We start from the raw sequence: 72,089 nt of genomic DNA, 5'->3' as shown, positions 1-72,089 counted from the left end.
GAGAAATGACGAGCAGAGTGCTTTCAGAAAATCCTGGAAAGACTTACATGAACTGATGTAGAGTGAAGCGAGCAGAACCAGATCACTGTACATAGTATCAGCAAAATTATGTGACAATCAACTGGGAATGACAGCTAGCCTGATAAATACAATGATCTACAATCCCAAGGACTTGATATAAAAAATGCTATCCACTTGCAGAGAAAGAACTGAAGTGTCTAAGTACAGATCCAAGCAGATTTTTTTTACTTTCTTTATCTTTCTTGCTTTTTTCTAACATAGATAATATGGAAATATTTTGCATAATTTCACACGTATAATTGATATAACATTTCTTATCTTCATAATGAGTGGGAGGAAAGGAAAGAATTCAGAACTCAATTTATTAAAGGAAGGTTAAATATTAATGCAAAGAATTCTTAAAGAATAAAAGCTCCTTAAAGACAAAGGTTTTTCATATTTGTATCCTTAACAGCTAACACTGGGCCTGGCAGATAATAAATACATAATAAAAATGTTAACACCAGGACCATTTATTTAAACACATTTTGTATTTTTTGGATATACTAAACTTGGCAAAACTAGCAAAAAAGCATTTTGACATACAAAGATGAGAAAAGAAGCCACTAATATCCATTCTCTCCAGCTTGTTTTTTTTTAATATAAAATATATTCAGCACAGCATTTAGTATATTAGTTTCAAAGTTGCCTCACTTGGGTTTCCCTTTGTCCCACTTTTTATTCTGCTCTATAACCTCTTTAAAAAGGTTCTATGATGCTCTTGTTGAAAAATTTGCTTCCGTCACTATCGTTACTTCCCCTCCCTTTCTGTTCCCTGTTAAAAAATAGCAACAACAAAAATCGCCCTTGAAGCCAATAAGCAGAGTCAAGCAAAGTCAAATTCACACATTGTCCATGTCTGAAAATGTCTTATTGTCTCCTCTAGAGTCCTCAACATCAAGAGTTTGGAGGTATATTCCAGGAAGTCATACTTGGGAGGCAGCTGGGTGGCTCAGGAGATTAAGAGCCAGGCCCAGAGCCCATCTCAAATGGGTTCAAATGTGACTCCAGACAGTTTCTAGCTGTGTGACCCTGGGTAAGTCACTTTATCCCCATTGCCTGTCCCCTACAACTCTTCTGCCTTGGAATCAATACAGAGTATTGACTATGTCAACGTGGAATCCAGAAGTCCCCAAACTTGTGGCCTAGAAAGATTAAATGAAGCCCAGTTTACGTAGCTTAAAGGTGAAAGCCTCAGGTTTGACCTTGTCACAGGAGAATCCATCCTGAGGGGAATCTCAGGCTTACCAAGCCACTTCAGATGGGGACTAAGCCCAAGCTGAGGCTGAGTGACTCTTTGGAGCAGTAGGCAGCATGTCAGTCTCGAAAGCTGAAGGTCCGAAGTTCGATCCTTGGAAGGAGGGTGTGATATACCGGGAGAGTCACTCAGCCTCAACTTGGGCTTAGTCCCCATCTGAAGTGGCTTGGTAAGCCTGAGATTCCCCTCAGGATGGATTCTCCTGTGACAAGGTCAAACCTGAGGCTTTCACCTAGTTAAGTAAACTGGGCTTCATATAATCTTTCTAGGCCACACGTTTGGGGACTTCTGGATTCCACGTTGACAATTCTAAGATAGAAGACAAGGGATTTTTAATTTTTTAAAAATAAAATCCTGCTTGGGCACTGTACTCATCAGAGTTCTGTTGTCTCTCAAAGTTGTTTTAAAAAAACCCTCACCTTCCACCTTAGACTCAACACTATGCATTCATTCCAAGGCAGAAGAGTGGTAAGGGCTAGTCAGCTTTTAGAGAGCAAGTGTCCAAACTGTACCCTCATGCCACATGTGAGCTGCTCTCTTATCCCAGACAGGGGAGGGAGGAAGAACTCCCTTTGAGCTGCTGGGCAGAGGGGTAGGTGATATGAAAACTACGTCCTCAAGTGTGGTGTAGAGGGAGAGAGGAAGCAGCTCCCTCTGGCACATGTGTTATAGGTTTGCCAACACAGGACTAGGCAATGGGGGGGGGGGGTAGGTGATTTGCCCAGAGTCACACACCTAGGAAGTGTCTGAGGTCAGATCTGAAACCAGAAACTCCCATCTCTGGGTCTGCCTTTTAATCCACTGAGCCACCTAGCTATCCCCTTCAAGGTTGTCTCCATAGGCAACCTAGGGAAAGCCCAGTTATTTAATGTCATCAATGTGAATGACATATTTAGTTCCATTAGAGAAATGGACAGTAAGTACTAACATTTTGTTCCAGCCCTTTTGGTTCTGATTGTGATGAAGACTAAAATATATCTGTTTTTGAGAAGAGAGTTGGTAACTGCACTCAACTAATGGTTTTTCCTATTCTCAGGAAAGATACATAAAATAATTCGGCCTAACCTGACCTCACCTTGAATTTTAGTCTCTGGGGAACTGCCAAATGGAGTTGCTTTTTTTCCCATTTCTGAATTCTCTGGACTGAAGCTCACTATTTAGTTATATAGACAAAACTCACTGGATTGTAAATGGTGCCAATATCAGCCTAGCTTTCCATAGCTAGCACCATTTTCCTTTTTAGCCTCATCTCATCTCCCTTCTGCTGCTTCTTATGCTCTGGCTGAACAATTCATCATTCTTGAAACCTTCTCCAAACTTTCCCATCTCTGTGCTATCCATCCCTCACACTGGGAATATTCTTCCAGAAGTCTCATCTCTACCTACTGGTGTACTGCCCATTCTTTAAGGCCTAGCTCAAATGCTGTTTCATGAAGCCTTCTTGGATTCTCCTGATTGATTGGCTGTAAGCACATTCTTCTGATTGGCTATGAGCAGATTCTCAGATTGGCTGTAAGCTGCTTCTCCTGATTGGCTGTGAGCCTTCCTTCCTTTGAATCCTCATGGCAATCTATTTTGTGGATTGCAATTTCTTTGAGGGCAGAGACTGGTTGTTTTCCTAGCCCAGATGATAGGCTCTTGCTAATCATTTGAATGCCAATTCCCTTTATTTAGATACATTTTAAAATTTGAATTAAATTCTGTCTCTTTTAGGTATATTCCCCTGCAACCCTGTATTGTGATGATTTCTGTATTTGTTTCATCTCTTCTACTAGACCCATGGTGGCAAACCTGTGGTACATGTGCCAGAGAGGTAGCACTCAGAGCCCTCTCGTGGGCACATGTGTCGTTGTCCCAGCACAGAGTTTGCCAGAGTTTGTTACTAGAAAACCAGAGGGATGTGTGGCAGGCTCCTCCCTTCCCCCTCTCCATGGGCACCTGAGGACATTTCTCACATCGCCTGGCCCTCTAAAAGGTTTTCCATCATTGTACTAGACTATAAGCTTCTTCAGGGCAGGTTTTACTTGGTTTTGAAGCTTCCAAAGATGGGCTACTTAATCAATACCCATGGAGTGGAATGTTGAATTCAATTTCAAGCCTACACATTGACCCATCCTTCCCTAGCTAGGTACCAACACATGGGAGTCTGTAGCCTTTCTTTTCTTTGGTTAAGGTTGGAGGTGGTGACTGGAGGAAGGGCCAGGTTGTGAGCAACTGTCGTGTTCTATCTTTGAATGGCAGGCATTCAGCACAGGGCCCTGTGCATAATAGGTCTATATCAAGTGGTGGACCAAAGCCTTTTAATGACACTCTATGTTAAACGAATGTCCCCTGGGGAGATATGGAGACAGAGGAAATATAAAGGAGGCCTGGGCTCAAACATTTTTCATTGTTGTGAGCTTGGATAGGTCCCTTCCTATTTATCAGCCTCAGTTTCCTTTTCTATAAAATCAGTATAATCTTGCGCACAAGGTTTCAAATGTAGCAGATGCTACCTTGCAGAAAAGGATGATGGAGCTATCACTCTTTGCAGATGATGTGATGGTTTACTTAAAGAATCCTAGAGAATCAACCAAAAAGCTAGTAGAAACAATCAACAATTTTAGCAAAGGTGCGGGATACAAAATAAACCCGCATAAGTCATCAGCATTTCTATATATCTCCAACCCATTTCAGCAGCAAGAATTAGAAAGAGAAATTCCATTTAAAATCACCCTACACAATATAAAATACTTGGGAATCTATCTGTCTAGAGCAGTGGTTCTCAACCTGTGGGTCGCAACCCCGGTGGGGGTTGAACGACCAAAATACAGGGGTCACCTAAAGCCATCAGAAAATACATATTTCCGATGGCTTTAGCCACTGAGAAATCGGGCTACTTTACAGTAAGATCTCTAAAAGAACAGGGACCCTGCTGCCCGCACATTGTACTAATATTAGTTACCTATCAGCAGCCCTCCCCCTATGAGGGGCAATAGATTTAGCCTGTTGCCTGGAGACCGGACTCAAACAGAGACCCAGAGAGCACCCAGGTGCTGGCTCTGGAGGGGTTAAGAAGGAGTCCTGGAGCGGATAATGGAGCCGAGTAACCCCAGCAAAGTGAAGCCTCAGTTTGAGCTGGAGGGAGATGACAGGAAGAAGAAGGCAGCGTTTGTGGACCCCCTCCCCAGGCAGGACTTACCTCCCACCCCAGTGCTCAGGCTGCTTCCTGCTGGATTAATATTTCTCAACATATAATTAAATATTGTTTTTGTGATTAATTAAAATGTTTAAATTATGTTTGATTTGTAGCAATGATAATACATAATGCATATCAGGTATTTATATTCCAAATCATAACTGTAGCAAAATTACAGTTTTGAAGTAGCCACCAAAATAATTTTTTGGTTTGGGGTCACCACAACATGAGGAACTGTATTGCGGGGTCACGGCATTAGAAAGGTTGAGAACCACTGGTCTAGACAAACACAGGATCTATATGAACACAACTACAAAACACTCTCCACACAATTAAAACTAGATCTAAACAATTGGAAAAACATTGATTGCTCATGGGTGGGATGAGCTAGCATAATAAAAATGACAATCCTACCCAAATTAATTTACTTATTTAGTGCCATACCCTTTGAACTACCAAAAAAAACTTTTTTACTGAATTAGAAAAAAACCGTAACAAATTTCATTTGGAAGAACAAAAAATCATGGATATTAGGGAAATCATGAAAAAAATGCAAAGGAAGGAGGCCATGCAGTCCCAGATCTCAAACTATACTATAAAGCAGTGATTATCAAAACAATTATCAAAACAATTTGGTAAGATTTGGTAATTTGACTAAGAGACAGAAAGGAGGATCAGTGGAATAGACTAGGGGTAAATGACCTCAGCAAGACAGTCTATGATAAACCCAAAGATCCCAGTTTTGGGGACAAAAACCTACTCTTTGATAAAAACTTCTGGGAAAATTGGAAGACTTTTGTTTGGATCAACATCTCACACTCTACACCAAGATAAACTCAGAATGGGTGAATGACCTGAATATAAAGAAGGAAATTATAAGTGAATTAGGTGAAGACAGAATAGTATACTTGTCAGATCTTTGGGAAAGGAAAGACTTTAAAACCAAGCAAGAGCTAGAAAAAAATCACAAAATGTAAAATCAGTAATTTTGATTACCTCAAATTAAAAAGGTTTTGTACAAACAAAACTAATGCATCCAAAATTAGAAGGGAAGCAACAAATTGGGAAACAATCTTCATTACAAAAACCTCTGACAAAGGTCTAATTACTCAAATTTATAAAGAGCTAAACCAATTGTACAAAAATTCAAGCCATTCTCCAATTGATAAATGGGCAAGGGACATGAATAGGCAATTTTCAGTTAAAGAAATCAAAACTATTAATAAGCGCATGAAAAAGTGTTCTAAATCTTTTATAATCAGAGAAATGCAAATCAAAACAACTCTGAGGTATCACCTCACACCTAGCAGATTGGTCAACATGACAGCAAAGGAAAGTAATGAATGCTGGAGGGGATGCAGAAAAGTAGGGACACTAATTCATTGCTGGTGGAGTTGTGAATGGATCCAACCATTCTGGAGGGCAATTTGGAACTATGCCCAAAGGGCAATAAAAGACTGTCTGCCCTTTAATCCAGCCATAGCCCTGCTGGGTTTGTACCCCCAAAGAGATAATAAGGAAAAAGACTTGTACAAAAATATTCATTGCTGTGCTCTTTGTGGTGGCAAAAAAAAATGGAAAATGAGGGGATGCCCTTCAATTGGGGAATGGCTGAACACATTGTGGTATATGTTGGTGATGGAATACTATTATGCTCAAAAGAATAATAAAGTGGAGGAATTCCATGGGGGCTGGAACAACCTACAGGAAGTGATGCAGAGTGAGAGGAGTAGAACCAGGAGAACATTGTACACAGAGACTGATACACTGTGGTACAATTGAACGTAATGGACTTCTCCATTAGTGGCAATGCAGTGATCCTGAACAACTCGGAGGGATCTATGAGAAAAAACCACTATCCACATCCAGAGGAAACACTGCAGGAGTAAAAACACAGAAGAAAAACAACTGCTTGAGTACACGGGTTGAAGGGATATGGTTGGGGATGTAGACTCTGAATGAATATCCTAGTGTAAACAACAACATGGAAATAGGTTCTGATCAAGGACACAAGTAATACCTAATGAAATTGTTCATTGGCTGTGGAAAGGGTGGGTGGAGGGGAGGGAGGGGAATAATGTGATTATTGTAACCAAGGCATAATGTTCTAAATTGACTAAATAAACTAATTCAAATGGAAAAAATAACATGTAAATGGCAATAAATAAATATTTAAAAAAAGAAACAGATGACAGTAATGGATAGAGTCAGGAGGACCTGAGTTTTTAAATCTTGCCTATAATGCCTAATGGATGTGTGGCCAAGGACAAGTCATTTCCCTCCTTTAAATCTTAGATGATTTCTTATGACTTATCTACTAAGTAATGGATGGCTTACAATCTACACTGGCAGTTTGAATTCTCATGTCTCTACAAAATCATAACATCTTGTTGCAGTCTTTGCACTACTGACTGATTATCTTACAGCATTGTCAGTGAGTACTGTGGAATAACTTGGGTCTCCCTCCCTGACTTTCTGGCATGGAACATATGCTTTCTTCTCCCAAAGCTCAGTTCCAGAGCTACCTACCTCCTCCAGAAAGCCTTCCTGCTGTCCCCATTGATTGAGTCATTGATTTAGAGGCCGTCTAAGTTATCCCCTTGTCTTACAGAGGGGGAAACTCATGGAGGGGCAGAGACTTGCCCAAACCTACAAGTAGGGTCATCTAGTCATCCATCTAGAGCTGGAGCAAGACTCAGGGGCCATCTTGTCCAATGCCCTCATTTTAGAGAGGAATTGCCACCTCAGAGCCTCAGTTTCTATCTGTGTAAAATGGGTATGTTAATACTTATACTACCTACTCATAGGGGTATTGGGAGGTTTAAATGAAGGAGGGTTTTTTGTGATTTCAAAATGCCACATGTCAGTTATCATATCCACCAGGGCCAGAACTCATTTCTAGGCCTTGTTGCATGTAAACATTTTGTTCTGGGTGTTCTTCCCCTAGAATTGTTTAGCCTTCTTTGTAAATCACAGGTCATTTCCGGAGAGTGAGTAAAGGGGCAGCAGCTAGAGTATGGGGCTTATAGCCTGGAAAACTTGGATGCAAATCAAGCTTCTAACACTCACTATGTGACTCTAGGTCTGCTTCAGTTTTCTCATCTGTAAAAAAAGGCAAGCTAACGGATATAGAACCTGGACCTCAGGGTTGTTAAAAGGCTCAAATGATGCCATGTATGGAAAACACCACATGAATGTAGGCTAATGCTTTGGACACTGAAAATGCACATTTAGAATCTCATTGGCAAAGTGGCACCATGTCCAAAGGTAATCTAGGGAGCTTGAGAAGAGAAGTTTGGAGGGTGGAGGGCAGGGACTAAGGATGGGGGGCCCATTGGCCAGTCTTTCTTAGTGTGCAGCAGAGAGGGCCCAGTTGAGATTAACCCAGGCTAGAGGGAGTGTCTCTGGGAGTGGCGGGCATTTCAGTGCCCCCAAAAGCAGGCTGGTCAGGCCAGAATCTCAAGCCTCAAACTCATCTTCCTCCCTGACCTCCAGGATTTCTACTCTGGGGCCAGCAGCCAGCACTAGGAGCCAGCGTGAGATGGAGGATGATTAAGACTTCTGATTTTTTCCCAGCATCACACTGGGACTAAGAGGTTACTAACCCCCAAAGCCCAATGACATCAGTCTTTGTTATTAATAGGCAAGAGAGCCCAGGCAAAGAGAGAAGGCAGGTGGTCTGGGCAGAATCACCCTCCCAACCTTAAAGCTCCTCCTGGGCTCCATCCTACACACAAGGCTACTCTGGAGAAACCACCTTTCAGGCTTGAGACAACAAACCTGGATGACAGAGCAGGTTAGAACCATCTTTCCAGAAATGTAAAAACCATTCTTCAGATGATATGCTTCCATCATTGGTCATTATTAGGAGTCAGAGCTCAGAGTCCTCCCTGATATGCCGTGTGACTGGGAATTCAGACTTGCACCAGCACTTGGGGAGGGACAGGCCTGTAATGTAAGGGTGGCATGAGATGCATACAGATCACTAGAAACCAAAGTATTATAGGAGGAATGCCTTAGACACAAATTAGATAAAGTAATCAAAGTTATCTAGAACAATATGAAAAATACTTGAAATCACTATTAATTAGAGAAATGCAAATGAAAACCATTGAGGTAATATTCTACACCTATCAGATTGACCAATGTGACCAAAAAAGGCAAGAGCAAAAGTTGAAGGGGATGTGGAGAAATTGGAATACTAATGCATTGTTGGTGAACTTGTGAACTAAGCCAATCATTCTGGAGAACAGTTTAGAGCTAAAACTAAAGTACTATAACATTGTGTCTATTCTGACCCAAGTCTGTATCCCAAAGCAACCAAAGAAGAGAGAAAAGGACCTACAGGTCCAAAAAATATTTCTAGCAGCTCTTTTATGGTGGCAAAGAACTGGAAACTGAGGGGATGCCCATGAACTGGGGAATGACTGAATAAATTGTAGTAAAAGATTATGATGGAATAGTACTGTGCTATAAGAAATGATGAGGAGGAATGCTCTCAGAAAAACCTGGGAAGACTTACATGAATTGACACAAAGGGAAATGAGTAGAACCAAGAGAACACTGTACACAATAACAGCAATATTGTACAATGATCAATTATTTTTAATGACTTAGCTATTTGTAGCAATACAATGGTCCCAGACAATTCTGAAGGATTTATGATGAAAAATGCTATCCATTTCCACAGAAAGAACTGAAAGGGACTGTATACAGATCAAAGCAGACTTTTAAAAACTTTATTTTTCTTGTTTGTTTTTGGTATCTTTTTTCACAACAAAACTAATATTTAAATATGGTTTGCATAACTAAACATGTATAACCTGTATCAAATTGCTTGTCACCTCAGAGAGGGAGAGGGCAGAAGGGTGGGGGGAATTTGGAACTTAAAATTTCAAAAAACAAATGTTAAAAAAAGTTTTACATGTAGTTGGAAAAATAAAATACTAAATTTTTTTTTTAAAAAAGCACAAATCAATGAGCTGTGGGTAAGTCACTCAACTTCAATTGTTACTATTGAGACAATTCTTATTTTTTTCTCCTTCCTGCTAATTTTATTATTCTACCCTAATGCCTTGTTTCTTTTTTTCTTTTTTTTTATTTTAAACATTATTTTATTTGGTCATTTCCAAACATTATTCTTTGGAAACAAAGATCATTTCCCACCCCCCCTCCACCCCCTCTCCCATAGCCAATGCATGATTCCACTGGTTATCACATGTGTTCTTGACTTGAACCCATTTCCCTGTTGTTGGTATTTGCATTAGAGTGTTCATTTAGAGTCTCTCCTCTGTCATGTCCCCTCAACCCCTGTAGTCAAGCAGTTGCTTTTCATCGGTGTTTTTACTCCCACAGTTTATCCTTTGCTTCTGGATAGTGTTTTTTAGATCCCTGCAGATTGTTCAGGGACATTGCATTGACCCTAATGGAGAAGTCCATCACCTTCGATTGTACCACAATGTATCAGTCTCTGTGTACAATGTTCTGATTCTGCCCCTTTCACTCTGCATCACTTCCTGGAGGTCGTTCCAGTCTCCCTGGAACTCCTCCACTTTATTATTCCTTTTAGCACAATAGTATCCCATTACCAACATATACCACAATTTGTTCAACCATTCTCCAATTGATGGACATTATTGAGACAATTCTGTAGAAAAAAATCTGAGAGAAAAAAGAGAAAGAGAGAGGACTATTATTTTTTTTAACATTCATTTTCAAAAAATTTCGAGATTTGAATTCTCTCCTTCCTACCCCTCCTTCACTCATTGTGATATAAATAGCATGATATCAGTTATAAATGTGAAATCATGCAAAACACATTTCCACATTAGCCATGTTGCAAAAAAAGCAAGAAAAATCTAGAAAGTGGACAAAGTCTGCTTCAATCTGCATTCAGACGTCCTTAGTTCTTTCTCTGGAGGTGGATAGCATTTCTATCATGAGTCCTTCAGAATTGTCTTGGATTGTTGCATTGATCAGAATAGTTGTCATTTGTAATTGATCATTGTACGATATTGCTGTCACTGTGTACACTGTTCTCTTGGTTCAGTTCTGTTTACATCACATAGTAAGTTTCTGACTCACGATTTGTACTTGGGCCTCTTGGTAATACGAAGAAAAGCTTGTGTGGATTTATTTGATGTCCTGCAACTTTGCTATAATTTTTAATTGTTTCAAATAGTTGTCTAGAGGAGTCTCTAGGATTCTTCAAGTATACTATCATATTGTCTGCAGAGAGTAATAGTTTTGGTCCCCCATTGCTTTGTCTAGCTCCTTCAATTTCTTTTTCTTCTCTTGTCTATCCCTAGGATTTCTAGTATACAATACGGAACAATAGTGGTGATAATGGGCATCCTTGCTTCACAAATTACCCTGATCTTAATTTGGAAGGCTTCTAGCTTATCTCTGTTACAGATGATACTTGTTGATGGTTTTAGATTGCTACTACTTACCATTTGAGGAAAAACCCCATTTATTCTTTTTTTTAAACCCTTACATTCCATCTTGGAGTCAATACTGTGTATTGGCTCCAAGAAGAGTGGTAAGGGCTAGGCAATGGGGGTTAAGTGACTTGCCCAGGGTCACACAGCTGGGAAGTGTCTGAGGCCAGATTTGAACCTAGGATCTCCTGTCTGTAGGAACCCCATTTATTCTATGCTTTGTAGTGGTTTTTTAAAAAATAGGAATGAGTGTTTTATTTTATCAAAAGCTTTCTCTGTATTTATTGAGATAATCATGATTTTGGTTATTTTTGCTATTGGTATAGTCAATTATGGTGATAGTTTTTCTAATATTGAAGCAACCCTGCATGCCTGGTATAAATTCCAACTGATCATAATGTATGATCTTTGTGATATATTGCTGTAATCTCCTTGCTACTATTTTATTTTTAAAATTTGGATCAATATTCATTAGGCCAATTAATCTATAATTTTCTTTGTTTTTGCTCTTCCTGGTTAGAGTATCAACACCATATTTGTATCATAAAAGGAATTTGGGAGGACTTCTTCTTTGCCTATTTTTCTAAATAGTTTATGTAGTTTTGAATGTTTGGTAGAATTCACTTGTGAATCCATCTGGTCCTCTTGATTTTTTTAGGGTGCTCATTTGTGGCTTGTTCAATTTCTTTTACTAGGATAGGGCTATTTAAGTATCCTATTTCCTCTTCTCTCAATCTGGGCAACTTTTATTTTTCTAAATATTCATACATGTCTCTTAGACCATCAGTTTTATTGGCATATAATTGGGCAAATGCCTCCTAGTAATTGCTTTAATTTCTTCTTCATTGGTGGTGCATCCATTCTTCATTTTTAAATTTGTTTGGTTTTTTCTTTTTTTTTAATCAAATAAACCAATGGTTTATTTTTTTCTTCATAAAACCAACTCCTTACTTTTTTTTTAAATTTGATGGTTTTCTTATGTTCAATTTTATTAATCTCTCCTTTGAGTTTCAAAATTTTCACATATATGTTTATTTGGGGACTTTTTTTATTCTTTTCCTTTGTAATTGCACACCCAATTCATTGATCTGCTCTTTCTCTATTTTATTGATATGTGTTTAGCCCTTTATTTTCTACATGGTCTTTACTCAGTTTGAGAAATTCCCATGGCCAATGGCTAATCTCAGTTCTCTTCCTTCTGTCACTCAACACATGCCTACCCAGTAAGTCAGTTAGCAATGTCTGTTAAACATTTTGTGTACTTGGAGTGAAAGGAAGGAGGAGAAATAAATAGGGACCATGGTTTAGGGGGCTTTCAATTTAAGGAAAGGCAGCTAAGTAGCATAGTAGACAGAGGACTGGACTTGTAGTTAGGAAGACCTGAGTTCAAATCCAGCCTCAGATAATTACTAGCTGTGTGACCCTAGGTAAGTCACTTACCTTTCTTCAGTTTGTTTCCTCATTTGAAAAATATGGATAATAACAGCATTGACCTCCCAGTGTTCTTGTGAGGATCAGATAATGTTTTCAAAATGCTTTGCAAACCCTGAAGTGCTTTGGAGATCCCTAAAAGACTCTAGGATCCTGAAAAATACTAAATAATATGTACAGCAATTCCTTTTGAAGACTGAGTGGATTAAATAGAGCAAAGACAGTCAGAGTCTTAGTGGTGATGAGCAGCACAGACAACTGAAAATGACTTGAGAATATTTATAAAGCCACAACTGCTGTGGGAATGCAAGCTAATTTTTAAAATCTGCACAAGGTTTATATGATAAAGAAATTATAAACAGGCTATTAAAAAAAACCACATCAGGCAAATCATTCCAAAAGACAAAGGGAATTGACTTCGGGATTAGCAGTTGTTTGGGATTGCTATGAGTGCCACATTCTTGAATGTCAGATTTAGTTCACATTTCATTTGTTATTAAGTATTTGAAACATTTTTATATGGTTATTGAAGATTTATATTTCTTCTTTTGAGAGTCATACTCTGACTAATTATTGGGGAATGGATCTTGTTCTTGTATATATTTCCTTTTTCTCTTACATAGGTTTTATTTTTTTGAAAATTTTATTTAGTCAACTTAGAACATTATTTCTTGGTTACAAATATCATTTTCTATTACTCCCTTCCCTTCCCCTACCTCTCCCATAGCCAATACGAAATTTCACTGGGTATTACAGTCTCTGTGTATAATGTTCTCCTGGTTCTGCTCCTTTTACTCTGCATCACTTCCTGGAGGTTGTTCCAGTCCCCATGGAATTCCTCCACTTTATTATTCCTTTTTGCACAATAGTATTCCATCACCAACAGATACCACAATTTGTTCAGCCATTCCCCAATTGAAGGGCATCCCCTCATTTTCCAATTTTTGGCCACCACAAAGAGTGCAGCTATGAATATTCTTGTACAAGTCTTTCCCCTTATTATCTCTTTGGGGTTCTTGTATATATTTCTATCAATTCCATTTTGAGAAATTGATAGAAATATCTGTGTAACCCTGGGGTAGTCATTTAACTCTGTCTGCCTCAGTTTCCTCATCTGTAAAAATGAGCTGGAGAAGGAAGTAGCAAAACACTCCAGAAAATCTCAAATGAGGTAACAGAAAGATATAAATGAAAAATGATTGAACAACAAAAATCTGTTTGCCTTTGTCTGTTTTTCTCTCTCTTTGTAAATTCCTAATATATATAATGCTAATATAAAATATGGTAATATATAATATAATACATATTATATTATATAAAAGATGGATATCAGAAATTTGTCAGAGAAATTTTCCATGAAGATAGATATAATCCATATATATTAATTCCATATACTAAATATAACATATTATGATAAATATCTTAGATATCAGACATTTACTGGAGAAATCTGCCACAAAGGTATATTTTAATATAATTGGTGTCCATATTAATTCCATATATAATATATACTGTGTAACATGTTTGTCTATATATCTATTGTATATCAAACATTTATCAGAGAAATCTGCCATGAAGATATATCACATGTTCCATATATATACCCATTTCATATATATAATTCCCTATATCATATATTAACTATAACATCGGTTATAATTAATATACACATCTTAGCTATCAAATATTTATCAGATAATTTCGTGATCCATAAAGTCCCTATGTAATATATTAAATCTAAGACCTATTATATTTAATATGGGGCAGCTAGGTGGTACCACTGATAGAGGGCTGGGCTTGGAGCCAGGAATATTGGCCTCAGATACTTATTAGCTGTGTGACCCTAAGCAAATCATTTACCTCTGCTTGCCTCAGTTTTCTCATCTGTAAAATGAGCCAGAGAAACAAATGGCAAATCACTCCAGTATTGTTGCCAAGAAAATCTCAAATGGGGTCATGAAGAGGAGGGCATAACTGAAACAGCTGAACAACAATAGCAAACATATTTAATATTGATATCTTAGCTATCAGACATTCATCAGAGAAATTTGTCACAAAGATTTATATATATACATAAAGTCCATATATGTAATTCTCTGTATACATATGCAATTTATAATATGTATCTTAGATCTCAGACACTGATCAGAGAAATTTGCCACAAAAATATGGAAATAATCTATATGTAATTCCATTTATAAAAATTACACATACAAAAATAATATCAGGCACTTATAAGAGAAATTTGCTATGAAGATAACTATATATTTTACATATGTATCAATTTCATATATATATATAATTCCACAATTCCACATATAATCTCACAGTTCCTTATATAATATACTGCATATAATATGTACTGTATATATTTGATATTATAATTTATCAGAGAAATTTGCCACAATTATTTATATATAATCCATTACATAATTCTATATGTACATAAGATATATATAATATATCTTAGACATCAGATAATGGCCAGAGAAATGTTCCCTGAAGATATATGTTCCATATATATAAATTCCACATATATAATTTCCCTATATATTAAATATGAAGTGTATCATCATATTTAACATACATATCTTAGATATAAAACATTTACCAGAGAAATTTGCCATAGATTTTAAAGTTCAATCCACATATATTCATTCCACATCATACATTACATACCTTAGATAGCAAACATCAGAATTTACCACCCATAAATATTCCACATGTATAATATCAATGCCATATATATAATTCTATACATATAAATACGCTATACAATATCACATACATCTTTATCTTGGCTATCAGATATTTAACAGAGAAATTCACTATGAAGATACCCACACAGAATCCACACAGATTAATTGCATATATAAACATAATTCCCTATAGATCTTAAATATGACATATTATATTTGATAAATATGTCATACATATCAGACATTTATCATAAAAATGCCAAAGACTATATAATCCATATATGATATCAATTCCATAAATAATGTATTATATGTCATATGTACTATAAAAATATAGCTTAGTTATCAGACATTTATCAGAGAAGTTTGCCATAAAGATTTTTATATGTAATCCACATATATATAAATTCTACATATCAGACATATACATCTTAGATATCAGCCATTTATTGGAGAAATTTGCCACAAATATTTTTCCCCTCTCCACTCTTTGTTTTTTATTTGTAGCTACACTGATTTTGTGCAAAAGCTTTTCATCTGAACTCAGGACTTAAAAATGACTCCCATAAAGATGAATTAGAGTCTGGAGCTATGAGAACTACCCTCTGTTTTCTAGTTTTTGAACACCTTAGAAGCAACTACTGGCACCACAGTGGATGTTGAGATCTGGAGAATTAATCAGCTTCCTAAATTCCAGACAGCCACTTAAAACATAAGACCAGTCATTTGCAAATTACTGGCTGCCTGTATTGCCCCTCCATTAACACTGAAAATGTAGAGCTCAATTCAAGGGGAACAAACTACGGCTGAGCATCTCCTAGGCATGGAACCAATGGATTTCATTCTCCTCTTCCCATAGGTTAGAATTCATTCTGTAAAAAACAAAACAAAACACAACAGCCCAGGATGTGATGAATTCTTCTTACTCATGTGCTGCACTAATGCTATAAATTGTGTTTTATTTTAAATCAATACAGATAAAAAAGAGGTCATCTGCTAATTGCAGCCATGGTTGCTGATGAAATTACCAAGTGAGAGAATATAGATGGAGAAGAGAAGAGGGCTTAGGACAGATCCTTGAGGAGAGGGGTGAGTACCCATGGTTAGTGGGAGTGACCTGGATGAAGATCTAGCAAAGGAAACAAGAATTTGTCAGACAGGTAGAAGAAGAATGAACAGAGAGAGGATTCAGAAAGAAGTGATTGACAGTGTCAAAGGCTGCAGGGAAATCTTGAAGGATGAGGGCTGAGCAAAGACCATTAGAGTTGACAAGTGGGAAATTATTGGCCAGTTTGGAAAGAGCAGTTTCAGTTGATTGATGAGAAAGGTTAAGAGCAAATTTGGGGAGATGAAGTGGAGGTGGAGGTAATGGCTTTTAAGAAGTAGTAAGGATGGTTGCAACCAAGTGTCGCTTTTGTTTTGTTTTGTTTTGTTTTGTTTTAAGGATGGGAAAGTGTATGTTTGCTGAAGAAAAAAGCCAAAAGATAGGGAGAGCTTGAAGATGAGAGACAGAGAGAGAGAGAGAGAGAGAGAGAGAGAGAGGATGACAGAAGAAAAGTCTGACAGAAGAAGAAATGTCTATAGTTTATACAGTACATTTTATATATAATATACTATCTATAGAATTGATATCATATATGGATGATATAATCTTTGGCAGTTTTTTTCTGATAAATGTCTGATATCTAGGATATGTCTATTAAATATATCTATGATGCATCCATTAAATATAGTATACAACTAAGATATGTCTGTTAAATATAACATACCTGTCATGTCTGTTACATACATCTAAGATGTCTATCAAATATAACATATCTAAGATATATGTACCTGTTAAATATAATATATGATCAATATCTGATAGCCAAGCTATGTGATATTATATATCAGAAGGAGATGAGAAGGAATGGGATGAATCTGTCCCCCTCCCACCTTTCCAGTGTACTACCTTACTTACTTATCCCTACACACTCTGATCTAGTGACATTGACCCCAAGCTGTTCCACAAATAAGATGCTTCATCTCTTGACCCTGAGTATTTCACCCCACCCCCCACTCTTAACCCACAGTTCTTTTCTCTGGGATATGGATAGCATTCTTTCTCATAAGTCCCTCAGAATTGTTCTGGATCATTGCTAGAAGTCCATAACATTTGATTGTACCACAGTGTATCAGTCTCTGTATACAATGTTCTCCTGGTTCTGCTCCTCTCACTCTGTATCAATTCCTGGAGGTCACTCAAGTTCACATGGAATTCTTTCAGTTCATTATTTTTTTAGCAATTATTTTCTTTTAGTATTCCATCACAATTTGTTCATCCATTTCTCAAATGAAGGGCATCCCCTCATTTTCCAATTTTTTTTGCTCCTTCCCTTGCACTGCTTCTAGCATCAGCACATGCCAGTTTTTTTTTGTTGTTGTTGTTTTGTTTTGTTTTTGTTTTTTTACTTTTAGCATTCCTGGCCACCGGCTTCCCTCACATTTGACTACAGGGCATCCTTCCCCTCTTTGCAGAAGTGGAGCATGGTGGGTTCAGAGTCTTACACACATTATGGCTGTATTTTGATTTTGTTGCATTGTTTCTTTTTCTCTTTAAGAAAGGGATTGAAAAAAGAAAGGGATTGGCATGTAACTTTGGAAAACCTATGTGTAAATTTGTTATTGGAGTAAAATCAAGACAAAATAAAGGAAAAAAGAAAGGGATTGATAAGGCAGGGGGGTATCTGGAAATGAAAATGATATAATGAAGTCAAATGGTAAAGAATCAAATAAATAAGATTCATTGATTAAAAAAAGAGGTTTTCAAATACCTGAGCCAGCTCAGAGCTAGCCTCCTCAAACATATCTTTCATGATTACCTAACCCCACCCCAGGTCACTGGAGATCTCCACTAGGTTGCCTCTCCCCAAACTCAGCAGAGATTACCTTGAAACGGTTAATAATTGTTAATCGATTGTGGTGTAAGTGTGTTCCCCCCCCCCCCTTTGGTATCTGTGTGCCCCTTTCTCCTCTCCTTATGAGGTATGGCCTTCATGGTCAGAAGTCACCAAGCCATTTGGAGTCATTGCCCAATCTAGGGCCTAGTGTCCCAGCAGGAAAAACCCTCCTAAGCAGTGGCTAAGATGCACTCATGACTTGAGGGGCAGGGCATAAATATACAATTCCTGTCTTTAGGGGCACAGGGCTCTAGAGGATGTGAGAGGAGTGGGGGAGGGCAATAACCAGAGATGGGAGAGAAGTCTAGGCCCAAAGTTTGGAAGATCCTGAGACTGGGCAATAAACAAGGCTGGAGGGTGAGAGAAAGGTGAGGAGATTAGGGGAAGGAAGGGAAGGGAAGAGCAAGACCTATGGGCAGGATGGTACCAGTCAATAACCAGGTCTCAAATTGCCCTCAGTTTCATACTGGGGTCTACACCTGCCATTTTTTCCAGCAAGGATGTCTTCCCTTTAGTCTTATTTCAGTGCAGACCTCTCTCCAAATTGTCTAGACCATCCACCACTCTTTGCAATCTTTGCAAAAGTGGGAGGCAGTTGCAGCTATATGGCCCCAGCAGCCTTTACTGTGGCTAAATATCGAGCCACTTGTAGGAGTATGATGCAGGATCTCAGGAGGTCCAAGGGGGTGGAGGGCTCCGAATTCATTTAATCCAGCTCTCTCTTTTGACAGAGAAGAAAACCAAGGCCTATGAGGGCCCAAGGAGGCTAGGAACGGTTGAAGGAATTTTTCTAAAGAATTTAGCTGGTGAATACAGAATGTTGGGGGAGGGGGGGTCCAGGTTGCTGCATCTGTGTTTTATGGTCCTCTCCTTAGCCAGGCCGTGTCCAATCCCCGCAGGCCTCCAAAAGGAGCCTATTATCTTGAGAGGATGCTCGGGGTTGTTCACCACCCAAATTCCTATCAAACGGGGCCCTCCCCCAACACTCAAAGGGTCAGCTAGGAGGCTTTTAGGAGGGGTCCTGAACCCCTGCCCTGGCCTGTAAGGCTTCTCGGCTTCTGGAGGACCCTGTCTGTTTACGCACTAGAGACAGGGGTCGAGGCCCATTCCCCTCCCCCATCCCTGCCCTCCAGACACCGCTCCCCAACCCCCCCCCCCAACAGAATGATGCTTGATTTAGTGTGCACTACAGTACAGAAAGGAGGCAGGTCAACTGTGTTCAGGGGCCCGAGGTCTGCACCGCCTCCCCCCACCCCCAATTGTCCAGCCACCACTCCGGGCAGGGATCGCCAGCCGTATTGGACCCCGAGTCAGGGAAGGGAGGGAGCTCGGTGTGCCGAAGGGTTTTGGTACACTGGCAGCCCGAGGCGGGGCTGGGGTGGTCGCTGGTGCACAAGCAGAGCCAGTGAGTTCTGCCTCGGCCAAAGATTTGCCGGCAAGGCGGGTAAACAACAGCATCCAGGAGGCACAGGCGCACAGCCCAGACAAGCCAGAACGCGCGCGCGCGCGCATAGATACATACAGATCCAGACGCCGAAAAAGCATCCAGCTATCCCTAGGCACACATATATACACGGCACACACACACACACACACACACACACACACACACACACACGCATACATACACACATACACACTCGCATTCACACTCACACGGGGAAAAAAAAAAATCCGAGCCAGAAGAAGAGGGAGCTCCCAACTGTTACAAAACCCTTCATCAGGTTTTGTAACAGTTCTCCCTTCGCCGGCCAATGGGAGGCGGTCGGGGTGTCACGTGTTTTCGGTTTATATAAGACGGTCGCCGAGCCGAGACAGTTACTGGGAGCCGCGGGGCGCACGGTATGGATGTAGGGTCTCCGCAGAGAACTGAAAAACACCGTTCGTCATCCCCTCGAGCCCAAGTCGCAGAAGACGCCGCTGCTTCGGCAGCACCAGTCTCTGTCAATCCAGCCGCTGCCGCTTCAGCACCTCCTGCGAACGCCGCCCCGGCCCCGGCCGCCGCCGCCGCCGCCGCCGCCGCCGGCGCCGGCGCCGCGGCCGCTGAGGCCGATCGGGTCCCGGCCCTAGCCGGCCAGCTCGCCGGATTGCAGGTCCAGCGGCGCCTTCAGCCGCGCGGCTACTAGGCGCCTCCAGCGCTCAGCCATCATGAGTAACAATCCCGGTGAGGGGCCCCACCACCCGGGGGATGAAGATTCGGAACCTCAGGCGGGGCCGTCGTGCTCGTCGGGCTCACACGGGCTATCCGCCTTCCTAGAGGCGCCCCCTCCGAGGCTGACAGTGACTCTTACCCCGGAGAGCCTGGAGATTCTCCAGCAGGCAGATGCCCTGGCGACCAGCGGCAGTCTCCACCAAGCCTTTGAGCTGTACCAGGTTCTTTACCAACGGCGGCAGCTGATGCCCGAGCACCTCGACACCCTCGTGCGCTGCCTGGCCGAGAGCATCCGCAACCGAGAGGGCTTCCTCGAAGGGGAGTCGGAGCTCAGCGAGAACGAGATGCCCGAAGAAGAAGAAGAAGAAGAAGAAGAAGAGGAAGAAGAAGACGAAGACGACGACGACGACGAAGAAGAAGAAGAGGAGGAAGAAGAAGAAGAAGAAGAAGAAGAAGAAGAAGAAGAAGGAGGAGGAGAAGAAGAGGAAGAAGAAGGAGAAGAAGAAGAGGAAGAGGAAGAAGAAGATGATGATGAAGAGGAAGATGAAGAGGAAGAAGATGAAGAAGAAGAACAAGAAGAAGATGAAGAAGAAGACGACGACGAGGACGAAGAGGACGACGAGGACGAAGAGGAAGAGATGGAGGAGCTGGCGGCCGAGGCGGCTAAGTACTTGGCGCCCTGGGATGGGTTCCTGTGCCGGAAATGCCTCGGGTTTCTGGCCGATCCTGTGTCCCTAACCTGCGGACACACCTTCTGCAAAGTGTGCCTGGAAAAAGAACGCCCCTGCACCCTGTGCTGCGTCCCGGGATCTGCGGTCTCTGAGGTCCCCGGCTGCAGTGGGGCTTCCTCAAGCGGATCGGTGCCGCCGCCGCCGCCGCCGCCGCCGCCGCCTCCTCCCCAGCCGGTGCCGCCCATGCCGCGCCTGCGGGTCAATGTGCTGCTCAGCAACTTGCTGACCAAGTGGTTCCCGGGCCCAACCCAGGCATCGCGGCTCCGCCACGAAGGCAACCGCCTGTACCAGGAGCACAAGCCGGAGCAGGCGCTGGAGAAGTACTGTGAGGCGCTCGACCTGGGTATGGAACTGGGGCCCCGGGGGGGCGGGGGGCGGAGGGGAGGCTGGCACTGTCCGTGGGAGGGGAGGGACCGGCCCCTAAGAGCGTCTTTATCTCCCCTCGACCCGATTGCTCCCTTTGAGGACCAACTTTTTTCCCTGAGGGGGTAGGGTCTGCCTTCATGCTCCCTCCCATCCCCAATACCAGTTCCCGGAAGGGGGGGGGGCGTCTCGCGGGGGTATCGGCGATCGAGGGCCGCAGGTGCCTGTTCAGGGCTGTGTGTGGCGCTGGCTGGGCGGCGGGTGGGTGTGTGCTCACGTGCGTCAGTCTGGTTACCTCAGGGTCGGGGCCTGAGATTTTTCTGCTTTGCATGCTCAATCGTCTGATCCCCAGGGGGCGTGGGCCTCTGGGTGTATTGGTAACTTTCGGGGGCTTGGATGCCCATCCGCGCGCGAGTCGCGAGTGGAAAAAGGCCCGGAGAGGATGGCGTTGCATAAGCCCTTTTTGAGCTCGGCTACTCTGGCCGGGCCGGCTCCCGGCCCCTCCTCTCCGTGGGGCCGAGTTGTGTAATGGTGAGGTAACTGAAGTGGGCCAGGGTTTCTGAAACCATCCTTGGGATGGAGGAAAAAGAGGTGGGAGCCGGCGCCGATCGTACGACTGGCTTGTGAGTCAGGGTCGCTGTTTGTGATAGAGCGCGATTCTTTAGGTCGAAAGGGCAGCTTTTGCCTCCCCCAACCCCCTTGCCAGACCCGATCGATTCTCCCTTGCTGTCGATGGTCTAGGCCTGCCGGTCTCCTTGTTTAGGCGAGCCCAAGTCAGGCAGTTGGTGGTAGTGGGCTCAGAGTTGTGTTTGCTTGGACGGGGTCGTGAGAGGCTCCTAGGGTGAGTCTTTGGAACCCCCGTGGGCAGTTGGGAGAGTGCTATGGTTTCTGATAGCTGCAGCCCCCTTCCCCCCTCCCTTTCCTTTCTCTCATTGTAACCCCCAAGGATCTCTCCAGCACTGGTACGTGGCAGGGGTGAAGTGGAGACAATTTGGGTGGGGAGAAGAATTGAGCCTGAATTTGCCCAGCCCGGCCACAGTAGGGGGGAGAGGAACCCCCTCATTGGCTCTAGCACTTGGCATAGGGGCGACTGGAGGGGGTATGAGGTTGGCACAGACAAGTGGAAATGGGGAAGATTGGAACTACTTGTTGACTGCCATCACAGGCCTGCAACAGGTATAAGCAGGGGCATGGCATCCAATTTGCAAAGCAAAAATGTAAGACTTAATAAAAATGTGGCTCCTTAATTGGTGGATGGGGGAGGGGGAAAAGCAGTGAGAATCTAGCATTGCTGAAAAAGAGGCAGAATTAGAGGGCCCGCCCTCCCCCTTTCCCCCCCTCATCAACCCTCATGCAAAGGGACTGTGTGTGACGTTCTGTATCTGGCCTCCTGCACCCAGGAGAGATTGCAGTTTAAGGTACAGAAAAACACATTTTGAACCTATTGTCTACATTCTGTGATCCACTCCAGCAAAAATATCAAAGATCATCATCAATCCTTAGCCGATGCCTATTGGCAAATTATGCAGAGCTCTAAAAAGGTCTTAAAAGGGTGATTTTTAATCCTTAGTAGGTTTTTTAAAACTGCATCACTGATAAAACAAGATGGTGCCCAAGTCCCACCCTGGCCCTTGAGGTCCCTTCTAGCTTCTAGCTCTATGATCCTATGAACCCCCACCCTCCCCCTTGCTGCCAGCAACCTGAAAGCCCCCCCCCCCCAATCCTCCAGTGAAATCAAGACAGGGCTATCAGACCCTATGAGAAAAGGGCCTTAAAGAAGAGAAATTATTATTGTATATCCCCCTCCATTTTTTATCTATCCATACAGTTTGGTAATAGCTCTAGCCTCACAATTAACTAGCCAGGTGGCTATGGGGGCAGCTAAATGAAGCCACCAAGCCTAGAACTAAGAAAACTCATTTTCCTGAGTTCAAATCTGGCTTCAGACATTTAAATAGCTGTCTGCCTCAGTTTCCTTATTGGTAAAAAGAGGCTGGAGAAGAAAATGGCAAAGTATTCTAGTATCTTTGCCAAGAAAACCCCAAATGGGGCCATAAAGAGTCAGACCTGACTGAAAAATGACTGAACTGAATTGATTTAGTTGGCTATGGGCAAGTCCCTTCCTTTTTCTAGCATTGATTTTCCTTATCTGCTATAGATTGGATTACAAGAACTAGGAGCAAGGAGATATTATGTGTAAAGCACTTATATAAATTTAAGTTATTATTTATTAATAATGAGGAGAAATTGCACAGAAGCAGATTTAGGCTCAGTCAAGTTAGCAAACATTTATTAAGCACCTGCAGTGTGCCTGGCATTTTACTAAGTGCTGGGATACATAGAAAGGCAAAAAGTTCCTGCTCTGAGTTCACAGCCTAATTGGGATATACAACATGCCAACAATTATGGAGCCACAAATTTTATATAGAATGAATTGGAGATCATCAACAGAGGGAAGGCACCAGGATTAAGGGGGAATCAGATGACGTTTTCTATAGAAGATGGGATTTTAACTGGGACCAGAGGGAAGCCAGGAGGCAGAGCTGGAGAATCCTGTGTGGGGGACACCAAAACTGCCAGCATCGATGGATGGCAGAGAAATTGGGGTGTGGGGCAGTGTGTAATGTTCAAGAAAACTGGAAAGATGAGGAAGGGTTACAAAGAGCTTTGAATGTCAAACAAGATTTTACATTTGATCCTAGAGGTGGAGTTTATTGAAGGTGAGAGGGTTACATGATCAGACCTGTACTCTAGACAGGTCACTTTGGAATGGGCAACCACAAGAGGTATTGAGCTCCCTCCCACTGACTAGAGGTCTTCAAGCAAAAGCCAGATGCCCTCTTGTTGGACATAGGTGGCCCCTTATTTAGATTAGAGAGCTTTGAAATTCTCTCATCTCCAAAGGCCTTTGCACCTGTAACGTTCTGCTCTTTTGGTAATTCCTAGGCAGCCATTCTCCAATTACAAGGGCTTGCTTCCTGTATCTTTATTTATTCTCCACCCCTTCTATTTTTCATGCCTAGGTGGGGAGATTAGTGGAGGGCCTTGGCCCAAATGAATTTCACCTTTCCCTAAGGAAACTGCCCTTTGATATGGGCTGTCTAATCTATACAGGAGATGCTGCTGGTCACCTGGCCCTCCTCTACTGGACAAGTTCTTGCCCTTGTTGATCCAGTAATGGGGGAATGGATCTATGCTAAATTACTACCATATTCTTAATGTTTTAATAATAACATCTAACATTTATAGAGTGCTTTTACAGTTTGCCAATTGCTTTACAACTATTATCACTCTATATTCTCAAATATTATCTCATTTAACACCTGCCCAGCCCCTGGTTAAAATCCATATATTAAATCAGTTAAGAAGGGAGGTCTTTGGGGGGCAGCTGGGTAGCTCAGTGGATTGAGAGCCAGGCCTAGAGACGGGAGGTCCTAGGTTCAAATCTGGCCTCAGCCACTTCCTAGCTGTGTGACCCTGGGCAAGTCACTTGACCCCCATTGCCTAGCCCTTACCACTCTTCTGCCTTGGAGCCAATACACAGTATTGACTCCAAGATGGAAGGTAAGGGTTTAAAAAAAAAAAGAAGGGAGGTCTTTGGCCAGAAAATGGCATGTCTGTGTGATACTAACTGAATTAGGAAGGATTAAATTATCACACCTGACCTCTGGTTCGGAAGCCCACAGACAACTAAATGTTGTAGCAAGATTTATTCCTTAGCTTACTTTACAGAAATTAAAACTCAAAAGCCAAATGGGTTAACAGTGGATGGAGGAAGGTCATTGGTCAGGGCTGAAAATAGGGTTACCAACAATTTTTTTGAAATCATAAAGAAGAAACAAAGAAAGAGAAAATAGAGAAAAAAGAAAATGACAAAGCATTTACTTGTAAGTGATGTCAGAAAGTGAAGATCAGCTTCAGGGATCAAATCCCAGGCAACCAGGTCAAGTCTAGACCAGTTGATAACTGGTTCTGGGAGTGGGACTCTAGTCAGAGAGCCAGCCCTAAGTGGCTCTCCTTTCTAAAGCCCCAGAGAGAGGCCTGGGGTTCTGTGCTGATGATAATTGATGAGACTATATGCTGCTGTGTGTTTCAATCAACAGCTCCAAATGACTTCTTGCTCTATAGCAACCGATCTCAGATACATTCTATCTTGAAACATCCAGAAGCTGCATTGCATGATGCCGACATGGCCTGCAGACTCCAGCCACATTGGCTGAAGGTGCGTGTTCTCGTTGGTTGATGGCTTTGTTCCAGGTAGAAACAAGTAGGGAAGGCCCTTTCTTCACCCCCCTCCCCCAATAATGCCCTCTATTGGCTTGGTTCCTACAGGTGTGTGTGTGTGTGTGTTTCTGTGTACGTTTGTGTTTGTGTTTGTGTGTGGTGGGGGGTGCTAAGGAAATGTTTGATGGGTAGCTCAAAAGGGGAGACAGGATGCTGGGATAAATATTCCCTATTATCAAGGAACCTATATCCTGCCAGTTATCCCATGCCCTCCAGCAATTCAAAGATTTCCACTGTAGGCAATACACTACCTTAAGCTCTACTCCTGGCTTTCCTCTCCTGTAGACTTCCTTCTCTGATAAAGTACCAGTGGAGGATAATGACTTCACTGGTCTCTCTCCTAGGTGGTAGCCTTTTCACATTTTAAATAAAGACGTTAATTTAATCTAAACAATCAGTAGTGATGAATTTTCAGACACTGTGGCAGAACAAGTTGGAGAGGTCTTTTGGGAAGGGTAAAAGGGGGTTCCTGGTGTCCCTAGCAGGGAAAACAAATTATTTTGGAGCGAATTTTTGAAAATGGAAATTTTTTTAGAAATCAGAATGACCATTCCCCCAAAATTTGAACATTTGAAAATCTGCTAAAAGTCTCTAAAATCAGCGCAGCCCCCACTCTGTTTGCTTAGAGCCTGGAGCCTCTGCTTCTAAGTAGCCTTCAGCACATGGATATAAACACAATATCCAAACTGTGCCTAGGACACATACTGGCTGTGTTACTCCCCCATCTCTAACTTTAGTTCTCAGCTGCCTATGAAAACCTGAAGATAAGCAGCAGAAAAATACTGACTTTCACTGTTAGAAGGAGTTGCATAGATCTAGTCCCTCCCATTCACCACCACCACCACCAACCCCTTTCTCCAAGTCTCTATGTAATCTGTCAATAAAAAGATTTGAACTAATTTTCTATGCGACAGATGCAGTAGATGACTACTAACTTGGAATGATTTACAAGGCACTGAAAGACCTATCTACCTCTAAATCTCTTTCCCACTAGCCTGCCATCATGCCCCAAATTGCATTGGCGCATTGTCTCTAAAAGGCCTTATTAAAATTCACAATGTTATCTGGGGCAGGCAACATTTATTAACAGAACATGGTCTGGAGGATCATGGAATATATGACAAGTCACTGCCTGTTTAAACTTAACCAGTTCCCTTTCCCTCTTTTGGCCTTAGTTTCCCCATCTGTAAAATGAGGTTGTCAGACTAAATGTCATAACCTTCAGGGCCCATTTTATAACTCTTTTAACAATGGAGGCCATTCTTGTTCCTGTGTGTGATAAAGTTCAAGGTTTTCAAATCTGAACTTTTGTTAAAGGCAGATTTTTGCTCAAGTGGGGCTTGAGATTGGGTTTGAATAAGGGGACCTGTCTCTTTGTAGGGTCACTTACGCAAAGGCCAAGCCTTAGCCCTCTTGGGAAACACAGCAGAAGCCCTCAGGGAGTTCCTGTTCTGTGTGGCATTGGATGAGGATAACGTCATGGTCAGAACTGAAGCCGCAAGGGTAAGTCAAAGTCGGCATTCTTGAATAACTCGGTGGTCTGGCTTAGCATGAGAATTCAGGGACTGGCTTGCTACCCTTTTCTCTGAGAGAGAGCGAGAGAGAGAGAGAGAGAGAGAGAGAGAGAGAGAGAGAGAGAGAGAGAGACAGAGACAGAGAGACAGAGACAAAGAGAGAACAAAGAGAGAATGAGAGAAGAGACAGAGTCTCAGAGGGAGTCATACAGATCCCTTTGAGCTGAACTTACCCACCTTCCGTCCCAAAGCTTCTGTGGTGGGGGCTCAGGGAAGTCAGAGACCACTACCCACTATCCACTATTGCCCCATATCTCCTTATGGAAGCCTTTCCAGTCAGCATTCCCTGGACATCAGATGCCATGATCTAGTGCACATTTGGAGGAGCCCCCTGGAGGGAGGGGGAGCTTGGGGACTTCAGCCTTAAAGGTTGTTTTAAAAATGAGTGACTCTTGAAGCCTGCATGAAGGTCTTCTGGATTCCCAAGGTAGAAACCAATCATCAGGGCTGCCTCATCCCAAGACAAACTCATGAGGCAGGGAGAGGGAGAGCCTGGGGAAGGCTTGGGGGAAGTCAGCAAGCAGGCAGATGAGAGGCTTATTGCTAGATTACCAGATCACAGTAAAGTCAACAAGCATTTACTATGTGCCAGGCCATAGTCAGTGTGGAAACCCACACGTTGGTGGGAACACACCCCCTCCTCCCAAGGCTAGCCCTTCTCTCCAAATGGGGAATGGTTTTTAGCTTCTCCCACTTTTTTCCTGGAGTCTTCCATCCAAGCCCTCTTCCTCTCCATGTTTGGGATTGTGCCCTCTGCCCTTTCTTCCCCCATTGCTAGCATAACCACCCTGAGCTTTGGGTTCTGTCCCTTCAAGGGCCTCTAGAGCCTGCAAGTAGTGGAAAGAGGGCTGGGTGGAGCTGCCAATATGGTTGTCAGATTTGGAAAATGTATATACAAAAGGCTCAAATAAGTGAAGGAAAAGAAGTAGGAACACAGATGTTTCTGTGGCGGGCTGCAATTTCCTTCCACGGAATGGATAATGGAAAGAATGCTGGATTTGGAGGCCGAATACCTGAGTTTTAAACTGAGCTCTCCTAGACCTTGGGCAGGTCCCTTCTCCTCCAAGAGGTTCAGTTTTCTCCTCTGTACAAAGAGGAGATTGGATTAGAAGACCTCTAAGATCTCTTGTAGAGAATACTTAGGATGGTGTGATCATCATGGTTGTGAGTTCGGGGTTTTTTGAGGGGAGGGTTGCCTCCCTTATTGACCCATTAAGGAGTCTCTTTTTCCAAAAGCTAAACCCTGAGTGGAATTGGCTTTGATTTAGCATTGTGAAGTGGTCTTGAACCAGACCTTGGATTAGACTTTGGATTTCTTGATCCACTGAGTAGGACTGAAGAAGTGTCGTGGATTGTACCACTGACCACTCTTTTCCCTCCCTTTCCTTCCACTCTTCCTTTTTTCTCTTTAGAAAGGAAGCTAGTTGTACATTCTAAAGTAGTTTCTTTGGAAAGTCATGGCCTTTTCTCCCAGATCTCACCTTGGGAATTGGGTGGCCCAATTGGGCCATTTGGGGAACAAAGTCCCCAGGTCTCTGTCATTCTCTTCATTGTTGGGCTTTGGCAATTGGTTAGCCACTAAGTAGATTTCTGCCAATTCTGGGCCTTGGGAGTCCAGTCCACCTCTTGGACTAAAAAGGGATGAAATTGAACATAATTAGAAAAGCAGGAGAGAACATGGATTCCTACCCTAACAGTCCCCAGTCTGGCTAGGGAAGTTGAAAGTCAAATGTAACACAGTTCTGAAGGGAGGAGAGGAAGCTCAGGGCCACTGTTGAGAGGGGAGGGGGCAGCTAAATGGCTCAGTGAATTGAGAGACATGCCTAGAGACTGGAGGTCCTGGGTTCAAATGTAGCCTCACATATTTCCTAGCTGTGTAGCCATGAGCAAGTCTCTTAACCCACATTGCCTAGCCCTTACCATTCCGTCTTGGATCCAATACAAAGTATTGATTCTAAGACAGAAGGTAAGGATTTCAAAACAAAAGAAGAGAGGGGAGGAGTTGATGATTGATTGTAGGAGGGAGGGAGATAGACCAGATTAAATAAAAAAGTTCTGGGTTCCTTAGCAAAAGTGAACAAAGAACCTTCTGCCTGTGACTTTAGGAAACCCAATAAGAATAGCCCAGAGTCCCTGTTAGAACTTCCTGTCTGCTCCTTCACTGCCTCCTTCCTTGCCAGATTACTGGTCTGGGCCTGAGCCTTAGTTGCTTGCAGGCCTGCTCTGGAAGAGTGACTATGGAAGAGGAACCCAGTAGACAACTTTGTTGCCAACACCAGACCTCATTTAGGTCTTGTTGGCCAATGTGTTGGGGTAGTCCTCAACTATGGGAGTCACTTTCTCCTTCTCTCTTGTCTTCTTACTTAAGAGAATAGCTCCTTTTCCTTTCAGAGCCTCAAAGGAGCTAACTGGGTAGTGAATTGTTATGCTTTCTGTTCAGCTCCTGTTCAGCTTGTTCTCGCCTATCCCTGGGAATACCCAGGAGCGCTTAGCAAGCAGCCTTCAATTGGAACCCAGTGGCTGTATAGAAAGGGGTTGTGCTGTGCCTTCCCAGCCCTGTGCAATTTCCAACAGAGATGAACCTCAACTTCCAGGATTGGTTGAGGTAAGGTGGACAGACTATCTACTAGCTACTTCTTTGGGCTTTGCTGTGTACTGAGCTTGCCCTTGTGTGTGTGTGTGTGTGTGGAGGGAGAGGGAGTGGGGATCAAGGGGAAGGAGTGCAGCTTCTTTTTCCCAAGGCCAAGTCTTTCGATGTAAAAGATCTAAGGAGGGGGTCATTAGGAGGGGGAACCAGACTGTAAAATTTAGAACAGCTCTCCCCGTACCCAATGCAGGAAAGAGCAGGGAATGTGGCCTCTGTTGGAGTAGTGATGACTTGACCTACTCATCTGCTGAAGCCTCTCCCATGTATCAGGCTAAGAAACAAGTTGTCCCCAAATGTGCCTGGTATATAGTAGTCACTGGCTGTAAAAGGAAAAAAGGGTGCCCACATAAGGGGATGGATGGGTGCTTGTGCCTGGACACATAACCTGCTGGGCCTCAGCAGGCCAGTCTTTGGGGAGTTAATGGTGATGTTTCCCTGGTGGAGACAGATATAGAGGTAGTAGCACCTCATAGATGTGAGACTTGGCATCAGGGTGGGGCATGAGTTTTCCTAGCAGCTCATTTAGATAGCTTTTGAGAATCTGGCATTGTGAGCCAGTGGGAAGGCCTGGAATTAAGTGCCTTTAAAGCATGATCTATCTGCTTGGCAAACCAAGAAGAATGGGCTCCTCATTCTAAGAAGTTAAAACTTCAGGTCCTTGTGTTCTGAAATTTGAACACCACAGACTGTGGGAGGGGGAGAAACCTTCTCCTTTTCCATCCCACCTCAGATTTTTATCCAGCTTCCCCCTTATCTCATCTGCTACCAATTTGTACCTCTAAAAGAGGATCCTGGGAAACTTTTACCTATGGACTGTGGATTAAGATTAGGGAGAGATTTCCCTTGGCTCAATCTCCCCAAATTGGCACCAGATTGATTCTCTGGGCAGAGAAAAGTTCTTCCTGCTTTGAATAATCCCTCTGTAGCTAGATGAGCTTCTGGGAAACTGGTTATCTAACCAGCTGACCTATTGGCCCAGTAACCTGCTTATTAGGAATGCCATTCACAGACTGCCCAGTGAGTGCCTGGCCTGTCACAGTGTGGGACCATGAACCTTGAGCTTATTGGGTTAAAAGTGTTCTTGCTAACTCAGTTTTCAATCATTCAGATCAGAAATTTTTACAAAAAAGAGAAATGAATTTCCACCCCCAAATCATTTTGGATTCTTTTAGGAACTCCTAAAACCAATTTCCCCCCAATTTAGCCTGACAAATAGAGTTTTTCACCCATTTTGTATTGTGATCCTTCCAAAAGGCTTGCCTTATTTTATTAACTGACATTTTCACAGTGCTTTACATACGCACATTTATATTTGAATACCATGAAGTAGGTGCTACAACCATTGCTTGGAATCAGAGGAAGACTAAGATTGCAAGTAGTCACTCATTTTGCCTTCTCTCTCTGTCTCACAGGAGATAGAGAAAGTCCCTCCTGTTCAGGAGGAGGTTCAGGAGGAACCAAACCTTCCTAGCTGCAGTGGAGTGAGGAGACCAGCCACAGGGGTGGTACACGGCAACGAATGTATGAGGGAGAGAAGAGAAGGGAAAGCCAAGGAGGTAGAAAAGCGGGCTCCAGTTCTCAGGTCCAGGGAGAAGAGACAGGCCTCAATGGTCGAGGCCCAGGAGGAGGAGACACAGGCTCTGGAAGCCCAACCCAAGGAGAAGAGAAAGGCTACAATGATTGAGCCTGAGGATAAGGAGAGACGGGTTCAGGGGACTCATGTTAAGGCCAAGGAGAAGAGACAGAATAAAACAGTTGAGCCTGAGGAAGAGGAGATTCAGGTTCTTGTGATCCATCCTGAGGAGAGACAGACTCTGGTGGTTCAGCCTGAGGAGGTAAAAGAGGACATACAAGCAGTGGTGGTCCAGCCTGAGGAGGAGGAGGAGGAGATACAAGCTGTGGTGGTCCATCCAGAGGAAGAGGAGGAGGAGGAGATACGAGCTGTGGTGGTCCATCCAGAGGAAGAGGAGGAGGAGATACGAGCTGTGGTGGTCCATCCAGAGGAAGAGGAGGAGGAGATACGAGCTGTGGTGGTCCAGCCAGATGAGGAAATACAGGCTGTGGTGGTCCAGCCAGATGAGGAAATACAGGCTGTGGTGGTCCAGCCAGATGAGGATATACGGGCTTTGATGGTCCAGCCTGAGGAAGAGATACAGGCTGTGGTAGTTCAGCCAGATGAGGAAGAGATACGGGCTGTGGTGGTCCAGCCAGAGGAGGGGGAGATACAAGCTGTGGTGGTCCAGCCAGAGGAGGAGGATATACGAGCTGTGGTAGTCCAACCTGAGGAGGAGATACGGGCTGTGTTGGTGCAACCAGAAGAGGACATACAGGCTATGCTGGTCCAGCCAGAGGATGAGATACAGGCTATGATGATCCAGCCTGAGGAGGCAATACAGGCTATGATGATCCAGCCTGAGGAGGCGATACAGGCTATGATGGTCCAGCCTGAGGAGGCAATACAGGCTATGGTGGTCCCGCCTGAGGAAGAAATGCAGGCTATGATGATCCATGTTAAAGAAGAAGATATACAGGTTCCTGTGTTCCAGCCCAAGGTGGAAGAAGAAGAGATTCAGGCAGTAGTGGTTCAGCCTAAGGAAGAGGAGATAGAGATTCCTGTATTCCAGCCCAAGTTAGAAGAGATAGACCTTCAAGATTTCCACATTAAAGAGGAACCAATAGACATTCCAGATTTCCAGCTTAAAGAGGAGCCGATAGACATTCCTGAATTCCATTTCAAGCAGGAGGACATAGACTTTCCTGAGTTCCAGTTCAAACAGGAAGAAGAGGAGGGGGAGATAGATTTTCCTGAGTTCCAGCTCAAGGAGGAAGAGGAAGAAATAGATTTTCCTGAGTTCCGGCTCAAGGAAGAAGAGGAGGATTTAGACTTTCCTGAGTTCCAGCTCAAGGAAGAGGCAGAGGATTTAGACTTTCCTGAGTTCCAGCTCAAGGAGGAAGCAGAAGATTTAGATTTTCCTGAGTTCCGTCCCAAGGAGGAGGAAGAAGATTTAGACTTTCCTGAATTTCAGCCTAAAGAGGAGCCACTGGACATTCCAGAGTTCCAGATTAAAGAGGAACCAATAGACATTCCAGAGTTCCAGATTAAGGAGGAAGTAGAGGATGAGGAGATACCGATTCTGATGTCCCGGCCAGAAGAGGAGACACTGGCTCTGATGGCCCAGTCTATGGAGGAAAATAGACATTCTTTCCTGTACCACCCTGATGAGAGGCAGGCTTTCCTGTACCACCCTGATGAGAGGCAGGCTTTCCTGTACCACCCTGATGAGAGGCAGCTTTTCATGTACCATCCTGACGAGAGACAGGCTTTCATGTACCATCCTGACGAGAGGCAGGCTTTCCTATACCACCCTGATGAGAGGCATATTTCCATGTACCAACTTGAAGAGAGACTTTCCATGTACCAGTACGAAGAAACACAGGCCTCAACATCCCAACTTGAAGAGATACAGGCCTCCATGTCCCAGCTTGAAGAAACACAGGCCTCAGCTTCTCAGTCTGAAGAGATTCAGGCCTCCATGTCCCAGTTTGAAGAAATACAGGCCTCAACATCCCATTACCAAGAAGGACATGCCTCCATGTCCCAGTTTGAAGAAATACAGGCCTCAACATCCCATTACCAAGACGGACATATCTCCATGTCCCAGTTTGAAGAAATACAGGCCTCAACATCCCATCTCCAAGGACAGGTTTCCATGTCCCTGTTTGGAGAAACACAGGTCTCAATATCACGGCCCCAAGAGAGACAGGCCTCAGTGTTCCATCTTGAAGAGCTGCAGGCCTCACTGTTCCAGTCTGAAGAGGAACAGGCCTCCATGTCCCTGCTCGAAGAAACACAGGCCTCAACATTCCACCTTGAAGAAACACTGGCCTCAACATCCCAACCCCAAAAGAGACATGCTTCAGTGTCCCAACCCAAAGAGGGACAGGCCTCACTGTTCCATCCTGAAGAGAGACAGGCCTTTTTATTCCAGCCCAGTGAAGCTTTTGTGTTCCAGCCCAATGAAGAACACGATTTTATGTTCCATCCCAATGAAGGACAAGCTTTTGTGTTCCAGCCTGACGAGGAACAAGCCTCTATGTTCCAGTCTGATGAGGGACAAGCTTCTCTGTTCCAGCCTGATGAGGGACAAGCTTCTCTGTTCCAGCCTGATGAGGGACAAGCTTCTCTGTTCCAGCCTGATGAGGGACAAGCTTCTCTGTTCCAGCCTGATGAGGGACAAGCTTCTCTGTTCCAGCCTGATGAGGAACAAGAGTCTGAGTTCCAGCCAGATGAAGAACAAGAGTCTGAGTTCCATCTAGATGAGGGACAAGTTTCTGAGTTCCAGTCCGATGAGGCACAAGTTTCCATGTTCCAGCCTGATGAGGAACAGGCTTCTATATTCCAGCCCGATGAGGGACTAGCTTCCGAGTTCCAGCCTGATGAGGAACAAGCTTCTGAGTTCCAGCCTGATGAGGAACAAGAGTCCAAGTTCCAGCCAGATGAGGGGCAAGCTTCCATGTTCCAGCCTGATGAGGAACAAGCTTCTATATTCCAGCCCGATGAAGGACTAGCTTCCGAGTTCCAGCCCAATGAAGGACAAACTTCTGAGTCCCAGCCTGATGAGGGACAAGCTACTGAGTTCCAGTCTGATGAGGGACAAGCTTCCGAGTTCCAGCCTGATGAGGGACAAGCTTCTGAGTTCCAGCCTGATGAGGAACAAGCTTCTGAGTTCCAGCCTGATGAGGAGCAAGCTTCTGAGTTCCAGCCTGATGAGGAACAAGCTTCTGAGTTCCAGCCTGATGAGGAACAAGCTTCTGAGTTACAGCCAGGGAAGAGACAGGCTTCAATGTCCCAGACCAGAAAAAGACAGGCTTCAGTGTCCAACACCAGAAAGAGACAGGCTTCAGTGTCCCAGACCAGAAAGAGACAGGCTTCAATGTCTCATCTCGGAAAAAGGCAGGCTTCTACATCCCAACCTGGGAAGAGACAGGCTTCTACTTCCCAGTCCAGAAAGAGACAGGCTTCTACTTCCCAGTATGGGAAGAGACAGGCTTCTGTGTCCTTTTCAGATAAGAGACAGGCTTCTACATCTCAGCTCAAGAAGAAGAGACAAGCTCGAGTAGCCCAGCCTAAAGAGGAGAAGAAACAGGTGCGAGTGGCCCAGCCCAAGAAGAGAAAGGCTCCAGCAGCCCAGCCTAAGGAGAAGAAGAAACAGACTCCAATGACCCAGCCCAAGAAAAAGAGACAAGCTTCAGTTACCCAGCCCAAGAAAAGGAAACCATCTCCAGTGACCCAGCCCAAGAAGAGACTAGGACGGGTGGTCCAAACCAAGAGGAAACCAGGTCGAGTGGTCCAAGCCAAGAAGAGACAGGCTCTGGAAACCCAGGCCAAGAAGAGGCAGTCTCAAGTGGCTCCAGCCAAGAAGAGACAGACTCGAGGAGCCCTAGCCAAGGAGGAGGAGGAAGAAGAGGGGAACAAGCAACCCAAGACACGTCAAATGCCAAGACGAAAACGCTGCGCATCACAATCCTTAGACTCTGAAGTACCACGCAAGATTCATAAGAAAGGTAAATAGCCCTACCTAAGGAGACTCTAGGGGTCCCCAAAGTCATTAAGTCTGAAAAGAGAATGAAGGATAGGATTCTTGAGTGAGTTTTCATTTTATAACTGAACCCAGCCAGGGGAAATGACTTGTGTAAGATCATTCATTGGATCCTAGATTTAGATCTGAGGGGATCCATCTAGGCCACTCCTTTTTACAAAGGAGGTGGTCCAGAAAGGTGAAAACATTTCCTGAAGGCCATATAGTACTTTAGTGGCAAGAGCCCAGGGCCCTTTCCCCTGAACTAGGCTTCTCTTATCATGCCCCAAACTTGGCATAATATATATATATATATATACATGCTAATTTACCCCTTCTGGGTCATATTCCCTATTAGTCCATAGAGGCATGAAGATTCCACTATACCAAAGAAGGACCTTTCCAGAGACTGAGGGTGGAAATACGAGGCAAGACATCTGATTTTGAAAAATAAACCAGGCCCAAGGGTCAGGGTCAGAAGCTCACTCCAGATCTGATTATACATTTCATATTTCAGATACACTCGAGACTCGGGAAACAGATCGTTCTCACAATGTTCCTTTTCAATCTTTTGACCCAACTGACCTGGATTGCCCTCTCTGCATGAGGTAAGTATGCAGCACCATTGATCTTGTGCTCTTCCATGGACAACTTTGCTGATGTCTTATTTGCTGCGGCAGCTATCTAGAGGATCCACTAGGTGTAAAACAAGGAAGCAAAACCATTGACCAACATGCCTCCTGGGTCCAGCTAGCATGTATTTTCTTCCCTCCCACCCCAAGTCCTGTTTTGTCAGGTTTAATTGTTGCTAGGTTTTCAATACATATGGTCCACTCATTGGGTGGAAGGAATAGTTCTCCTCACCCCCCAAACCAAAACTGAGCCCCCATCCTCCAGTGGGCTGTTCTAGACTTAGTCCTGGGCTTTACGAGCTGGGCCAAGTCTTCATTCTGAACATGCCCAAGCAGTTCATCTGCAAAAAGAATAGCATAGTGGAATAGAGAGGATGTTTCCATACAAGTGAGCAATTAGAGGATGGTGGGGGCATTCCAAGCCAGAAAAGACGCCTCTTCCACAAATATGTTAACTGTTGGCCCAGTTGGCCAGGCCAGTGTCTGTGCTGGGGAGGCTGAGCAGTTAGGGCTGCAGGTACAACTACTTGCCACTGGAGGGTACTCTGCAGCCAGTTGCCTCTACAGGTCCCTTTGTGGGTTTTTTTGTGTGTGGTTTTTCTTTTTGGAGGTAAAAAGTAGGGTTGAGTTGTCCAACCCTGGCCAGTGTTTCCAGTCCTTGCTCCAGTTTGGACAATCAGGATTTCCCTCTGTTTCTCATCAGTATTCAACTGGCATTGAATCCAGTGATCCCTTCTTTAAGTCTTCTCTTCAGGGGAGAGAGAGCCAGGCTTCTGGGATAGCCAGGAAATGGAAGGAACAGTTGAAGAGACCTAATTTAAAGGACAGTCCTTAGAGGGCTCCTCAGGGCACAATGAGATGGGAGGGTAGAGTGGAAAAGAGATAGGAGGGCTAGAGATCCTAGATGGAAAGCTGGAAGGGGCCTCAGGCCATCTAGTCAAGCATCACTTCACAGAAAAGGAAACTGAAGACCAAGGAGGGCAAAGGAATTGCTAAAGACTAGTGTGTGGAAGAGCCTGGATTCTAACTTGTATGTTCTCTCCAAATCAGCTGGATTAGGGCACAGTAGAGTGGGGAGCATGAGCAGTGATGGGCTAGGCAGTCTAGATCCTGAGTGAAAGAGAAGGGTCTTCAACTAGTCAGAGGACAATTGGTTTGGTCACCATTTCTGGCAGCAATGGCGACTGAGCCTCAGGGGCCTCCCCACTCACAGTTGAGGTGATGGTCATTCCCTAATCGAGAGAAGGCAGGACTAGCAGGACAGATGTGAGGAATGTTGAAGTCAGACATAGTTCAGTTCCACACATGGGTTCTGATCCCTAGCCAGCTCCACAGTTGACCGTCTTATCTCCTGTTGGGTAGATAGATTGGGAGGGCCCTTGCCTCAGATATGCTGAAAACCCTATCAAATTCTTTCATTGCCAATCTAGTTTAGAGTCAACACCTCCCCAGTCAGCATCCCAGAAAATTTAAAATTGAGTGAAATTCTCAGTTTGGGTTTTTATGATTTGATTTCAGGCTGTTCTATGAGCCTGTCACCACCCCCTGTGGACACACCTTCTGCATGAAGTGTCTTGAAAGAAGCTTGGATCATAACCCCAAGTGTCCCCTGTGCAAAGAAGGCCTTGCAGAGGTAAGACAGCTTATTTGATTTGAGAAACTCATATGAAATATTGAGTAAGCAAAGCAGCTGGCATGGTTACGAGAGAGAGTGTGAGCAGACCCCCAGCCCCTTTTCATGGGAACCGATGCTCTGAGCCTAGGACTGGTCTAAAATAGGAGACCCGAGACTTTTCAGAGAGGTTGTCTCTAGGCCTCTGACAAGCCTCAATTTCCCTATTTTAGACCTTTTTGAAGAGGTATAATTAGAGCCCAACAGAGTTCTCTGTCACTGGCATGACTGTGGGCTCTCTGCCTCAGTTTCCTCAATCATCAAATAGGAATAAAAACACCTACCTCCCAGGGTTGTTATCAGGATTAAATGAGAGTTGTAAAAAGCACTTTAGTCCCTAGGGGCATTATCTTTCCTCTTCCCTGATGGATACACTGGATAAACTTGATTAGGAATTAATAGTTCTAGAAGTCCTAGTCTGTTTGCTAGAAAAACCTTAACACAGGGATCGAGTGATCGCTGGACCTTCCCAATGACTGGGCAGTCCCCGGCAACAGCTGATTTCCTTCCTTCTCGGTACAGTGTGTGTCTGTGAGGAAATGCAGCAAAAATTTACTGATGGAGGCGATGATAGCCAAGTATCTGCCTGATGACCTCAAGGAGCGCAGAAGGATTTTCGAGGAGGAAATGGCAGAACTCTCCAAGTATGTAACCCCATATATGTCATTGTGTCTCCCAGCATGTGAGGGAACCAAGAGGGAATGGCCTGCAATGTAAGTCAAGTTCATTCAGTTGGATCTGAGGAAGGTATTCTTAAGGGTCAGGGGCTCAAATGGTGGGAGGTGGAGGGCAGGACCAGTGGATCTCTTGAAGTCCCTCTAGAGCCAACCTGATACAATAGAAAGAATTCTTGACTTAGAGGCACTGGGTTCAAATCTCGGCTTTCTGCTACCTTGGGCAGGTCTCTTCCCCTCCATGGGCTTCCATTTCCTTATGTGCAAAAGGAGCTGGCCAGCCGGCCTTTGAGGTCCCTTCTAGCTCTAGAGCTAGGATCCTATTAGCCTTCTGTGCAGAAACTTTCCCAATTTCACTGGGTCCGTGCTTTACCTAGTAATATACTGCTGAGGCTGGCACAGAAGGCAAAAGGTTGGACCTGGGACCCAGGTGACTGATACCCCAACTCAGTCTGTTGGGCCGGGCTCTAAGGAGTCCTGTTCCGTTCCTAAGCCTTGCCTGCTCTTAATCCCTCTGGGATTCATCACTCAGGAAAGGCTGGGCACTCTATGCCTTCTGATTGGACCAAGGGTAAGAGGCTCCCTTTTGGATGAGCTACATTCACATTGGGAGTCATTTTGGAGAACCCCTTTCCAGACCCACTCTCTCTCTTTTCCTGCCCATAGGGGGACTTGCACCTCCCTGATTCTGCTTAGTTGGCATTACCCCCAGAAAGCTGGCTTTCTCTAACTAGTTTGGCAGCACCAAGGGACCTAACTTGGAGATAACCCCCTTTGGAATGTGACTAAGCACTCAGCATTTCTCTGCATCTTTAAACTAAGCCGTTCTTCACTCCCCCACCCCAACCGCCCCACCGAGTTGGTCTCTGGGTTTGGTAGTTTGCCTGCTTCCCCCTCCCACTCTTTGCCTCAGTAGTTCTTGGGAGGCAGAACCAGCCAGTGGAAGGGATGGGGGAGATGGTCACAGGTGGGGCCAGAGGGAGTGGTGACTGGGAAGGCCTCTATTCCTTGGGCAAGATAGGAGCCTCCTCCTAGACAAGGAAGGCAGCAAAAGCGAAGGCAGGCCAAGACATTCCACCATAGTGTTCTGGTGCTCAAAGATGGCATCTCTCTGATGGAGGCCTTTGGGAGAAGCCCTGTTATCAAAATTGTATTTCCCTTCTGCAGCAGCCTGAGTAAGAATGTGCCTATCTTTGTGTGCACCATGGCCTACCCCACTGTGCCATGCCCCCTACACATCTTTGAACCCTGCTACCGCCTTATGATTCGAAGATGCATGGAGACCGGCAGCAAGCACTTTGGCATGTGCATTGGCGACTCCACCAGAGGGTGAGTGTTCAGCTGGGGTGTGGGCACGGGGGCTGAGCCTTTTCAGACAGCAATGATAGACTGCCAGAACTGGAAGGGGCCTTTGAGCTGGCCTGGCCAATCCCTCATATATGACAGATGGGAAAACTCAAGTGCAGACAGTGGGATATGGGCAGCTTGAGCCTCTTCCCCCCTCCCCAGGCAACACTGGAATGGGAGGTGTTCTGGCAGCCTGTGGTGGGACCACTTTGGGCTTGCCTTGGGGGATAGCCCCTAACCCTAGGGAATATGGCCCATGAATCCCTTGCCACTCCTTTCTGCCACATACCACTTTACCAAAGTGGGCAGGAGGAGAATAAGGGACACAGATGAGGGTAACAGAAGCAGGAATGAGCACAGTGGTGGGAAACAGACTGGTTTTTCTATAAGAGAGAGTGCTGGAGACAGTGGTAGCCAGACAACACAGAGTGGCTGAGCTGAGAGTGGAACCCAGGGACTTGTGGCTCCAGATTCAACTCTCTTCCTTTCCATTCCAACGGTTACTTCTTATTTGTCCTCTTCTCCCCTTTTCTCTTTCCCACTCCTCACTTTCCAGCTTCTGCTGTCTATCCCTTAAAGCCACACAGGCATCAGACTGGTGGTTGGGACCCTTGGGAGGCTCTGAGGTTGAAGGGCAGAGCTACTAATCCCTACCCTCAGGCATCCAGAATTTACCTTCAATCATCAGAATGGTGGGAGGGAGAGAACTGGGACCTGACATCCTTGTTGTATAAAGGCATCCGTATCCCATCATGCTTTGCAAGGACAGCTGTGCTCATTTGCCCAAGTGTGAATGATGATTGTTGTTGCCTCAAGGCAGAGTATCTGTGACCATCCTTGTCTCCCTTGCTCTCTCAGCTGCCTAGATTACATGACTTTGGGAGGGGGCGTTGTTTTGTGATTCTTCAGTACACATTGTTCCTCAGGCCCACTGGTTAGGCCTGGAAGGTAGAGTCATGGACCCCAGGACAACCTTCCTTTACAGCAAAGCCTCTGAGGATGCTCAGCTGAGCCAGTGTCCAGAAGACAAAGGACACAAGGAGGAAAGCCTCTGGCCCATGCCTGACACGGCCTGTTGACTTTTCTGGTGTGGGGGAGAGGGTCTCCCAAGGGCTCAAGCTCAGGAATTAGCCCGGTTTCTACAGTTGTTGAGATGGCTGGGCAGCAGGCCAGGGGATACCTAACACCCATGGCCGAGAATGAGTATTTTGCTTACTCTTACCCAATATGTAGGTTTGCAGAATACGGTTGCTTGCTGGAGATAAGAAATGTTGAGTTCTTTCCTGATGGCCGCTCCGTTGTGGACAGCATTGGTAAGAGGAGGTTTAAGGTGCTCCGGCAGAGCCAGAGGGATGGCTACAACACAGCCGACATCGAATATGTCGAGGATCAGAAGGTGGGTGTGCTTTAGAGGTTGAGAGTCTGGAAGCCATCAGATTCCAGGAACTGGGAATGAATGCCAACCTGGCTTCATGAGAACTTTTCTGAAGCATCTGTGGCCCCTGGCTTTCCCTTAGGGCTGCTGGTGGTACCTTAAGAGAAGCCAAAAAGCTTGAGCAGAGCGGGCTCATATATGGCAGCCATTGGCCCCACTCCATCAACTCAGTAGCAGGGCAACTGGGAGACATCAGGAAGATGGCTACAGGGCAACCCCTTCCCTTGAACTGAGGGACCGCTCCTCCCCAAACATATCTTCCCATTAATGCACGACCCTGTTTGCAAGCAGGAGAGGTGGCAAGCTCAGTTAGTCAGTCCATTATTGCAACGGGAAGAAGAGATGAGAGCAGTCATTTCTCTTCCTGCGTGTAATGGGCACTCTGTGGAATGAATGACTTCTGGTGTTGGAATGCTGGTACCCTCTCATCTGCCCTTCCTGGTGAGCAGAGAGGATGCATGGCAAGGAATGGATGGGGGTGGGGAGGAATTCGATCCCCTTTTAATATCTCGGATGATGCAGATGTTTTGCTGTGACAACTAGTTGAACAGCTGCTAGCTTCCTCCCCTCCCCCACCATCTAATTGCCTACATCTGGACATGTAAGTTGATGCGCACATAGACAGTTAGGAGCAGGGTGCCCAGACCTCCTCCCAATGGGCTGAAGGGTCTTGGATAGGGAGACCAAGGAAAGGCCTGTGGTGCCACCAGGAGCCTTGTCCTCCTCCTCTTCCTCCTCTTCACATGACTTCTCTTGGACTCATTCCAGGTTGAAGGAGAAGAGTACCTCCGGTTGCTGAATCTGCACAGCTCTGTGTACGATCAGGCACTTGCCTGGTTCAATTCGCTCCAGCAGGCGCTCCGCAGCCGCATTCTTGGTCACTTCGGACCCATGCCGCCTAAAGATCTTGACCCACAGGTAGAGCAGAAGTGGCCTGCCCTTGAGCGGTTCTTGGCCTTAGGGACCCAATGAGGGTAGCTGGTATCAATTAGACAAGGTGCCAACCGACCGGAAAACAGAGTCCTAAGGTTGCTAAGGTGTAGGTTTGTGGCTTTGTCGCTGCTGGGCCATGCAAGCTAGGGCCTAAACTGAAGCAGTCCCTTTGCTCCCTGGGGTCTCAGGTCTCCCGAAGCGAAGGCTAAGCTGAGGCAGAAAAAGTCTGAAGCAGAGACGGAGGAGTCCCGTCATGGGACTGAGCATTCCTGGTTGGCCTGGAAGACTGAATACTTGGCTAGAAAAGCTGCAGCCAGGGCAGGCAGACAGGGTGGGAGAAAGGAGCAGGCATGAGATCTGGAGAGAGACTGGAAACTACCCAGGCTTGTCTTCATTTCCTAGTGGATGCCCTTCTCTGCCCCCCGTCCCTGTGCTCAAAAGTCAGGTTCCCTATCTTTAGAAGAAGCATCTCCCTAGGGGAAGAGGGAGTGCTTACCTGTGTCGCTATGGCTCAGGCTTGTAGGCCCTCCAAGCTGGTGGAAGGGAGACTGTAGTGGTGAGAGCAGTTGTCCAGGAGAAGCTCCCAGATACCACAGTGACTCAGTGATAGTCGAGACAGAAGCTGTTTAGGGAGCAGCAGCCTAGAACTACCAGGCAGCTCACACCAGTCTGTCCCTGGCACAAAGTCTGATTCAGAACAACTATAATCTGGAAGGAACACTAGTGGCAGTAGTAAGTAGATATAGAGGGTACTCACTGAGAGACTGCTGGGATAAACCAAGAGAAGAAGGTCCCAGAACTGCTTAGGGAAAGGACAGAGGACTTGGAGCTGATCCTTGTGCTCTGAGACGTAGGAAACTAACCCACAGCCTGGGACTTCCTCCTGAAAGTAAGCAGCCCCTCTTTGTGTTTCTACTCTAGGTCAACCCCAATGGCCCTTCCTGGTGCTGGTGGATTCTGGCAGTCCTACCACTTGAAAGCCGAGCTCAACTCCCCTTCTTGTCCATGCAGTCCCTAAAGAACCGCTTGAATGGAATTCGTCGTGTCCTGATGTTTTTGGCCAGCAACCAAAACCCAAATCAGGTCCAGGTCCATGTCCAAGATGAAGATGAAGACCAAGATGAAAATGAAGGGCTAAATGAGGGCCCAAGCCAGGACCCAACCCTGGGTCCAAACCAGGACCCCACCCCGGGTCCAAACCAGGACCCCACCCCGGGTCCAAGCCAAGACCCCACCCCGGGTCCAAGCCAGGACCCCACCCCGGGTCCAAGCCAAGACCCCACCCCGGGTCCAAGCCAGGACCCCACCCCGGGTCCAAACCAGGACCCCACCCCGGGTCCAAGCCAGGACCCCACCCCAGGTCCAAACCAGGACCCCACCCCAGGTCCAAACCAGGACCCCACCCCAGGTCCAAACCAGGACCCCACCCCAGGTCCAAACCAAGACCCCACCCCAGGTCCAAACCAGGACCCCACCCCGGGTCCAAGCCAAGGCCAAGACCAAGGCCAAGGCCAAGGTCCAATTGAAGGCCAAGGCCCAGACCAGTGAAATCCAAGAGATGAAGAGAAAGGAAGGGATTCTGCTCTGCTCTGCTTTCCCTTCCCAGGTGGGGGGGTGGGGAATTTCTTGTCACTGTCTTTAATCGCAATATTGTCTTAATTGGTGGTCATTATTAACCTCAGGGGGAGTGTTTAAGCAAGGTGTCCTAAATAACACCTGCTTATGGGTTTATTCTACTTGGAAAACCCTCATTCCTGCCTCCCCCCCATCTTCTCTCTTCTCTCTTCTCTCTTTCTATCTGCAATTGTTGACATGCTGCATTGCTAAATGAATGGCCTAGGTGTTGTTCTAGAGCACACAGTGATATTGTTTGCCTTCAAAAGTTCAGAAAATAGCATTTACATTTCAGAAAGAATGTTTGGTCTTACTGTGAAACAATTGATGTTGATGAATTTATTTTGTTGACCCATGTTTGGTCTTATTCCAAAAGCTTCTGGTCGAATTCAGCTAATGTTCACTACTTCATTCTGTTCGAATAATTTATTTTCGCACAATCCTGTCCTGTGTGTTTTTGTAAACATCGCCGTGACACTTCCCCTTTGGTTTGGGGAGAGATGGCAGCTCTGCGCTCTTCCCCTAGATTTCCCCTGCCAGGGCTCGGATTCCTTAGCTGCTGTTCTGTTCCCCATGGCTTCCAGTTCTCCACTTGGTTGGAGTACCCCACCCAGTTGGATCTTCTAGCTCAATGGGCTCAAGATTATTTTTCTCTTCAAGTCCTGTGGGTGGGCTTAACACTCACCCTTCCCTTTCAATTCATATGCACCAATGTGTTTTATTGGGAAGATACAATGGTCTATACACACACAGTTTGGCTTAGGAGGGACAGTGGGGCAGGGAAATGGGGTGTTTGTCCTAGTCTGGGAGAAACCTGGGCAGCTCTTCATGGAGGAGCTCCCTAGGCACTAGCTGGGATGCCCTTTTATTGCAGGCTATTCTGTTATCACAGAAAGGAAGTATATACAACCTTTTTGAAATACATCAAGTCTTTGGCTTTTGAAACAAACCCATTCACAATCTGGGAGTCTGGGGATTTGCCACAAGTGGGGATTGTCATTCAAGTAAGGAGAGTGGTCAAGCTCAGTGGCAGGGGCATTCTCCAGTCAGCTCCCGGCAGTAAAGGTCCAAGCCCAAGAGATAAAGAGCTATTTGCTTTCAGGGAACAATTCGATTTGTCTCTTTTAAAAATATGTATCATTTGATCTGAACCCCCAAACTCACCTCCCCCCTTTCTGACAGGGGCCCGAGAACTAATAGTACAAGTGAAGAATAATCCCGACCAGAGAACAGCAGAAGGAGTTTGGGGCCTGATGAAAAGGCCTGGAAAGGGTAGAAACTCTGCAAATGGCGCCTGTTGGTGGTCAGCTTCCACTGGCCACAGTTCTTCCCAGCTATAGTCACCTAAACACATGTGGCCCCTAGGAGGTGGCTTTCCTTCATCCCCAGCTACAAAGCCAAGGATACAATTACATTTAGCCTTCATGAGGAAAAATTCTGGTGTGGTCCTCTTACTGTTGCAGAACAGCCCATTTGGCCCAGATTGGATCCAGCCTTTCATTTGATAAAGGAGGAAGCAAACCCGGGGAAAGCAATTCCACTCTGGTTGGCCTATTCCCATAACCCAGTTCACCTACCTCCCAAGTCTTTTTTCAGACATTCACTGGCAGCCCCAGTGAATGAATAAAATCGCTTACTGTGTGGCAGGCACTGTGCTCCTGTCAAGTGTTATGTAGGCACTGTGGTTGATAATTAGACTGAGTCGGTAAAGAGTGAAGACTGTCAGGCTTGAGTAACATGACAGGAGCCTGTTTAGTCCCTTGTCTACTGTGAATAAAACAAGATAAAGTGAATGGTTCCAACAGAACTCTGCTTCAGTTAAGCAGCAAGCATTTATTGAGCACCTTCTAGATGCCAGCCTTGAAGATGTGAACATAAAAATGAAACAATTCCAATATGGAGGAGAACAAACTATTGGAGTTCTGAACAGAACCCACCAAACTTGCAGGAGGGATCCATGGGGTACAGTGGGAAAAACCCCAGTCCTACTTCATATCTCTGAGAAGTCATCTCATCTCCCAGGGCCTCAACTTGCTCTGGAAAATGAGTTTTGACTAGATGATGCCCCACCACACACACAAAGAAAATTGAGGAGCCAGTGGTTGCCTGGGCAGGCACTTGATAAGAGGTGCTGAGGGGGATCTTTGTGACTCCATGTAGTACCATAGCACCCTGAGCCCGTATGTCTTCCACTATCTCCCAAAGTCTGTTCAGACTTGTGTTCATCACTTCCATGACACCATACATCTCATCTTCTGCCATCCCTTTTTCTTTTTGCCCTCCATCTTTCCCCAACATCAGAATCATTTCCAATGAGTCCTATCTTCTCTGCATAAATGCAGACCAAGGGAGGATCCAAGCCTTCCAGGAACCTCCTTCCCCCTCTACCCTTTTTGCCTTGGGAGCCAGAATGTCTAGTTATATGTAGCATCTGGAAGCCTCCACTGGGAAGCTTGACCATCCCCTTCATCAACATACATACTGAATCAGGCTTGTGGCCTAGCTACAGTGGCTTTCAAGACACATTTCAACTCATTTTGTGGGATTTTCTTAGTACCCAAATCACATCTTCCCACAATAAGTGCCATGTAGATTTGGGACACAAGTATATTCAGCAAACAGATGCATTCAAAATGCAGCAAGATGCTCCCAGTCCTGCTTTTGTCTTCATAGAAGAGTCCAACCCTAAGGTGCTGAGCCCTTGTGATGGATGCAATTAAAAGCCCCCAAAGGGGCCAATCCTCTTATCATTATCAAGCTTATTAAGCCCTACGTGCCAGGTACTGTACTCAATGCTGGGGCTACAAAAAAGGTAGACACAAAGGGTACTTGACCTCAAGGAGTTCACTTTTTAATGAAGGAGAACATGAGCAAGCAACTAGGTACATAGAAGATACGTATTCAGTATAAGTGGAAGATATGTCAGAAGAAAGGCACTGGGGGTAAGTAGAGGGGCCTGAGAAAGAGGATGGAATTTGATCTGAGACTTGAAGGAAGCCAGGAGATAGAGAGGAGGAGGGAGAATATTACAATAGCAAGCCACTCAAAGAAATGTACAGATGGAGTGTCTCATGGATATGGGATAGTATTGCTGGATCATAGAGAATGAGGAAGGGATCAGGTAATGTAAGGGGCCAGGCTGTGAAGGGCTTTAGAAGCTGGGGGACTATATATTTGGTCCTGGAGGTAGTCACTGGTATTACTGAGTGTGTGTGTGTGTGTGTGTGTGTGTGTGAGATTCAGACTAAAGGTTTAGGAATATCCCTTTGGAAGTTGAGTAGAGGATGGATTAAGGACCAAGAATTAAGACCAAGCTGCCTGTGGGTAAATTCTAGAAATCAAACTAAAGGAGGAGCTGGTATTTTGGTCCAATTGCTTCCATGGGTCCAGAAGATCTCTCCTGGGGAATGTGTATACAGCAGGGGGTGAATCCAAGACAGAAGTCCCCCCTGTAGACTTGTGTAGTTTGTCTGGCTTCTTCTCCTTGTGAGCTGGGTATTTTCCATCTTTCCCTAAATAAGATGGTCCACACTCATCAATGACTCAGTGCCTTTCTGCTCAGGCCCTATTATTGCTGCCTAGTTACTAAGTACTAATAAGCAATGCTACAGTAGAAAAAGGAGGTTTTTTTGTGGGCAGCTTAGTTTTTATAGAGTACAGGACATTGATGGAGGTGGAATACATTGACTTCTCCCCAGCTCCTAAATGAGGGATTGAGATTAGAATTTGATGGAGGAGCTTGTGCCATGGGTCTGATGTGAACTGGACTTAATCTTCATCTCAAATTATTATGGGAATATTACAGGAGATACAGAAACATAAGAGGACTCTGGAAATGGCAAAGAAGATCTCTTTAGCCTTATTCTTGGTCAGGAGGAATGGAGTTCTGAGTTTCAGATGTAGCAAACTATTGAACTGTAAGAGATCTTAGAAGATAGACCATAATGGCAGCACTGGGAGGGACCTTAGATCACAGACTGAAAGCTAGAAAAACTTCTGAACAGAAACTGTTAAAACTACAAAAGCCCTTCAAACACAGAATGATAGGGATGGAAGGGACTCAGAAGATCATCTGTCAGAGCTGGGAGAGTCCTTAGAATGAGAAAGTCCAAGCTGAGCACATTAGAATGTGGATTGTCAGAGTTGGGAGGGGCTTAGAGCATCAAATATCAGAGATGGAAGAGCCCTGGGAAAGCAGAATGTCAGAGCTGGGTGGGACATTGAAACACAGAATTTCAGAGGTAGAAGGGATTTTAGTAAAAGAATGGAAGATCTAGAAAAGTTCTTAGAAAACAGAAAGTCAGAAGTGGAAGGAATCTCAGAACATCAAATCAGATCCTCCAGATTCCCAACCTTGATGTCATCCTTGACTCCTCCCTCATATACATTCCACATGGGAACAGGGGGATGGGATGGAAGAAGCATTTATATAATGCCTCTGGCATGCCAGGGACTTGATAACTATCTCATTTGATTTGCACCAAAATCCCTGAAGGTAGGTGATGTGTTATTATTATCTACATTTTACAGTTGAAGATATTGAGGCAAAGAGCAGTTAAGTGATTTATCTGATGTTACATAGTAAATATCCAAGACCACATTTGAACTCAAGTTTTCCTGACTCAAGACCCAGTACTTTATCCACTGTACCATCTAGCTGCCCCAACACAGTCAATATATTGCCAGCTTTTACTGTTTCTATGTTCACAGTATCTCTAGTATTCATTCATTTCTCTTCTCTGATTGCCCTCATCACATCCAACCTGAACTATTTGTAATAACCTTGATTGATACCCATCTCTTCCCGAATTAATCCATCCTCCACTCAAAGTGATCTTCCTAAATAAAGAACAGGACTGTAAAGATAATTTTAGGGTTGTGACTTAAAATATGAATTAATTGGTCACCAGGGGAAAAATCCCAAATAAAATACCCAAGTCAGTCTGGAAATTTATGGTAATTTTAATTAATATAGAGGGAAAGATTTCAAGGAAAAAGAGGGAAGAGGGTATAGAATTTCTCCCGCCTGACCTGTGCCAGAGGGAGTTCAAGATCTCTGCCTCTAGGTCTCTGAAGAAGATTAAAGGCTTCTAGGAGGATAAAGTTGGAAAGTGAAGGAGGAAAAACTCAGCCAGAAACTCACCACTGAACCAGACAATAGCTGTAGCCTTGCCAAAGATGCCAAAAGGCCCAGCATGCTGCCACCAGCCACCTCTCCGCTGCCAAAGGTACTGGAGAGAGGAAGTGATGCGAAATATATAGACCAGTGGTTCTCAACCTTTCTAATGCCGTGACCCTGCAATACAGTTCCTCATGTTGCAGTGACCCCAAACCAAAAAATTATTTTGGTGGCTACTTCAAAACTGTAATTTTGCTACAGTTATGATTCGGAATGTAAATACCTGATATGCATTATGTATTCTCATTGCTACAAATGGAGAGGTTGAGAGCTGCTGATATAGACCTTTTACTCTTGTGTCCCCTCTAAATTTTCACGTCTACCAATCACATGAGAGGCTTTTTTCCAGGACTGCCCATTCTTTAGTTCTGATCTTCTTTGATTAGATTATATCTTTTGAGTTACTTAACACTTCTTTGTTAAGTTCACCTTTTGTTAGTTACTTAACCTTTTTGTGATTAATTTACCCTTTATAGTTACTTAACACCTTTTTGTAGTAAAATCTAAAAATAGACTTAGCTTAAAGTTCTAGCTTCACTATAAAGTAAGAACTAAGCACCTTCATTGTTCAATCAGGAGATTACAACTTTGTCTTCACCATAAACTAAGATCTAAGTAGGGTGGAGTAATTTAAAGTTCACAGGACTCCCTTATTCAATAAACTCTGCCAGCTCACTATTACCTCCAGGTTCAAATAGAAAACACTTTGTCATTCAAATCCTCAAACCAACTGGCTTTGGCCTATTTTTCCTGCTTTCTCACACGTTACCCTTTGCTATGGACTAATTCTAGAATCCAGCTACATTGGCCTCCTTGCTGTTCTTCCCATAAGATTCTCTATCTCCCCTCTGTGTGCCCCATTCCTGGAATGTTCTCCTCACTTCTGCTTCTTGGTAGTTTCCTTTAAGTATCACCTCAAGCCCTACTTTCTAGAGGAAGCCTTTTCCATCCTTTCCTGCCATCTCCATCTTTCCTCAAAGATTATCTTCCATTTCTGCTGTGTTGATCTTGTGTGGAGCTTGTTGCTTTTGTGTTTTCTCCAGTATTAGAAAGGAAACTCCTTGAGTCAGGGACCCTGTTTTTGCCTTTCTCCTAACCCCACCAGTTAGCCAGTCAATCAACAAGCATTTATTAATCACCTATCGTCTGCAAGGCACTGCACTAAAAAAGACAAAAGTATCTTTTTATCTAATGTAGGAAATAAGACTCAAACAACTACATACCAACAAACTATATATAGGACCAATTGGAGATGACCAAAGGAAAGAAATCGCTAGCGTTAAGGGGAAAAAAGAAAGACTTCTTAGAGAAGGTGAATTTTAGCTGAGACTTGAAGTAAAGCAGGGAAGTCAGTAGGTAGAGATGAGGAGGAAGGGAATTCCAGGTGTGAGTCAGTGAAAATGTTTAAAGCTGGGGGCAACTAGATGGCTCAGTAGAGAAAGAGATAGATCATCTAGAGACAGGAGGTCCTAGGTTGAAATCTGGCCTCAGATACTTCCTAGCTGTGTGACTCTGGGCAAGTCACTTAACTCCAATTGCCTAACCCTTACCTATTCTGCTTTGGAACCAAAAAAAACTATTATTGATTCTAAGAAAGGAAGTAAAGGTTTCTTTTTTAAGTTCATTTATTTAATTAGTTAATTAATTGAGAATATTTTTCCATGGTTACATGTATCATGTTCTTTCCCTCCCCTCCTCCCACCCCCCTCCCATAGTCAATGAGGAATTCCACTGGGTTTTACATGTGTCATTAATCAAGACCTATTTCCATATTATTAATGTTTGCACTAGGGTGATCATTTAGAGTCTGCATCCCTAAGCATATCCCCACTGAACCATGTGATCAAGCAGTTGTTTTTCTTCTGTGTTTCTACTCCCACAGTTCTTTCTCTGAATGTGGATAGTGTTCTTTCTTATGTCCCTCAGAATTGTCCTGGATCATTGCATTGCTGCTATTCTATTAGATTGAGCCACAGTGTATCCATCTCTGTGTACAATGTTCTCCTGGTTCTGCTCCTTTCACTCTTCATCAATTCCTGGAGGTCATTCCAGTTCACACAGAATTCCTGCAGTTCATTATTCCTTTTAGCACAATGGTATTCTATCACCAACAGATCACAATTTGCTTAGCCATCCCCCAATCCAAGGGCATCCCCTCACTTTCCGATTTTTTGCCATCACATAGAGTATGGCTATAAATATTTTTGAACAAGTCTTTTTCCTTATTATCTCTTTGGGGTATAAACCCAGCAGTGCTATGGCTGGATCAAAAGGCAGGCAGCCTTTTAACACCCTTGGGCATAGTTCCAAATTGCCTTCCAGAATGGTTGGATCAATTCACAACCCCACCAGCAATGCATTAATGCACCAATTTTGCTACATCCCCTCCAACATTGATTACTTTCCTTTGCTGTCATATTGGCCAATCTGTTAAGTGTGAGGTGGTACCTCAGAGTTGTTTTGATTTGTGTCTCTCTGATTATAAGAGATTTAGAACACTTTTTCATGTGCTTACTGATAGTTTTGATTTCTTTATCTGAAAATTGCCTATTCATGTCCCTTGTCCATTTATCAATTGGAAATGACTTGATTTTTTGTACAATTGACTTAGCTCCTTATATATTTGAGTAATCAGACCTTTGTTTTTGTTATAAAGATTCTTCCCAATTTGTTACTTCCCTTATAATTTTGGTTGTATTGGTTTTGTTTGTACAAAACCTTTTAAATTTAATGTAATCAAAATTATTCATTTTATATTTTGTAATATTCTCTATCTCTTGCTTGGTCTTAAAATCTTTCCTTTCCCATAGATCTGACAGGTAAACTATTCTATGGTCACCTAATTTACTTATACCCTTCTTTATATTTAAGTCATTTACCCATTCTGAATTCATCTTGGAGTATAGGATGTGAGATGTTGATCTAAACCTAATCTTTTCCATACTGTTTTCCAATTTTCCCAGCAGTTTTTGTCAAAAAGTGGGTTTTTGTCCCAAAATCTGGTATCTTTGGATTTATTGCACACTATCTTGCTGAGGTCATTTACCCCAAGTCTATTCCATTGATCCTTCCTTCTATCTCTTAGCCAGTACCATATTGTTTTGATGACCACTGACTTATAGTACAGTTTAAGATCTGGTACTGCTAGGCGCCCATCCTTCACATTTTTTTCATTATTTCCCTTGATATTCTTGGTCTTTTGTTCTTCCAAATGAACTTTGTTATAATTTTTTCTAATTCAGTAGAAGAGTTTCTTGGTAGTTTGATAGGCATGGCACTAAATAAGTAAATTAATTTGGGTAGGATTGTCATTTTTATTATGTTAGCTCATCCTACCCATGAGCAATTAATGTTTTTTTCCAATTGCTTAGATCTAGTTTTAATTGTGTTGAGAATGTTTTGTAGTTGTGTTCATATAGTTCCTGTGTTTGTCTTGGCAAAAAAATTCCTAAATATTTTATATTGTCTAGGGTGATTTTAAATGGAATTTCTTTTTCTAATTCTTGATGCTGAGATGTGTTGGAAAAATATAGAAATGCTGATGATTTGTGTGGGTTTATTTTGTATCCTTCAACTTTGCTAAAGTTGTTAATTATTTCCACTAGGTTTTAGTTGATTCTTTAGGATTCTTTAAGTAGACCATCATATCATCTGCAAAGAGTGATAGTTTAGTCTCCTTATTGCATATTTTATATACTTCAATTTATTTTTCTTCTCTAATTGCTACTGCTAGTGTCTCTAGTACAATGTTAAATAATAGAGGTAATAATGGGCATCCTTGTTTCACTCCTGATCTTATTGGGAAGGTTTATAATTTGTACCCATGGCAGATGATACTTGCTGATGGTTTTAGATATATACTATTTATTATTTTTTATGAAAGGTCCTTCTATTCCTATACTTCCTAGTGTTTTCAAAAGGAATGAGTGTTGTATTTTGTCAAAGGCTTTTTCTGCATCATGTGATAATCATATGATTTCTGTTGGTTTGGTTGTTGATATGGTCAATTATGTGGATGGTTTTCCTAATATTAAACCATCCTTGCATTCCTGGTATAAATCCCACCTGATCATAGTGAATAATCCTGGTGATCACTTGCTGGTGTCTTTTTGCTAGTATTCTATTCAAGATTTTTGCATCTATGTTCATTAAGGAGCTTGTTTTCTTTCTCTGTTTTTGATCTGCCTGGCTTTGGAATCAGTACCATATTTTTTTCATAAAAGGACTTTGGTAGAACTCCTTTGCTTATTTTGTCAAATAGTTTGTATAGTCTTGGGGTTAGTTGTTCTTTAAATGTTTGATAGAATTCACTAGTGAATCCATCTGGTTCTGGGGATTTTTTCTTAGGGAGTTGTTTGATGGCTTATTCAATTTCTTTTTTCTGATATGGAATTATTTAAGTATTCTATTTCTTCTTCTGTTAATCTAGGCAATTTATATTTTTGTCAGTAATCATTCATATCACCTAGATTTCCATATTTATTGCCATACAATTGGGCATAATAGTTCTTAATGATTGCCTTAATTTTCTCTTCATTAGAGGTGAGGTGATCCTTTTCATGTTTGATACTGTTTATTTCGTTTTCTTCTTTCCTTTTTTATTTTATTAACCAATACTTTATTTATTTTATTTGTTTTTTTTCAAAATACCAGCTTCTAGTCTTATTTAATTCAATAGTTCTTTTACTTTCAATTTTATTAATTTCTCCTTTAATTTTTAGGATTTCTAATTTAGTTTTTATCTGGGGATTTTTAGTTTGTTCTCTTTCTAGTTTTTTAATTTGAATGCCCAATTCATTGACCTCTGCCCTCCCTTATTTGTTAATATATGCACTCAGGATATAAATTTCCGCCTGAGTACTGCTTTGACTGCATCCTATAGATTTTGATATGTGTCCTCATTGTCATTCTTTTCAATGAAATTATTGTTTCTATTATTTGTTCTTTAACCAACCAATTTTGGAGAATCATATTTAATTCCTAATTAATTTTTAATTTGCCTCTCCATGTACCCTTAATAATTATTATTTTTGTTGCATTAGGATCTGAAAAGGTTGCATTTATTATTTCTGCTCTTTTGCATTTTTTTTTGCCATTTTTTATGCCCTAGTACGTGGTCAAACTTTGTGAATGTACCATATGCTGCTGAAAAGAAGGTGTATTAAAAAGAAGGGACTATTAAATTCCCTCCCCCATCTTTTCCCCTCCTTTTTGGTACTCCCTGCCCCACTCCCTACCTTGGTTTTTCCCTTTCAACTTCCCTGTAGGGGGAGATAGAATTCAGTACCCCAATGGATGTAGATGTTTGTCCCTCTCAGAGTTGTTCTACTGAGAGTAAGGTTTAAGAATTTCCTATTCACACTCTCCTCCTCTCCTTCTTATAATAGTATTCTTCTCCTCCCCCTCCCATGCACTTATTTATGTAGTATAATTTATTCTATGTTTTTTATTCCTTCAAGTTTTTCTTAGTGCCATCTTCTATCCCCCCTTCCTTTTTACATATTATCTTATAACACTTCATACCTCAACCACTACCTATGAATAATTCTTCTAACTACTATGATAGTTAATACAGTTTTTGAGAGTTACAAATATCATTTTTCCATATAGGAGTATAAACAATTTGACCTTATTGAAGTCCTTAAAATTTTTTCCTTCTCTTTCTTGTTTACCTTTTCATGTTTCTCTTGAGTTTTATATTTGGACATGAAATTTTCCATTTAGTTCTGATCTTTTCTTTACAAATACTTGGAAATCTTCTATCTTATTAAATGTCCATACTTTCCCCCTGGAAGTATATAGTCAGTTTTGATGGGTAGATGATCCTTGGTTGTAGGCTTAATTTTCTTGCCTTTCTGAATATCATATTCCATAAAGGTTTTTAAAAAAGAAAAGAAAATGCTCATAGCCCAGAAATGGGTTGTCTAGTTTGAAGAACACTGAGGAGACCAATGTCACTGGATCAGAGTGATCTCTGTATGAGGATATGGGAAAGGTAGAGATGGGAGTGGGTTATGAAGGGGATTAAATACCAAAGGATTTTGTATTTGATCTTGGAGGTAACAGGGAGTGATCAGAATCTATTGGTACAGGGAAGGGGCTGTCATGGTTAGACCTATGCTTTAGAAAAATCACTTTGGTGGCTGAATAAAGGATGTACTGGAGTGGAGAGGGCCTTGTGGCAAGCACACCAATAAGCAGGCTATTGAAATAGCCCTGGCCCGAGGAAATGAGGGCCTATACCAGGGTAGCAGTCATATAGGAGGAGAGAAGGGAATGGTATTCAAGGGATTCTGGAAAGAGATTGATAGGTCTTTCTTGGCTACAGATTGGATATGAGATGTGAAAGATAGTGATGAGTCAAGGATATCATTTAGGTTGAAAGCCTGGAGCACTGGGTAGTAGTCGGTGGTGCTTTTGACTGTGATAGGGAAGTTTGAAGAGAGGGAGAGATTCAGAAGGAAAGAAAATGAATTCAGTTTTGGACATGTCAAGTTTAAAATGTCTACAGGATATCAAGTTTGCAGTGTCTAATAGGCTATTTGAGATGTGAGACTGGAGGACAGCAGAAAGGTCAAGGCAGAAGAGGTTGACTTGAGAATCATCAGCATTTTTGTTCTTGTTTTTCAATTATTTGGTCATTTCCAAGTCTACATGACCTCATGGACCATATCACACCAGTCCTTTCTATCCTCCACTGTCTCCTCCACTATTGTCATCATAGAGATGGCCATCAAATCAATAGGAACTAATGAGATGATGATATGAATAGTAGAGAGGGAGAAGAAAAGAGGGTACAGGTCAGAATCCATAGGATACCTACAATGATCTGGATGAGGACCTAGCAAAGGATAATGAGAAGGAGTAGTCATAGAAGTAGAAGGAGAACCAGAAGAAATTGGTGGGTGTCCTGAAAGACTAGAGAGAAGAGAGTAGCATGGAGGGAAGGGTGACCAATAGTATCAAAGGCTGCAGAGAAGTTAAAGAGAATGAGGATTGAGAAAAGACCATTGAATGGAACAATAAAAATATCACTGGTAGCTTTGGAGAGAGCAAGATACAGAATGTCAGGGCTGGGAGGGTCCCAAATAAATAACCAAATCCAATCTCATTTTACAAGAGAAAAATTGAATTTCTCACATCAAAGCCTCAATGACTCATAGACTGAGTTGGACTTGATTGCTGAGGCCATCTAGTACAACATAAACTCACATAGGACCCCACTTCTACAAGACTCTTGACAAGAAGTCACCCAACCTTCCCTTGAGGAGCGCTAGGAATGGGGAACTTACTCCATATTCTTCTTCTGAATAGCTCTGTCGGGAAGTTTCTGCTTACATAGAGCAGAAATCTTCCCTCTGTACAAATTCTATCCATTGGGCCCACTAGGGACTGACTCAGGAAACACTGTGGGATATCACACTTTCACAGAGCCTTTCTTAATTTTTACAACAAATGACTTTGACAGGAAGACCAGGGCATGTATCATCATCTTCATCAGCAATGGAAGAAACAGCCCATATCAGACATGGCGGTTTTTGCTTAACTGATTTTCTTTATTATAAGGGGGGGGGGATATTTCCAGAAGTGATTGTGACATCAAAACGAGAGCCCTCAATAAAACCCATTTTAAAATGAAGAACTAGGCCCAAAGTGAGGCCCCTCAACTGAGGGTCAGGCATTTCTTCTGGTCCATGGCCTAGGACAAAACCAAACCAGGGCACCAATACGAAAAAACTCTCATTGGCTCTAGTTTGCACCTCCAAGAGAACATGAAATCATATCAGTGAATTACACTGGTACAGTCTCATCTAGGGCATCTGTCCATGCCCATATCCTGCAGCATTTATATTCATAATTTCATTTACAAATAGGTATTCATATCCCAATCTTGGCATTTACCTTCAGAGACAAATACCAGCAACTTTTGCTCAAGGTTGTCCTTGCCAAGCTCCCTAATCTTTTATAGCAAATTGATTGAACAAAAGCTTCCAAAACATTGAGAGGTGTTTGGTGGGCTTCATTAGAGTTCACCTGTGACTGCTTTCAACTCTGTAGTCAATAAGATCTAACACAAAATAGAGGTCATGGACATTGGAGAAGTGTTGCTCTATAAGAAAGCCAACTGAATTGGTATGGAATGCAGTGTCCCTTAGACCTAGGATGGGAAGGCAGGGAATGGGTGGGCAGATTTCTGTGTCTAGCAGCTAGTGACCTTTTTTAACCATCACCTTCTGTCATAGAATCTATACAAAGTATTAGTTCCAAAGACTAGGCAATGGGGATTAAGTTACTTGCTCAGGGTCATTCAGCTAGGAAGCATATGAGGTCAAATTTGAACCTAGGACCTCCCATCTTTAGGCTTGGTTAGTTATATCCACTGAGTCACTGCTCTGCCCCTCAGCTAGTGACTCTAATATTACCTCTGGACAGGGACAGGGTATAGTCCTGTGATTTCATTGGAAATGGAATTCCTTGTACCAGTGAGGGTTAGCACTTTCCCTGCAATCTAGAGACTTGGAGAATTACCTAGACCCGTGATGGTGAACCTTTTAGAGACAGAGTGCCCAAATTACAACCCTCACATCACATGTGAGCCCACTGCCTTACCCTAGACAGGAGAAGAAAGAAGTGCTCCCATTGGGCTGCTGGGTAGAGGGGCCAGGGATGAGAGAAATGTCCACAGGCATGGTGGAGAGGAGGAAGGGAGCAGCCCCGTCTTGCACACATGCCATAGGTTCGCCAACATGGACCTAGATCAACACTTGGCCAATTTTGACCTATTTACACTCTTGAAAATTCTTGAGGATATTTTCCAAAGAACTTTTGTTCATGTTAGTTATAACTATTCATATATGGATTATTATATAGATTACCTATATACCTATACATAGCTGTCTTAGAAATTTAATTTTCTCTGTATTATGATGATAATAGCTTTGATTTCATAAACTTCCAGAAAGGGCCTTGGAGACCCTTCAAAGGACAAAAAAATTCCCCAGGCTTAAAATTCCTTCCTTCCTCACCTCTACCACCTGCCTTTGACTCTGGCTTCCTTCAAAGCCCAGCTAAAATTCCATTTCCTACAAGAAGACTTTCCCAATTTCCCTTAATGCTAGTGCCTTACCTTGGTTGATTATCTCTAATTTATCATATATATCATATATGTATACATATATTTTTTGTTTATACATGTTTGGGTGCATGTAGTTTCCCTCATTAGACCATGAGCTCCTTGAGGGTAGGGACTGTCTTTGTCTTTTGTCATACCTCCAAGGCTTAGCTCAGTACCTGGAACATAGTAGGCACTTTAATAAATTCTCGTTGTCTCACTGACTGGCCAAGGAGATCCCAGAGCTGGGAAATATTTAAGCATAGAAAAAATGAAATTGAATCAATTGCTCTCATTGCACATTCCAATAAAAGCCAGATGGATTGTTTTCAAAGGAGCAAATGGAACAGCATTCTTATACTGGCTACAGAAGGGCACAATAACCCTTATGACTAGTGGTGAAGCAGAGATTATTATCCAAGATGAGCTGCATGAACTTGAAAATGTCAAAATGAAATCTTTTTACAAAGTTACAAGTGAAATAAATAGAAAAAGAAAAGGAATGGGCTGTGAATAATAATGACAGGAATGAATGGGAGAATCTTTGGTTCCAAAAGATAGACCAAATCCATCCATGCTCCTTGATATGTAGCCAGTCCTGAATCTTTTCTCCTATATCAACAGAAGACAATTACTGGGACCTCTGAGCCCTCACCACCATCTGGAGATTTCATACTCTCTCAGAAGAGAGGCAAAGTTGGAGTTGTTAGACAGGCAAGCTCCTAATAGTTCAGTGAGTTGGACTCTTACTCAGAGAAGCATCCAGAGTACCATCATTAGGGTACTAGCCTATGGCCTTGGATTCCATCCAATCCATGTCCAGAAGGAAAATAACCTTGCAGTTTCTAGAAAAGAACCTCCCCCTCACTTTGTAAGGGCACTATCTGAATAACTCACAATAATAGAAGAGGGCAAAGGCCAGGTCTTTTGTTCCTCACAACATCACATAGTAAAGATTATGGGATCCTAAATCTAGAGCTGGAAGGGATTTCAGTGGCCATTGAGTCCATCCCCTTTATTTTATAGAGGAGGAAACTGAGGCTTGGAGAGAAGGGACTTGCCCAAGGTCACAAATAGAATCTTAGATCTAGAGCAGGGAGGGACTTCCGTTGCCATCAAGTCCAACTACCTTATTTTTCCAAAGAGGAAACTGAGGTATAGAGGAAGAGAAGTGACTAGCCTAAGGTCATATAAGTCATGTTAGAATTTAAATTTTACCCTAGGTCCTCTGATTCTACAGTCACTATACTATTTTGTTTTTATTATAATTATAAATGTATTATATTTTTAAATTTAATTGTATTGATTAAGAAAATTTTTTCATGGTTACATGATTCATGTTCTTGCCCTTCCCTCCTCTTAGTCCCCTCCCATAGCCAATGAGCAATTCCATTGGGTTTTACATGTGTCATTGATCAAGACCAGTTTCCATATTATTGATATTTGCACTAGGGTGACTATTTAGGGTCTACCTCCCCAATCTTATCTCCATTGACTCATGTGATCATGCAGTTGTTTTTCTTCTGTGTTTCTGCTCCCACAGTTCTTTTCTCTGGGATATGGATAGCATTCTTTCTCATAAGACCCTCAGGAATGTTTTGGATCATTGCATTGTTGCTAATAGAGAAGTACGTTACAATCGATTGTGTCACAGCGATTATACTATTTTAAACACTATGGACACATCTGACTTTCCCCCTGTTTCTCTGTAGTTCTCAAAGCTCTAATAAGCCTGGACTGCCAAGTGGAAGAGGCCTCCATTGTTGCCTCATAGGTCTTGAATCCCAGCCAGTTCACTTGCATATAATATCCAAAGCTGCACATTTAGTGAATTGATGTTTCTTTCCATTTGCAAAACAAGATCACAGCAATTTACACAATGATAAAAACAAACACCTCATTGACCTACTAGCACATATTTTAAAGAAATATTCTTTTGATAATGAACTAGCTAATTTTCTTGCCTTCCATACAGGCGAGATATTCTTCAACTGTATTCTTTCCAAGGACAGCAGAATTCAATGCTGGTGGATCTACCCTCAGGAAATGAACCCAGTATAGCCCCTAGGAGTCAATACCCAAAAAGCTCTATTGGGATCTTCAAGTAGAAGTTAACACGAGGCCTAACTACCACTACTGAAGAAGACTAGGAGGTGATGCAGACAAATACATGGTCCAAAAGGTCAAAACCCAAAAGAATCCTTTATAAAAGGGGCAAAAGCTGATATGGCTACCTGAGTTGGCCTAAGAAGAAGCACATACGTGCCCAGATGTTTAAGCTAGGTTAGAGGAGACTTTCAACAAAGTTAACTACACTCAATTGCTCTTTATTAACTCTGGCTTAGCCATTCCCCAACTGACAAATAGTCAAGGGACATGAATAAGCAATTTTCAGATAAAGAAATCAAAACTATCAATATCACGAAAAAGTGTTCTAAATTTCGTATAATCAGAGAAATGCAAATCAAAGCAAAAACCTCACACCTAGCAGATTGGTCAATATGACAGCAAAGGAAAGTAATCAATGTTGGAGGGGATGTGGAAAAATTGGGACACTAATGTATTGCTGGTGGAGTTGTGAATTGATCCAACCATTCTGGAAGGCAATTTGGAATTATGCCCAAAGGGCGTTAAAAGAATGCCTGCCCTTTGATCCAGCCATAGCACTGCTGGGTTTGTGCCCAAAAGAGACAATAGGGAAAAATATATGTACAAAAATATTTATAGCCACGTTTTTGTGTTGGTAAAAAACTGAAAAATGAGGGGATGCCCTTCAATTGGGGAATGGCTGAACAAATTGTGGTATCTGTTGGTGATGGAATACTATTGTGCTCAAAGGAATAATAAACTGGAGGAATTCCATGGAGACTGGAACAACCTCTAGGAATTGACTCAGAGCAATAGGAACAGAACCAGGAGAACATTGTACACAGAGACTGATACACAATAGAACATAATGGACTTATCTACTAGTAGCAATGCAATGATCTAAGACAATTCTGAGGGATATAAGAGAAAGAACGCTATCCACATCCAGAGAAAGAACTGTGGGAGTAGAAACGCAGAAGAAAAACAACTGCTTGATCACATGGTTCTATGGGGATATGATTGGGGATGTAGACTCTAAATGATCACTCTATTGCAAATATTAATAATATGGAAATAGGTTTTGATCAATGACACATATAAAACCCAGTGGAATTGCTCATTGGCTACAAGAGAGTGGATGGAGGAGGTGAGGGAAAGAACATGAATCATGTAACCATGGAAAAGTATTCTAAATTAATTAATCAATTAGAATTTTAAAAAAGATTTTAAAAAAGGAAAAAAATTAACCCTGGCTTAGGCTATGAAGGAGTAAATAAGAAGGCCCATGGCTTTGGTTGTCAGGAGGCAACAGTGAGGAAGCCAGTTTTACTGGTACCCACATGGAGTGCATGAAGAGGAATAATGAGAAATAAGACTGAAAGGGTAGGTTAGAGCCAACTTGTGGTAAACTTTAAATGCCAACTCGTAGGAGTTAGTATTTTATCTTTAAGATACTACCAAGTCACAGAAGGTTTTTGAGTAGAGCGATCTTAGGAATAGGAACATGTATGAAGGTTGGATGATAGAAAGGAGAAACAGGAAACTGAGACCAATTGGGAGGCAAAATAATAGTCCAGGGAAGGGATGATGTGGGTCTGCACAAAGTTGGTGGCTGTGTGAGTAGAGATGGGAAAGTACAGATTTGAGGGGTGGTAGAATAGGCAAGAAAATATACTTTTTGGCAAAAGACGTGTATAGATAGTCTCTGTCAGACCATGTGAGCCAAATTGTGGCACCAAAAATGTATTCACCATATGCCCAGAATTATCCTTTACATGAAATCACCCACACCCTTGAGTACTATAGTTAAAACTATTGTGTTAGGGGTCTGAGAGTTTTTCTCAGTCTGAACTATCTAAAAGTGAACAACTACAGTATGGTGCCATCCCAAAAGACAGTTTTGTTCCAACTTAAAGGATGTCTTACTTAGATGTTCCATGGTCTTTCTATCTAGTCATCCAAGTTCAGCCCATGGCTCCGACTTTTCTTTCTCCTTTTACCTCTCTTTCCCTTCACAAACTCAAATAGCCTCTCCATCTCTTTCCATCTCCTTATTCCCAGGGGTCCCTTCCCTTTGGCTCTCTCCTTCACTCTCCTCAGTGGCTTCTTTTGTCTTTCTTCTTTGTATTCCCCTATCCCCAGTTGTTCCTTCCTTTTTCTTTACTTCTTTTCTTTCCCAGTGGTCCTTTCTTTATCTCTCCCACGCCTTTCCTCACTGATTTTCCTTCTCTCTCTCCTTCATTCTCAATGATTCTTCCTGCATCTCCCTCATCTCTGTCTCTCCCTCATATCAAATATTCTTTTCCCTTTATCTCTATCCCTCTGCTCTATCCCCAGTGGCCTTTTCTTTCTTTCTCTCCTTTCCCTCCCTAAAAATACCATTTACCATAGCAAACTCAGTCTGGGATCAATCAACAAACATCTATTAAGTGACTACTTTGTGTCTGAACCTATACTGGGTACTGGGGATGCAAGGAAAAACTGATGTCTCTGCCCTAAAGGAATTTACATTTAAGGGACCACAGACAAATGGATGGCTCTCTCTTCTATTCCATACTCTAGGTATCTTTCTCTTCTCTTTGTTCTTAGCTTTTCTATGCCACTTGTCCTTTGTCTTCTTCAATAGAATGTAAGCTCCTTGAAGGGAGGGACTATTTTCATCTTGATATTTCTTGTACTTAGAAAGATGTCTGGATAAAGGGGAAAGGACCTATTTGTACAAAAATATTTAGAATAGCTCTTTTTGTGGTGGCAAAGAATCAAGGCGATTCCCATCAATTGTGGAATATGATTGTACTATAGTGTTGTAAGAAATGACAAGCAGGATGATTTCAAAAAAATCTGGAAACACCTACATGAACAGATGCAAAGTAAGGTGAGCAAAACCAGGTGAACATCGTACAAAGTAATACCAATATTGTAAGATGATCAACTATGAATGACTTATTCTTATGATGATGATGATGATGATCTAAGATGATGGTCTCATGATGGAAAATGCTCTCTACCTCCAGAGAAAGAACTGATGGAGTTTGGATGTAGATGAGGGTGAACTATTTTTCATTTTATTTGTGTATATGTGTATGTTTTATATGAGTCTTTTTTCACAACATGACCAACATGGAAATATGTTTTGCAGGATCATACATGTAGAACCTAGATAAAATTGCTTGCCATCTCAGGGAGGTGAGAAGGGAAGAAAATTTGGATCTCAAAATTTTGGAAAACATGTTTAAACTTGTTATTATATGCAATTAGGAAAAGATAAAATATTACATAAAAAATAAAATTAAAATAAAATAAAGACATCTGGCACAGAACACTTAATGAGAATTTGTTGGATGATTCCTTTCCCCTCTGTTCATAGGATTATATATTTAGAGCTGTAAATTTGTTTAAGTGAAGACCTTTACCTGATTTAGAACCATTAGGTTTGATGGGCATAGGGTTTGTTGTTGTTGTTGTTTTAAAAATTTTTCCTCTTCCCTCCCCTCTCCCAGAGTTGACACGCAATTCCACTGGGTTAAACGTATTATCACTCAAAACCCATTTCCATAATATTTGTTTTTGTAATAGATTAAACTTTTAAAACCAAAGCCCCCAATCATATATCCAAATAAACAAATGATAAATCATATGTTTTCTTCAGGATTTCTACTCCCACATTTCTTTTTCTAGGTGTGGTTAACATTCTTTCTCATACGTCTCTCAGAATTGTCCTGGATCATTGCATTGCTATTAGTAACAATGTCAATTACATTTGATCACCCCACAATGTTTCAGTTACTGTGTATAATGTTCTAATTCTATTCATTTCACTCTGCATCAGTTCATGTAGGTCTTTCCAGTTCTTATAGTAATCAAGTAGTTCATTATTCCTCATAGCATAATAGTATTCCACCACCATCATATACCACAATTTGTTCAGTCATTCCCCAGGGACATCCCCTCATTTTCCAATTCTTTGCCATTACAAAAAAAATTCAGCTATAAATATTTTTGTATGAACAGGTCCTTTCCCACTTTTTTATCTCTTTGGGATACAAATCTAGCAGTGATATTGCTAGATCAAAGGGCAGGGCAGAGCTTTTTGATGTGAAGTGGAACCATATGCTTTGGACTATTGGATTGATGGAACCATAGACCTAGGGCTGGAAAGGAGATCTCAAGTGTCATCTAGATCAACCCCTTCATTTTACAGATGGGGAAAATGAGGTTCAGGGAGGGGAAATGACTTTTACAGGGTCATACAACTAATAAGTATTTGAGGCAAAATAAGAACTCAGGTCTAGGAACTCTAAATTCCACACCCTATCAACTACATCACTGGGTACATCCTTCCTCCCTGACTATTCCTCACACCAATAGCAAACACACTAATAATTCACCACCATCACTGCTTCCTCTGTTCCCCCTTTTAACACACACATACACACACACACACACACACCCCTTAGTCATCTGACCACTACACTGGCTGGCTCCTCTATGAGGAAGTATGACAGCCAGTGGGCTTTCCCAGGCTCCTTAGTCAATGGTAGAGGATAAAGAATTAAAGGAATTCTCAGTGCATGCAGATGTTCTGGGCAAGTTGACTGGAGTTAGCTTGTGGAGTTTGGTGTCCAGCTAATCTAAGTACATCCTGACAATAGTATTATCCAAATGGCCACCAATCCAGAATATTTATATCAGATTCCATCAGTTCCCAGAAGAATGAATGAACAATCACTGGGGATACAGAGACAAGCAAGCAAGGCAGTCTCTGCCTCCAAGAAATTTACTTTCTAATGGAGAAACTGGAGGTGAGGCAGCTGGACTTCTTTGGTAGATGATTACAAAGTATAAGGTAAGATCCTAAAAATCAAGGACGAGATTTTAAAAATTGAAAGCATAAAACCAATGAAGTAAAAAATAAAACTAGGAGCAGGTTTTATGAAAAAAGAAAAGAAAATAGACAAGCCATTGGCTAATTTGATTAAAAAAAGAAAGAATAAAACCAAATTACCAGTATCAAAAATGAAAAGGGCAAAAGCACAACCAATGAAGGTGAAATAAAAGCAATTCCTAGGAGCTATTTTATCCAATTATATGCCAATAAAACTGACAATCTAAATGAGATAGGTGAATATTTATAAAAATATAAATCGTCCAGATGATCAAATAGGAAATAAAATACTTAAATAACCCTATCTTAGAAAAAGAAATCAAGTAAGTCATAAATGATTTTCCTGAGGAAAAAAAACAGAACCATATGGATTTATAAGTGAATCTACCAAACATTTAAAGAATGAATTCCATGCCTGAAATGTCTGACAAAATTAATTCCATGTCTTAATGCCCAAAAAATAGGTAAAGGTGGACACCTACCGAAATCCTTTTCGGACGCAATGTGATGTTTATATCTATATACTAGGGAGAGCAAAACCAGAAAAAGAAAACTATAGATCAATTTAATGTTGGTGCACTATTATTTAAATTTTAAATAAAATACTAGCAAGACATAATAGCAATATATAACAAAGACCAAACACTATGAGCAGGTGGACGAGGAATTCAGGATTGGTTCGCTATCAGGAAAACTATCAGCATAATTGACCATATCAATGACAAAAACAACAATCATATGATTATATTAATAAATGCAGAAGAAGCCTTTGACAAAATGCAAAATCCATTCTTAATTTAAAAAAGAAAACACCAGAAAGTATAGGAATCAGTGGAGCTTTCCTTAAAATTATAAAGTATCTACCTAAAACTAAGAGCAAGCATTATCTCTAATGGTGATAAACTAGAAGCTTTTCCAAGATCAGTGGTGATGTAAGGATGCCCATTCTCACCATTATTATTCAGTATTGTACTGGAAATGTTAATTATTGAAACGAGAAGAAAAAGAAATGGAAGGAATTAGAATAGGCAACAAAGAAACAAAAGTATTACACTTTGCAGATGATATGATCATCTGCTTAGAGAACCCTAGAGAATCAACTAAAACACTAGTCAAAATAATTAACAACTTTAGCAAAGTTGCAGGATATAAAATAAGCCCACGCAAATCATCAGCTTTTCTATATATTACCAACAAAACCCAGCAGGAAGCAATAGAAAGAGAAACTCCATTTAAAATTACTGCAGACAGTCTAAAATACTTGGGAGTCTACCTGCTAACACACAAACATACACACAATTATAAAACATTCTTTACATAAAGACAGATAAAAATAATTGGAGAAATATATATGAATTGCTCATACAAAGGCTGAGTCAATACAATGAAAAATGACAATTCTACCTAAATTAATTTACTTATTCAGTGCATACCAAATCAAACTACTAAAGAATTACTTGTGTTGTATATTTGTTCAGTCATGTCTGACTCTTTGTGAATCCATGGACCATAGCATGTGAGGTCCTTCTCTCTTCCACTATCTACCGATGTCGGTTCAAGCTCACATTTGTTATTTCCATGACACTATCTATCCATCTTTTCTTCTGCCATTCCCTTTTCCTTTTGCCTTCAATTTTTCCCAACATCTGAGTCTTTTCCAGTGGGTTCTGTCTTCTCATTATTTGGCCAAAGTATTAAAGTTTTAGGTTCAGCATTTGACCTTCCAGGTAACAGCCTAAATTAATTTCTTTAAGTCTTGACCAATTTGATTTCCTTGATGTCCAAGGGACTCTCAAAGGTCTTTTCCAGCACCACAATTTGAAAGCAACAGTTCTGTGATGCTCAGCTTTCCTTATAGTCCAACTCTCACAGACTACTGCTAGAAAAACCATAGCTTTGACTATATGAACTTTTGTTGGCAAGGTGATAAGAAGTAAGTGCCTTTTAAATTTCATGGCTGTAGTTGATGTCTACAGTGATCTTTGAGCCCAAGAAAATAAAATCTGACATTTCTCCCTCTATTTACCATTAAGTGAGGGGACAAGTTATCGCAATAGGTTTTTTTTTTTTTAATGTTAAGCTTCAAGCTAGCTTTTATATTATCCTCTTTCACCCTCATCAAGAAAGTCCTTACTTATTCACTTTCTGCCTTGAGAGTAAAATACCATCTGGATAGCTGAGATTGCTGATATTTCTCCAAGCAACCTTAATTACACCTTTTGATTCATCCACCCTGGCATTGTGTATGATGTGCTCTGCATATTAGTTAAATAAATAAGGTGGCAATATGCAGCTCTGTCATACTCCTTTTCCCTTCTTAAACCAATCAACTGCACCATGTTCATTTCTGATGATTACTTCTTGATCTGCATCCAGGCTCCCCAGGAGACAAGTAAGATGATATGGTACTCCCATCTCTTGCAAGACTTGCCCCATTTTATTGTGATCCACATAGTCAAAGACTTTAGTAGAGTCAATGAAGTAGATGTTTTTTTTCTGGAACTCCTTTGCTTTCTCCACAAACAAGCAAATGTTGGCAATTTGGTCTCTAGTTCCTCTGCCTTTTTATTTTATTTATTTATTTGGGGGGGTTACAATAATCATTTTATTTCCCTCCCTCCCCTCCCCCCATCCTTTCCGTAGCCTACATGTAATTTCATTGGGTATTACTTGTGTCCTTTATCAGAACCTATTTACATGTTGTTGTTTGTACTAGGATGTTCATTTAGAGTCTACATCCCCAACCATATCCCCCTAGACCCATGTATTCAAGCAGTTGTTTTTCTTCTGTGTTTCTACTCCCACAGTGTTTCCTCTGAATGTGGATAGTGGTTTTTCTCAGAGATTCCTCCAAGTTGTTCAGGATCACTGCATTGCCACTAATGGAGAAGTCCATTACATTCAATTGTACCACAGTGTATCAGTCTCTGTGTACAATGTTTTCCTGGTTCTGCTCCTCTCACTCTGCATCACTTCCTGGAGGTTGTTCCATTCCCCATGGAATTCCTCCACTTTATTACTCCTTTGAGTGCAATAGTATTCCATCACCAACATATACCACAATTTGTTCAGCCATTCCCCAATTGAAGGGCATCCCCTCATTTTCCAAATTTTGCCACCACAAAGAGGGCAGCTATGAATATTTTTGTACATGTCTTTTTCCTTATTATCTCTTTGGATCAACAGTGCTATGGCTGGATCAAAGGGCAAACAGCCTTTTAGTGCCCTTTGGGTGTAGTTCCAAATTGCCCTCCAGAATGGTTGGATCAATCACAACTCCACCAGCAATGCATTAATGTCCCAATTTTGCCACACCCCTTCCAGCATTCATTACTTTCCTTTGCTGTCATGTTAGCCAATCTGCTAGGTGTGAGGTGATACCTCAGAGTTGTTTTGATTTGCATTTCTCTGATTATAAGAGATTTAGAACACTTTTTCCATGTGCTTATTAATAGTTTTGATATCCTTGACTGAAAATTGCCTATTCATGTCCCTTGCCCATTTATAGTTGGAGAATGGCTTGATTTTTATACAATTGGCTTAGCTCTATAAATTTGAGTAATTAGACCTTATTAGAGGTTTTTGTAATGAAGATTGTTTCCCAATTTGTTGCTTCCCTTCTAATTTTGGATGCATTCGTTTTGTTTGTAAAAAACCTTTTTAATTTGATGTAATAAAAAATTATTGATTTATACTTTGTGATTTTTTTCTAGCTCTTGCTTGGTTTTAAAGTCTTTCCTTTTCCAAAGATCTGACAAGTATACTATTCTGTGTTTCCCTAATTTGCTTAGAGTTTCCTTCTTTATATTCAAGTCATTCATCCATTCTGAGTTTATCTTGGTGTAGGGTGTGAAATGTTGATCCAAACCTAATCTCTCCCATACTGTCTTCCAATTTTCCCAGCAGTTTTTATCAAATAGTGGCTTTTGGTCCCCAAAACTGGGATCTTTGGGTTTATCATAGACTGTCTTGCCAAGGTCATTTACCCCTAGTCTATGCCACTGATCCTCCTTTCTCTCTCTTAGCCAGTACCAAATTGTTTTGATGACCACTGCTTTATAGCATAGTTTAAGATCTGGCCCTGCAAGTCCTCCTTCCTTTGCATTTTTTTCATGATTTCCCTGGATATCCTTGATGTTTTGTTCTTCCAAATGAACTTTGTTATATCTTTTCTAATTCAGTAAAAAGTTTTTTGGTAGTTCAATGGATATGGCACTAAATAAGTAAATTAATTTGGGTAGGATAGTCATTTTTATTATGTTAGCTCCTCCCACCCATGAGTAATCAATGTTTTTTCCAATTGTTTAGATCTAGTTTTAATTGTGTGGAAAGTGTTTTGTAGTTGTGTTCATATAGTTCCTGTGTTTGTCTCAGCAGATAGATTCCTAAGTATTTTATATTGTCTAGGGTGACTTTAAATGGAATTTCTTTTTCTAATTCTTGCTGCTGAAATGGGTTGGAAATATCTAGAAATGCTGAGGACTTATGTGGGTCATAAGTCATTTTGTATCCTGCAACTTTGCTAAAATTGTTGATTGTTTCAACTAGCTTTTTGTTGATTCTCTGGGATTCTTTAAGTAGACCATCATATCATCCACAAAGAGTGATAACTTGGTCTCCTCATTGGCAATTTTAATACCTTCAATTTCTTTTTCTTCTCTAATTGCTACTGCTAGTGTTTTTAGTACAATGTTAAATAATAGAGATGATAATGGGCATCTTTGTTTCACTCCTGATCTTATTGGGAATGCATTTAGCTTATCCCCATTGCAGATGATATTTGCTGATGGTTTTAGATATATACTGTTTATTATTTTTAGGAACGACCCTTCTATTCCTATGCTTTCTAGTGTTTTTAATAGGAATGAGTGTTGTATTTTGTCAAAGGCTTTTTCTGCATCTATTAAGATAATCATGTGATTTTTGTGGGTTTGCTTGTTAATATGGTCAATTATGTGAATGGTTTTCCTAATATTAAACCATCCTTGCATCCCTGGTATGAATCCTGCCTGGTCATAGTGAATAACCCTTGTGATGACTTGCTGGAGTCTTTTTACTAGTATCCTATTTAAGATTTTTGCATCTATATTCATTAGGGAGATTGGTCTATAGTTTTCTTTCTCTGTTTTTGACCTGCCTGGCTTTGGGATCAGTACCATGTTTGTGTCGTAAAATGAATTTGGTAGAACTCCCTCTTTGCTTATTCTGTCAAATAGTTTGTATAACATTCAGATTAGTTGTTCTTTGAATGTTTGATAGAATTCACTTGTGAATCCATCAGACCCTGGGGATTTTTTCTTATGTAGTTCTTTGATAGCTTGTTCAATATCTTTTTCTGATATGAGGTTGTTTAGGTAATCTATTTCTTCCTCTGTTAGTCCAGGAAATTTATAATTTTTTACCTCTGCCTTTTTAAAAACCAGTTTGTCCTGATAATTCTCAGTTCATATATTGCTGAAGAATTGCTTGAAGAATCGTAAGCATAACCTCACTGATGTGAGAGATGAGCACACGTTCAATTATCTGAACATCTAAATGTTTGATTATCTGAACATTCTTTAGCACTGCCCTTTAAGAACTGGGACATACAATGAACTTTTCTAATCCAGTTACTACTATTGAGTTTATCAAATTTGCTGGCATATTGAGTACAGCCATTTAACAGCATCATCTTCAAGGATGTTAAATAGCTCAGTTGGACTTCCATCACTTCCAATAGCCTTATTGCTAGTAATACTTCTTAAGGCCCACTTGATTTTAATCTATAGGATATATGATTCTAGATGAGTAATCACACCATCATGGCCACTGGTGATGTTAAAATCTTTCTTGGATAATTCTTGTGTATATTCTTGCCACCTCTTCTTAATTTCTTCTGTCTCTATGAAGTCCCTACCATTTTTGTCTTTTATCATGCCCACTTTTGCATGAAATGTTTCCTTTTGACTCTTTAATTTTCTCAAAGAGATTTCTTGCCTTTCCCATTCTGTTGTTCCCTTCTATTTGTTTGCATTATTCATTTAAGAAAACATTTGGATTTCTCCTTGCTATTCTCTGGAATTCTGCATTCAGTTGGGTATGTTTTCCCCTTTCTCCTTTACCTTTTTTTGAAAAAAAAAACTCTTACCTTCTGATTTATAATTGATACCAAATATCAGTTCTAAGGCAGAAGAAAAGCAAGGGTTAGGCAACTGAGTTTGACTTGCCCCAGAGTCGTACAGCTAGGAAATGCACAAGGTCATATTTGAACCCAAGAATTCCTGTCTCCTGTCCTGGCTCTCCATGCACTGAGGCACCTAGCTTCCCAATTTCCTTTATTTTTTGCTTTCCTTCTTTTCTAGTTCTTTATAAAGCATCATCACGCATTCCATTTTGCTTTCTTGCTCTTCTTCTTTGGTATGTTTTTTGTTGCTGCTATAAAGAATTGCTTTATAGATATAGAAAATTAATAATGAAATTCATGTAGAGCAAGAAAAGGTCCAGACTATCAAGGAAGTCAATGAAAAAATGTGAACAAAAGTGGACCTAGTAGTCCTAGATCTCAAACTACTCTACAAAGCTGTAATCATCAAAAGCAGTCTGGTACTGAATGAGAAATAGAGTGGTTGCTCAATGGAATAAATTCAGGTACACAATATACAGCAGCAAATGAACACAGGAGACTAGTGTCTGATAAAATCAAAGATCCTAGCTACAGGGGAAAGAATACAATATTTGACCAAAATGGCTAGGAAAACTGGAAAGTAGTCTGGCAGAAATTAGGCAGAGACCAGTTTCTCACACTATTATAAAGATAAAGTCAGAATGAGTACATGACTTAGCTTAATAAGGGACAATATCATAAGCAAGTTAGGGGAATGTGGAAGAAATTACCTGTCAGATCTATGGGTAGGGGAAGAATTCATGACCAAACAAATAATGGAGAGGTTAAAGGACAGCTAGATGGTTCAGTGGATAGAGAACCAAGGCCTAGAGATGGGGGATCTTGGGTTCAAATCTTGCCTTTGATACTTCTTAGCTGTGTGACCTTGGGCATGTCACTTAGTCCCCATTGCCTAGTCCTTACTGCTTTTCTGTCTTAGGATCGATACAGAGTATTGATGATTCTAAAACAGAAGGTAAAGGTTTAAAAATAGATTTATTAGAGACAAATTGATAATTTTTATTATATAAAATTAAAGTT

General features: G+C 42.2%; 1 protein-coding gene across 1 annotated transcript; it reads left to right on the top strand.

Moving 5' to 3' along the window:
- Positions 1-20,122: 20,122 nt before the first annotated feature.
- LONRF3 (LON peptidase N-terminal domain and ring finger 3) lies at positions 20,123-44,082 on the top strand. The gene is made up of 12 exons (XM_016426651.2): positions 20,123-21,231; positions 25,355-25,473; positions 26,916-27,038; positions 29,550-29,714; positions 31,169-35,321; positions 35,853-35,943; positions 37,486-37,600; positions 38,162-38,283; positions 39,481-39,642; positions 40,894-41,056; positions 41,864-42,013; positions 42,950-44,082. Exons 1-12 carry the CDS (start codon positions 20,154-20,156, stop codon positions 43,574-43,576), a joined length of 7,068 nt encoding a protein of 2,355 aa, XP_016282137.2. The 5' UTR covers positions 20,123-20,153; the 3' UTR covers positions 43,577-44,082.
- The last annotated feature ends 28,007 nt before the right edge of the window (positions 44,083-72,089 follow it).

This window comes from Monodelphis domestica, chromosome X (genome assembly GCF_027887165.1).
Source record: "Monodelphis domestica isolate mMonDom1 chromosome X, mMonDom1.pri, whole genome shotgun sequence".
NCBI classification, from domain to species: Eukaryota; Metazoa; Chordata; class Mammalia; order Didelphimorphia; family Didelphidae; genus Monodelphis; species Monodelphis domestica.
This window is presented reverse-complemented; position numbering and strand designations above follow the sequence as displayed.

Bases quoted from the DNA above. Each gene is read 5' to 3' on its own strand.
- LONRF3 (XM_016426651.2), top strand. From the start codon at position 20,154: ATGAGTAACAATCCCGGTGAGGGGCCCCACCACCCGGGGGATGAAGAT. The intron at 35,944-37,485 runs GTAAGTATGCAG...ATTTGATTTCAG, and splicing joins GATTGCCCTCTCTGCATGAG to GCTGTTCTATGAGCCTGTCA. The intron at 38,284-39,480 runs GTATGTAACCCC...TCCCTTCTGCAG, and splicing joins GAAATGGCAGAACTCTCCAA to CAGCCTGAGTAAGAATGTGC.